Consider the following 72,089-nt stretch of genomic DNA (forward strand, 5'->3'; position numbering starts at 1 on the left):
ATTAGTAGTCTTTTGTTTTGTAAAAGTCCTAACTTTTATAAAAACTTATTGGCTATTGCACGGTAGGACTTGTGCTGTATGAAAGGGGTGATTATAGAATACTCTTGGAGTACTATAAATGCATACTTCTCCCTTTCACATAATTATGGGTCCCACTAATTAAATTTATGGTGAGACCCACAATTCATGTGAGAGTGATGAGTATTTATGGTACTCTCGGAGTATTTAATAATTTTCCGTATGAAAGAAGAAATAGAGTTGGGAACAAGAATAACTATTAATCAACGATAAGACTGCCGTGCACTTTTGGTGCGGTGGTCACTACACAACTATAAATGCTTGTGGGGTGTTGAAGGTAAGGGCCGAGGTTTAAGTCTCCAGAGGAGAGCTTCACATATATATACACTTAAATTAGGTTAGAGTAGAAATTCTATTTTGTATAAAAAAAATAATAATAAAAAAAATCAATGATAAGAACAAATAAGTAGTAAAATTGTTTATATAAAATTTTTAAAAAAAAAAAATTAACTCGTGCGAAGCTCCATATAGTTGGCAAATATTAAATATTTTCACTTATTTCTAAAAATATAATAGAAAAAAAAATCTTTACTTTATTCAATGCTACAATTAATTAAAAATGAATTAAAGAAATCTTCACTTTATTCTTGGATCTGTCCCTTAAAGCATCAGTACCCGTACTGCCATATGGTATATGTGGTATATTTTAGTATCAAAGTATAAAAATGTCCCATTACTTGGTCTTACGATTTTAAAAAATTTACAATTGTGCAACAATATCATCCTAAATTTATGATAGTACTGTAACAACGTTCTAAACCTAAATAATTTTTTTTTTATCCCTACCTAAACATATTTGCCTCTTTCTCTCTCTTCATTGTCTCATCTCCTCTCTCTTTCTCCATAACGATTTGGCCTCTCTCTCTCTCAGGGTGGTGGGCAAATTCTGGCGTGGGTTTAACATGGGTCTGGTGGCGACGGCATGGATCTGGTGGCACAGTGGGTCTGGTGGTTTCGATGGCATGGTCCTCTGATGGAGGCACTCAACCTTGCCTCTGATGATGGGCTACTCAACCTCGTCGATGGTGGGTTGCTCAATCTTGCCGATTACTGGGTTGTGATTTTTCTGGTGTGGGCTCGGTGGTGGGTTATGGTGTGTGGGTGGTTTGAGGGGCTATAGGTTACTTGGATTTGTGTTTTATGGTGCGGTAGTGGAGGCATTGATCTAATGGCAGTGGTGGTTCGATGTGGCAGCGAGGCATGGATGGGTTGCTAGGTTTTTTTTAGCGATCTATTTCCTATCTACCACCCACTACCAAAAAAAAAAAAAGGTTGTAGCTGCTAAAAACGCAAGCATAGGTCCTAAAAACTCAGCTATAGGTTAGCTATAGTTGCGTTTTTTTTAAAAACAGCTAAAAAAAATGTGGCTATAGAGCGCATTTTTAGTAGTGACCATAAATCATCCTTTTCCAGTGGTGATGAGCATATTTATGGTGGTACCCAATTTAAATATCTTATTCAACCCCTTTTTTATAATGATGAGTACAAAAAGTGAAATTTTAGGAGGAAAAAACCATGGTTTTAAAAATCAAACCGAATTGGCCGGTTCTATTAGAAACGAACCTTAATCCAGTCTGGTTATTATTAAAAACCCAAAAATAAGGGAAACCACATAACTGGAAAACAGTGCACTTAAACTAGTTTTAAGCTTTTCTTCATAAATACTTTAGTTGTTGTGTTTTTTAAATAAAAAATAAAAAATAAAAAAGAGAGATCTTGAAAATGTTCTCAAGCATGAAGTGGTGAAACCTGAGACACCCACAGTGACCCAAAAACATCAGAGTTACTATATTTGTGTTGAGGTAGAACCGAAGAAGCCCAAAGATAAGCAAATTTGTAATGATATGATCTATCTGCTTTAGTTGAGGCCTTTTATTTTTGCTACTCTTGCCTCTTGCACATGCACATATTGACAAGAGAGAGAGAGAGAGAGAGAGAGAGAGAGAGAGAGATGAAAATTTAGCAAAAAGTGAGATGGGAAAATTATATGTACATTGTTGAATCAAACATATGCATGTATGGATTTCAAAATGTTGGTAGTTGGCATTAATGAGTAGGATATGTGGTGGGAAAAAAAGACACAGAAAGAGTGATAGAGCTGAAACTAGAAACTACTTGTAGTATTGTACCATAAGTCCTAACTCAAAAACAGAAAAAGGGACTACTTGTCGTTGTAGTACAGCTAGTAGTGGGCTTAGGGGCGGGCTTTTAATCACCTATAGACCTCAGTTTGACGGACCTGAAATGTGAGCCCAACCCTACCAAATTCATGAGGATTGAACCCAAAAATAAAAAGGGCCGACCGGTGAAATTGTGGCATATTGTAAGAGTATTCACATAAGCTCATGTAGAAATTTCAGTTTATTTTTATAGAAAACTTTTTTTTCTCTTTTACATAATTATTTTTCAAAAACATTTATATCAAATTATTTATTTTACACTATAATTTATTAAAATATTATTTCCTTGTAAAATTTTTACTATTCTCTTTGTATATGAGTAAAGAAGCATATTTGTATGTGAATAGTAACTGTATAACTTATCTTATTTTACACAAATTTACATAAATTGATGTGAACTAAGAGAACCTGATTAGTTTCCCTCCCCACTAATTATAAGGGGAAAAAGTGTTTCAAGAGCTTTAAACATTTTTTTGGCAAAAATTGCCAAACGACGGGAATTTCTCTAAAGTTATTTCAAGGGCCCTTTAAGCTGAAAAAAACTTTAAGATTAAAGTTAAATTTTGAAACGGTTAGGAAAAACTGTAAGACTTTAAAACTTATAATTTCAAAACTTTTTAAAAAAACTATTCACTGTAATATGTTATACACTTAAAAGAGTCCGAATTTAGTAAAGATGGGGTATAAATTTATGTTTTACACCATCTAATAAAAAATTATCATATCAGTTTTTACTTAAAACTCAATTTATTTTATCATATCTAATAATATCTCAATAAACTCTTAATTGGATTGAATTTTCAAATAAGTACTAGAATTGATTAGGTGTGATTGTATTTATTCTTTAACAGGTGATAAGATGATGTGGTATGTTAGGATTAAAAAAGGTAAAACTTGAGTTTTACATTACATCTTTATAGTATTTAATGTACTAAAAAAAAAAAAAAAAACCTTTTCATTTAAAATTCTAATTTCTAAAACAATACGAAATGAGCACATAGTATACAGTAAGAGCTTGAAATGAATTAGCGATATAGTATTGGTTTGGTGGCTTTGGTCTATCTAATCCAAAATTTAAACCCAAAATATGGGTCATAACTCATTGAATTTAAAATACTCTTACGAACTGGGAGTCTTATAAATCAAAAACATATTTAAATTCTATTTGCAAAAATAATTTGCATCAAATCTCCCCCCTATTTCTGTTGTAAAAAAATAAAAAATAAAATAAAATATACTCCAAAAGGAACGAATTATTTTCCAAAAGTTGAAGCAAAGAGCCCTAATCTTCGAGGCCCAAATATATTTGTAATAAATTTTTTTTTTTTTTTTTTGAGAGAGAGTTTCACAACCTATGGCTTCCGCTCTTAATGATAACTCTTTTTTTTTTTTTTTGAGAGTTTTAACCTATGGCGTCCGCTCCTGATAATAGCTCTTTATTATCAGACCAAGACAACAATCAGTTTTTGGTGTAGGCGGGGATTGAATCCCAGATCTCTTATACAACCATCAGAGACTTTACCAGTTGAGCTAACTGGAACCCACTAATGATAACTCTTTATCATCAGATTAAAACACCAATCGATTTTTAACGTAGGCAGAGGTTGAACCCACAATAATAAAGTTGTTGATGTTGGTTTCTTTTTTTAATTTTATTTTATGAATCACTAATAAGGTTGTTGAATTTTATTTTATTTTATTTTTTTTAGAAATTGGTTGTTGAAACTTGAATTAAACACGAAAGAATGAATCCATTTTTCATGATAATTTTACCGAACAAATGATAATATTGTATGAGCTATAAAACCATCATCACCATCACCACGTCACCCCCAAAGTATAATCAGTTGTTTAGACTTTTTTTGATAACCAGTTCTTTAAGACTTTAGTTCTCAGTTCTCACCCACGTTTCCCAGTGCATTTCAGTTAAAGCCGCAATCCTTCCCTGAATTTGCATTTAGCATTGACTTTTCCTAGGTCAAATTTCTTACCTTAGAAAGATAAATTCATAATGGAAAAACGTTTGTTGCATTTCTGGGTTGCCACTTTTTTTGTTGAAAGAATTTCCTTCCATTTTCACCAACCCAATTGCAGATTTGCAGCTCTTAGGATATTTGCTTATTGGGTAGTTGAGTGCTTTAATAATATTTTTTTAATTCTATAGGATAGTAAAGAAGGATCTATTTGGACCTAAAAAATGTTTAATTTAAGAATAAGGATCACGATCATTCATATAAAGTTATTTTCATATTGAACTTCTTTTTATTATAAAAGAAATTATATCACGTTATCAATCGACTAATAATATCACTAAAATAATGGTTGAATAAGAAATTTAGGGTTCATTTCCCACCTACAAAAAAAAAAAAAAAAAAAAATCAATTAGTGTTTTGGTCTGATTATAAATAGAAAAAAATCACAATAGCAGACGTCATAAATTAAAATTCTATTAAAAAAAATCAAAAGAAAATCTCGCAAACCACCTTGACCCTATTCCCAAAAGGAGGCAAAGAATCCCAAAGGTCTTTCCAACCAAACTTCATAATTAGAATCATTCAAAAATATTCCCTAATTAGGAGAAATTATTAGGTTGAATTCCACCTGAAAGACTTAATAATTCCTTTTAAAAAGTTATTTTCATCTTAACCTACTTTTTATTATAAAAGAAATTATGTTATGTTATAAATCCACTAATAATATCACTAAAATAATGGTTCAAATCAAAAGAAAATCTTGCAAGCTAGGTTGACCCCATTTCCAAAAGGAGGTAAAGAATCCCAAAGGTCTTCCTAAACCAAACTTCATATCTAGAATCATTCAAAAATATTCTCTAAATAGGAGAAATTATTAGGTCGAACTTCATCCAAAAGATCTAATAATTTCTCATAAAAGAGCTTAGCTCAATGCTTAGAATATTTAACCTACCCAATCTTGAAAAATGTCAATTTGGCCATTTTGCATAATCCCTTTCTCACTACTCTCCCTTCCTTCTTTGGGGTAAGTGCTCACTACCTTCCTCTCTAGTCTTCCTTCCATGGCTATAAATTCCAATGAACTCATCATCTTGTCAATGCCAACATCTATTTTTACACCATCTCCTTTATAGTATCACCCTATAATTTCACCCCTTGAGTTGCAGCTAGCACTCTAGTAGAAGTTATGGGTGGTTCAACTTTTTCATTGAGCCTCATCTTGATGCTAACTGCTTCCATGTTGGCTGTTAGTATGGCCAACAAAGATTGGCATTTTGGCTTTAACTATACCAATTGGCCCTTCAAAGGAGGCCCTCCCCAAAGCCAAAATGATATATCAGGACCCAGAAAGATCGTTGTAGGTGGCTCAGAGAACTGGCAATTAAACTTTAACTACACCGATTGGGCTCTTAAAAATGGCCCCTTTTACCTAAATGATACTCTAGGTGAGTTGCCATTCCTTGTTTATTACTATTGTTTGTCAAAGTGCCATCTAGGTTTTATCATCAACTCATGCTCTTTTAACAAGTGTCCTAAAGATATCAATTAAGAAATACTAATAAATATTCATGTATGAGTTGTGAGTTTTTTAGAAATAAAAATACTCGTGTTAATAATGTGTTGGTTTACATGAACAAATTCACTATGATTGTTTGTACTTTTCCTAATAGTAGGTGTGTAAAATTTAACTTTTCTAGACAAAGGGGAAAAAAAAAAGGCTAAGGTGCAAAACACATCACTAAAGTTTGGAGGGTTTTGAACTTTATACCCTAAAATTTCTGAATTTAGATTTTACCCTCTGAATTTATTTTTTATTTGTATTAGCAACATTTCTATCCATATTCCGTTAAATACCACATAAGCTTGTTATATGTGTTTAATTATTTCAATAAAATTACTTTACATCATTTTTATAATGCCATGTCATTTTTATTATGCCACATGGCATTGTTTTATTAGACGAACAAACACAAGTGGCAAATGAAAATATGGACACATGGATTGTTGATGCAAACGAAATATAATTTCAGGAGGTAAAATTCAAATTCTGAAACTTTAGAGTATAAAATTTAAAACCCTCCAAAATTCAAGAATGTGTTTTGCACCTTAGACTTTTTTGTTTTATTTTTTATTTTTATTTATTTAGAAAAGTTAAATTTTACACACCCTAAAACTTCAAGGGGTAAAATTCAAATGTGGTAGCTCCCCATATCATATGCTATAACTTCTTTTTTTACATTTTTATATGATGCAATGTGGTTGTTGCAGTGTTCAAGTATGATCCACCAACGAACGACTCCACAATTCCTCACAGTGTATACTTGCTACCAAACATCTGGAGCTTCTTAACGTGCGATTTAACAAGGGCAACAATGGTGGCCAATACAACACAAGGAGGGGGCGAGGGATTTGAATTTGTGCTGAAAAAGTGGCAACCCTACTATTTTGCTTGTGGTGAGCGTAATGGCTATCATTGCAAGGCTGGGCAGATGAAGTTCTTTGTCATGCCACTGTTTCGCCAATGGCATTGATGACGAAGGAGCTAAGGATGTTTTATTACTACGTGCTACCTACTACCTAGCTAGGGTTTTTTCCCCCATATTTACTTTCTAAAGTTGTTGCGAGCAAGATTTGTTTTTAGATTATTTCCTTAAGATAAGCAATGAGTGCTAAATAAATCTATGAGATGAGAGTGAATAAGTGTACTTCTATATGGTGATAGTCTGATAGTCCTGCATTGATGCGATGCTTTGATGTAATATTGACTTCATATAGAAAAGCTTTTGAATTTTATGCAATTGGAAAGATTGATCATGTTTGGAGATTAAATTCAATAAAAATTCAGCGTAAATGCTTTATTTATGCTCTACAATAAAATTGTGCCACATAAGAATATATATATATATATATATATATTTCAAATAAAAGAATAGAGACTAATGCATGTACGAGCACATGAGTTTCTAAAAATTTATTCAACCAATATAATTTGAATAATTGAATATTAAAAACAAGACAATTACTGTAACATTTTCTAAAGACTTAACTGAAGAAACACCAGAGGAAGAAAGCTATCAAATTAAGATGTTGATGGAAACAGCTGGAAGAAAGGGCCGCTGAAAAAGCTACCATCGACTGAGAACCTTCCATGCCGATTTGATTCATAGTCAAGAATAGAGATGACATCAATGCCACCAGTGGCCAAACCGAGTTAAGCAGGCCACAACATGGGCAATCACTTGCTTAGTATGAGTGTCATATGCAGTGGCGGAGCCACGTTGAGAAAAGGAAGGCCTTGGACTTCCCTAAATTTTTTTAAATTTCATTTATTGCCTTAATAAATTGAAAAATTATATATAAGTTGTTTGAGGAAAAAAAATATTATGGGTTCTTTACCCAATCAAAACTCAATTGTCTCTCACGTATCTTAATATTCATTAAGAAAAACCCAAAAAAAGATTTTTTTTTTTTTTTTTTTTTTTAAATCCAGTCCATTCCTTGGTCCATTAGCTCCTCCAAGTTCCAAAAATAAAAATCTTTGACATATATAAGTTATTTACTTAAAATAAATATGAATAAACAAAAAATTTCTTACTGCTGTCGCCACTGCTGTCTCAGCACTGCAACGAACTCAACAGTTTTCTTTGGTTCTTTTCATCTGCTACGCCCTAGCCTCCAGATTAGTGGCCAGTAGACCAGTGGTAATGTGGTATATTTTTGTTTCTTTGTATTCAGTTTTATCTTTTGCCGAGATCTCTATCTGTTTGGATAAAAAATACTAAAAACTATCTCTTTTAATAAAAAAAAAGTGTTTATTTAGCTTGTAGATGACACCATACGGTACCAGTTTATTGGCTTGTTGCTGGCACCTTTTCCTACTATTTTTATATTATATTTTACTTTTCAACAGAGGCTACTAACTTATCTGTTTACTTATTTTACCATATTAATGTTATTGCTATTTGTTACTATACATTTGTTTATATATTTATGTTTGATCCTCTATAAATAATTTTGTTTGTAGAATGTGTAGTTATAGACTATTGAAGCATTAATATAAAAACAAATTTACATAGGTTTTCTCTTTTATTTTTTGAGCATAAATAATTTTTACATTTTTTAAGTGAAAAAAGTGACTATATAATTAGTATTTAAAATTTAATATTCAGGCTTTAATATATATATATATAGGTGACGTCAAAAAAAAAAAAAATATATATATATATAGGTAATTTAATGAGCAACCAATCTACAATTGATACATATTTTAAGAGAAAAAATGTTTAAGATTTGGAGAATACTACACAATTCTCTATCTAGAATAAGAATACTGATGTTGAACCCCTATACTAGCTCAAAGAAATGAAATTAAGGAATATTTCTTTCTTTGAACGTGATATTGGAATGAGTATTTGAATGATTGTTTAATGGTATATACAAAAATAAAATAAATAAAGATTAAAAAAAATTAGTTCAAGATCAATCATAAATAGTTTTAGTACCATGAACAATCCTATGACACAACCTTAGTGAGTTAAAGTTTACTTATATAATTTTCTTTTTTTCATTTTACTTAAGAAGATGGTTATATTTAACTTGGCCCCCTAGGAAAAATTCCTGGCTCCACTACTGGTCATATATATATATATATATATGTATGTATGTATGTATGTATTAGACCTTGTTAATTAAGGTTGTTATTAAGTCGATTATATCGGTTGGAGTAGGTAGAGTTGGTTTCAATTCTGTTAAAAGTGGTTAAATAGGTTCAATTGGTGTAATTCTCACGAACTTCTGCTATGATTCAACTAGTGCATGTTACAGTTGCATGTTACAGTTACTCTTTGTCAGGACCGGCTCGATATCAATTAAATAAATATAAATAATATTAACCAAATCAATCAATGTTAATTTGATAAAGTAAACATATAACTTGATGAAATAATAATATCCAAGTCAAAGTTAATTTCATATATAAAATCAAATATCATGGTTCAAGTATAAATTTTAACAAAAATAAATGATTATTGTTTTATTTTTATTTTTTTTAAAAGTGAGATTATTTATCTTGAAAAAGGTGATGTATGAGTGTAGATACCTCATTTTGTACCATTAATAACCTTTGGTCCCAACCCCAATAATGAGGTGGACATATGTAAATCAAAACTTATTATATAATTACAATTGGTATTACTCAAATAATTAATAATACTTTCAACCCAAACTTGTATTTTCTCATTCTTAAGCAAGTACACCGAATTGACCGAACTGATTTGAAATAGACCAAATGGACAAAATAGACCGACGTGGACAGAATGGACCAAATTGGACCGAATAGACCTAAGTGTACTAAATGGACCAAATTGGACTGAATAGACCTAAGTGAACCAAATTATACCGGATTGACTGAAGTGGATTGAATGGACCAAATAAACCATATTGGAACGAAGTTGTCCAGACAGGATGAATTGACCAAAGTACACCGAATGGACTGAAATAGACCGAAGTGAACCCAGTGGACTGAATTGGACTTTTTGGACCTAATTGGACTGAAGTGGACCAAAGGAGACCAACTTGGACTGAAATGGACCTAAACAGACCAAAGTAGACTGAACCGGACCGAATAGATGAAGATGACCGAAATAGACCGAAATGGATCGAATACCGATTTGAAATTAGCATAGCCAAAATTGTGTTTAAATATAAACTCAAATTTTTACTTCCAAAATAATCAAGTATTAACTCAAACAAAAATCAAACCAAAACTATGAGAGAGAGAGAGAGAGAGAGAGAGAGAGAGAGAGAGAGAGAAACCACTTTTTCCAAGAGAGAATAATAAGAAATTTATATAAAACAATATGAGAAGAAAAAAAAATAAAAAATATATTAATAAACACCAAATTATCCAAGTCATGTTATGTTATGTAATAAAATAACATTATATTCTTAAATACTACTACCTCTATCCCAGTTTGTTTATCCTCTATTCCATTTTGGAATATCCCAAAATATTGTCCCGTTTCTAAAAATAAAGATTATTAATTTACTAATGTTCCTATTATACCCTTACTTTATTTTCAAAACTATTTGAAAAGAAAACTAACTAATATTTAAAAAAATCAATTTAATTGGGGTACCTTTTTAGTTGCCTCATTAAGAATAACTCTTTTTAAAAAAACTGATAAATTTATTTAAAGGTAGTTTTGTAAACTTATACATTTTTATAAGGCAGACAAGATAATAAATTATGTTCCCTTTAAAAGTTTGACTTTTCAAATAGGACAAACAAATTGGGATGAAGGGAGTATCTTTATAATGCAATTGGATAATATCTATGATCAAGAGAAGAAAAAAAATAACAACTTAAAAACAAAACTTAATCATCAACCCAAAGTAGAGTTCCAAATAATACAAAAATTCATTAACCTAAAGTAGTGATGCAATAAAAAATAAAATTTAAAATCCACCAAAAAATGAAAAAAAAAAATTAATAGAGAGAAAGGGAGAGAAATAACCTTTTGTGTGTGAGAAAATTATGTATAGAATGTGATAGAAAATTGTAAATTTATAATAAAGTAAGGGGAATAAGAAAAACCAAAAATAAAGAAGATAAAGGAATTGAGGAAAAGTGATATTAAGGTAGATAGTAGTAGGGAGATGAAAGGGTAAAAGGGAGGGGAAAAGTTTGAGAAAGTATAACAATAAGTTGGTAAATTAAAATGAACAAAAAATTTAAAAATGAGAGAAAACGTTGAAAATGAGTAGATGATATGGATGCTGATATGACTCAACAAGAGCGTGTGTATATATATATATATATATACATAAAATATTAAACCGTAATACGCACAATTACTATCTATTTCAATATATTATAACTCTAAACTAAAGTTTCTTTAGAACCAATACACCTTGGGAAGCTGTCGGGAACCAATCATTCTCAATCTAGCTTCAAGTCTCTCGTGCAAGTCAATCTTGATCAAGTGATTTCATCAACACAAGTGGCAAAGCAATCATGGTTTTCAAACACATCAAGTTTAAAAAAGACTCATTTGCTCATTTGCCCAAGCCACCACAATCTGCACTTCAATTGAATCTTTGGATTTTTTTAAAACAACGAACACACACCATGTGGATCATTGGCTCAATGCTTTCTGGGCTGCGTCCCAATAGCCCAATTGTTTGGGCTACGTTCACTTGGCCATCTATTTTGCCTTCTTTTATCAATTTTAACAAGGGTTTGACCCAACCTTCCTCCATGTTAAGTTTCCCAAGACAATCTAATCTTTCAGGCTGAAAAACTTGTTCAATGAACCGTATATGGAGTGTTTAATTAAAGTTGGGGGTGCACAGGTCAAGACCCCGTGCAGTAGGGGTATTTTGAGAACTTGCACGAGTAGGGTTATGTTATATATAAACACTATTGTAACCCTACGTTTCTCAGATAATGGATTATTAACAGCTCACTCCAATAGACATAGGCATGTGTACTCTTACCTCATTTTTGTTTCTGGACCACTGACCAAAGGGCCTTATGGGAGCATTTAATTAGAGTTGGGGGTGCACAGGTCAACACACCCTTGCAGTAGGGGTATTTTGGGAACTTGCACGAGTAGGGTTATGTTATATATAAAGACTATTGTAACCCTAGTTTCTTAGATAATGGATTATTAGCAGCTCACTCCCATAGACATAGGCATGTGTACTCTTAGCCTTTTTAGCCTTTCCAAATTGAGCAAGTGCCTACATTGATTCCTGAACAAGTATAGAAGTCTAGTTAGGCCTTAGATTTTTTTGGTACAATTTAGATACAATATCTTAAAGCTACAGTAAATTTAGGTTCTCCAATTGAATCCAAACATCTGATTTCATCAACCAATAAAAGAAAAATAGTGTTATCTTAGTAAAAGACAATTAAATTCAATGCAGCCAGGTACTATACCTAAGTTTTAGATATTTATTAGTTGGGAAGAGTGTATTTCTATCTTCTTCGAATGTATTGTGATTCTAGAGAGTGCTTTGTTTGCTTCTCATTTGCTAATTGGATGTTTCTTCAAGTTTTTATTTTTATTTTTTGTTTGTTAAAAAAATATCATTTTCTGTATTTTTGTTTGTGTTCTTTTGCTTCTATTTTTATTATCTATTTCTTTCCATTTAATCAAAGCTTGAGCTGTGAATTCTAATGGGAGACTGCGAGGCTGCTCCTAACATTTTGATTTTATTGTTTGTGTTTATTTTTCTTTTGTTTTATCTTCTATTTCCGGTATTGGGTTAGCCAGGGCAACAAATGGTGCGACTTCTACAAAATCTTCATATCAAATAATCCTTCCAGCATCAGAAGTCATGAGCTTGGTAAGCAGACTGTGCCTATGAGTAAATTGAAGCAGTGAGTATTAAGAACAACATTTACTTATATTAATATGGTAAAAATATATGTACATAGTTACATCATTTTCGATGATGTTGATTTGTTTTATCATGGTTTTTTATATGCTGCAAATCTTGCTGATATTGATTTACTTTTTTCCTTCACATCTTCAGAAAGCAAAGCGTAGCAATCAGAAGGATATAGAAAAACTTCAAGAGGTCAGAGATATGCCCAAGCATTGAATGATCAAGATGAAGGTAATGAGATTAATTGTTGAGATGAGATCTGCTATATATATATATGTGTGTGTACACTGCATATGCTTGGGCTCAAAACATTTGAAATTAGAGTAGTTGTTGTACAACTGTTCATCATTGCAAGTTACTTGTCAAAAAAAACTGCTCATCATTGCAAGTTGTAGTGATAGGCAAATTATGTTCACCAATATTGGAAGAGAAATGTATATTTCATTCAATTTATTTATATAGACCTTTTACTCACTTAGGAGAACCCTGCCTCTAAAGATGTCATTGCCAATTTGATCAAGTAAAAGGTCTGGTTTTATTCATTAGCTGTCAAGTTGTATCGTCCTGCATAGTTTTTAGTTGGGCGGAAGGCTATTAAATGAACTAAGCTTTGAGACTACTCAACTACTTGAGCTGACTCACAATGAAGCTATTAGGCAAGTATGGTGGCTGGAGTCTGGACAAGATCAAGCTGTGGTACAAGTCTGACTAGTTAACAAGCCAAGCATGATAATTACTAGTTTCATCCTGATAAAGATCCTGAATAGTTAAGTATACCTATGAGATAGTATACCATAGCAAGCGAGAGTTATAAAGCCGATTCATTATCAAGCTGGTGAGATTCTGAGGTGTGTTCAATATTTAATATGCACTGACAAGTGTAGGAGCAAAAGAATGAATGCAGGAGCTGACTCATTTATTTTAGACTACCGTGCTAGCTTTGGCATGGTTCAAATGTCAACAAGCTGAGCTAGAAGCCTAGAACAGCCTTTTTTCTGAGGTTGTCTTAGCCGTAGGTAGGTATATCTATTTCCTCTCCTCTCTGGTAGCTTAGCAAATGTAGGCATTGTATAGGTGTGTGAACATTCAACCAGTAATGTAACTCAAGGGCAGAACAATCAGTTGGGAACCACTCATTAAGTGGAGGACACTAGTTTGAATCTCCTGTATCTCATCTCCAGCTCTTTCAAACCATTTTCCTATTTTGTTGGAGGGTGGAAGTTAGCGAAGAGGTAGAATTCCTTTCCATTTTGAAAATATTTGGTTAAGGGTGGATAATTTTGTCAATAAAGTGAAGACGTGGTGGGCTTCCTATTTGTTCCAAGGAACCCCAAGTTTTATTCTAGTTAAGAAGTTGGCTGCCTTGAAGTTGGATTTAAAAAAAGTGGAACAAGACGGAGTTTGGCAATGTAACGTTAAGAAGCAGGACCTTTGGAGCAAGTTGAATGTTTTAGATGCTAAAGAGGAGACCCATAGATTAACAGCTGAGAAGAAGTTAGTACAAGTTAATCTTCGTACAGATATTGAAAAGTTGACTCTTTTAGAAGAGATTAGTTGGAGACAAAAGTCTAGGGTGTTGCATTTGAAAGAAGGGGATGACAATACTAGATTCTTTCATAGAATGGCTAATTCTAACAGAAAAAATAATGGTATTGAAAGCCTAATGGTTAATGGTACCTTGTCTTCTAACCAGGGTATGATTGCAGATTGTATTACTCATTTCTTCATGAATTTGTATTTCAAGCACCAAGTTGTTCGGCCTTTTCCAAATGTGTTTGTTTTTCCAATGATATCTGGTGATAATGTGGACTGGTTAGAGAGACCTTTTGAAGAGGCAGAAATCATTGATGTTGTTCAGAGTTTTTATGGTGATAAATCTCCTAGTCCAGATGACTTTCCTATGGCATTTTTCCGAACTTGCTGGGGGATTGTCAAGCTTGATCTTATGGCTGTCTTTCACCACTTTTTTGCTAAAGGTTAGTTTGAGAAAAGCATAAACGATACTTTTATTACTCTCATCCCTAAAATACATGCAGTAAGTGAGATTAGGGATTTTCGGCCCATAAGTCTTGTTGGGGGGGTCTATAAAATTATTGCTAAAGTCTTGGCTAACCGACTTCGCATGGTTATGGGGGATATAATCTTAACATCTCAGAATGCTTTTGTGAGGGATAGACAGATCCTTGACCCTGATCTTGTTGCTAATGAATGTCTTGACAGTAGATTAAAGTTTGGGGTGCTGGGGCTAATTTGTAAACTGGATGTTGAGAAGGCTTTTGACCATGTAAATTGGATTTTTCTTTTGCAAATGTTAGAAAGAAGTGGGTTCTCAGCCAAGTGGAGACTATGGATTTTCTTTTGCCTATTTATTGTCCGCTTATTTATCTTGATTAATGGCTCTCCTTGTGGGTTTTTTGGTAACTCCAGAGGTTTAAGACAAGGTGACCCGTTGACTCCTTTGTTGTTTGTGTTGGAGATGGAAGCTCTGGGAAGAATGTTGGATAAAGCAGTTCATGAAGGCTGCTTGTCAGGATTTAGTGTGGGTAACTCGAAGGGAAGATCCTTGAAAATGTCTCATCTCCTTTTTGCGAATGACACTCTTATTTTTTGTGATGCTAATCTAGACCAGATTTTGATTCTCCGTATAATTCTTATTTGGTTTGAGGCAGTGTTGATGCTAAAGATTAATCTAGGCAAGTCTGAATTGGTTCCGGTTAGAGTAGTGCAAAATATTGACTTATTGCTAAATGTCCTTGGCTGCAAGCAAGGCTCTCTGCCAATGAAATATTTGGGTCTTCCATTGGGTGCTAATTTCGAGGATAAGACTATATGGAATCCGATCCTAGAGAAAATGGAAAGGAAATTGGTGGGTTGGAAACGCTTGTATTTATCAAAGGGAGGTAGAGTCACTCTAATCAAAAGCACCCTTTCTAATTTTCCCACTTACTTTCTATCTCTATTTCCTATACCTGCTAGTGTGGCTAACCAAATTGAGAAGCTTCAGTGAAATTTCTTATGGGGAGGTTTTGGTGACGAACCTAAAATTCATTTGGTTAAATGTGCTATTGTATGCGTTCCTATTTCTTCGGGTGGATTAGGGATAAGGAAGATAAGACTTTTCAATATAGCTCTACTTGGGAAGTGGTTATGGAGATTTGGGATTGAGAAGGATGCCTTTTGGAGACAAGTGATAGAGTTGAAATATGGATGTCTGTGGGGCGGATGGTGTACCAAATCTGTTAATGGTCCTTACGGTGTTGGTTTATGGAAGAGTATCAGTCAAGGATGGCCTTCTTTCTCACGCCATATTCTATATGATATTGGTGATGGGTCCAGGGTGAAGTTTTGGCAAGACTGTTAGTGTGGAAAGACACCTCTTGCAGTTAGCTACCCTGACTTGTTCAGATTTTGCAAGAATAAAGAGGCTAGTGTGGCTGAGCTTATGAAATCCCCCAATGGAGTCCTTTTTTGGGATGTGAGCTTCTTTAGGGGTGTGCATATTCGGGAATTAGAGGCTTTGTCAAGCTTCATGGAAACCATATACGGTTCTTCAATAAGGGGGTTTGGTGGGGATAAGATGTGTTGGATTCCTAGCAAAGATAAGGGGTTCTTGGTGAAAGATTATTATAGAATTTTAGCTGGTCCTACTATCTTTGGTTTTCCTTGGAGAAGTATTTAGAAGCAGAAGATTCCCTCTAGAGTAGATTTCTTTGTATGGTTTGCTGCCTTAGGGAAATGCTTGACGATTGATAATTTGCGAAAAAGGAAGGTGTGGATTTTGGATTGGTGCTACATGTGCAAGAGTAATGGTGAAACGGTTGACCATCTCTTCCTTCACTATCCCGTTGCTATGGATCTATGATCTATGGTTTTGGGTTTATTTGGAGTATCTTGGGTTATGCCACATACTGTTTTGGTGTTGTTAGGTGTTGGCAAGGCAGCTTTGGTTGTCATCGAAATAGTTATTTATGGTCCATTGTTCCTCATGGCTTAATGTGGTGTCTTTGGAGGGAGAGAAATAGTTGTTGTTTTGAAGATATTGAGAGATCTATTCCGGACCTCAGGCTATTCTTTTTTAGAACTTTGTTGGATTGGTTGTTTGCTTTGCAAAACCAATCATTCCCTTCTTTTATTGATTTTCTATATTCTTGCAGTTTTTGTTTTTGATTTGTTGTCCCCTTATTCACTCCCTGTGGACTAGGGTGTTTCCTTTTTTATATCAATATATCTTATTACTTATCAATATATATATATATATATATATGTATATATGTTTAGAGTTGTTATTTCATCATCACTCAAAAAAGCCAACAAAATTATGCTTAACTTTGCAGTTGCTTTACAAATGTGTGAGCCAAATAGATATGTTCTTGAACAAAATTCCATCCCCCTCCACCTCTAGTCCTATATTCTGTTTTAGTTTACCAGATAAGCCCTTAATCATACAATTGGATACTTAGTTCTTTATCTTTCCCCTTTCCTCTAAAATCTATTTAGGTTATATTCTGTTAAATTTATATCTTTATCCTTCTCCTTTCCTCTAATATCTATTTAGGCATATGCTGTTGAATTTATGTTTATGAAGAGAGAATGTAATAGGGAAGTGGGTGACACAGGAAGAGGCATATGCCACACCTCAGTTTTCCTCAAACTCTAAACATCAAGTGCCCACTTTGAAAAAGCTGTTGTCAACTTCAGAGGCAGCACCAGTTACAGAAAATAAAGTTCAAAGTGAACCAGCACCTAGACTGTTGCTTCAGCTTCTTTAAATCCCATGAGATCCATTAAAGGTACTCCATCTTCAGTTGCTATTGGCAAGAGAAAGAGGTAATCCATTAAAGGTACTCCATCGTTAGTTGCTATTGGCAAGAGAAGAGGCAAGATGAGAAGCTAAAGGTTATATCCAAAGAAGAAGCAGCTACCCTTAAAGCAAGGGAAGTGGCAAAGAAGAGAGTTGAAGAACGGGAAAAACTATTGCTTGGCCTCTACAGGCCCTTTTTAATTTGAATTCATCTCGGAACAAGGGGTATATTTTTAGCCTTTTTTTTTTTTTTTTTTTTTTTTTTTTTTTTAAATTTATCCCAACGTAGAAGTTGATGGGCTACTCCACACAATAGATAAAATAACCAAAATGATTGCTTCCATTCAGCTACCTATTTCCTCCTCATAACCCCATATGATTATGAGCATGTTGTGTAGTGCACAATCATGTTGTGAGGATTTAGGGTCTGATAATGCAATGTCGACCTATCATTTGCTTATCATTTGCTTACTAGTCAGAATAAGTAAACTGTGACTGCTACTATTTCTTGCACTGCGTAATTATTATTTTAATGAAACATTAATATTAATATAAATCTTGTGAGGACATAAGATAGAAAATGAAATGGCCTGAGAGGAAAAAAAAATGAAAAAGATTTGATGGAGAGTTGTGCATTTGCATTTGGCGTGCCATCTGCTGTGCATAACATTATAGAGATAGTTGTGTGACTTGGGTCACAAAGGTTGTGTACAATGCTTTTGTGGGGTGTGGGGTCTAGGAGAGATTGTTGGTAGGCAGCATTTCCCTAATTTTGGAGAGGTTGGTTCTTGGACTTGATTCAAGATGTAGAAGAGATATTTATCTTGATTGTAAAATACATCACTGAAATCATATGGAATGTATCCTTAATTTATTTTTGGAAAGTTCACTTGTAGAAATTTCCTTGCAAATGAACACCATTCTTAGAAAATCCAAAGCAGTTGATTAACTTCATTCCTTAATTTATTTTTGGAAAGTTCATTTGTAGAAATTTCCTTGCAAATGAACACCATTCTTAGAAAATCCAAAGCAATTGATTAACTTCATTCCTGTTTTGGAAAGAGTTTTCCAAAGTGAAACATTTTACATATTTCCAACAACCATTAAAAAAAAAAAAAAAAAACACAAACATAAAACAGATATTCTACCTCTACCCCTATTATCCCAAGGCATCCAAAATATAATTCCCATAATAAAAAACGAAAAGTTGGAAGTTTTTCCCAAAAGAAAAAGGTTGGAAGTTTTATGGACTTGCTCAAAGGGTGAGCTCGAAACCACGCATGAGGTGGTGCATGACCTACATTGCCGCGCAATCGACTGCACATCCTCGCGCAATCGATCCATGTCTCACTGCATGTTCTCGCGCAATCGATCCATGTCTTGCTGCACATCCTCTCGCAATCGACCCATGTTAAGAGATTATTTGATAAATCTAAAACCAATCTAGCAGCATGATTCTTTCGTTTGTTTTGTGTATTAGCAATAGCGAGATCTTCTTATAACCAAAAAAAAAAATACGAAATTAAATTATAGGCTTGATTGTTCAAATTGAATCACAAAATCGCAAAATCATATACCTTCATAGGCTTGATTGTTCCCCAAATCAAAAGATATGCAGCTTCCCTCATCAAATTCCTTCGGGTCTTGAAACCTGCAAACGCAAACATACATAAAAGGTGAGGTTTAGTTTTATGTGGAGTTAGTTTTCAAGGCTTTCTAACACGAACCAACCAAATGGTATAAGAGATGGAGGGAAAACGTTTGCATGATTCACCGTCACTGTTGGGGAAGACAATAATATACAGGCACGGCCCCATGGGAGGAGTTTTACTTTTATATAGTTACCTATGTCCACGAATGGGAGTTTATATGGTTGGCTTGGCCACTATAGAGACTAGGTGATAGACTCTCACTTGCTCCCAAATCTACAGCTTTTTAATCCTAATAGATCCTTCTTGAAATTTTTCAAGCCATAGTAGCCAAACTCAACCCTAAGCAGCCCATCACAAAGTAAAACGAATAATTAATAGTCTATATATCAAATGGCATAATTTATAATATTCTACAATATAGAAATTAAAAAAATAAATAAATAATAGAAGAAGAGGAAGAATGGAGAATTACTTACATTGTTATGTGCTCACATGGCATAATTTATAATATTCTTCATTAAAAAAATTAAATAAATAATAGAAGAGAGGGAGAATGAAGGATTACTCACATTGTTATTGTTATGATTTTCTTGGTAGCAATAGCACAAACTATGAAAATTATAGAGATGACTCCCGTAGTAAGAGATTGGGAGTCAAAACCCACTAAGAGAGATTTGTGGGAGAGGTGTGTGTGTGGATTTTCTTTTTATAGACAAACAAATTGGATTTCTGCTAAGAGGGAGAGAGACGTGTGTGAAGATAAACAAAGAGAATTCCGAATTTTTGATAGATGATAGTTTTTACGTAAGTTAAAAATTATCCATAAATCAATTTGGTTTGAGAAAATGTATCTAATAATTAATAATTAATAATAAGAAAAACTAATTTAATAAATTGAAGTGTTGGTAATCAACAATTAATTAAATTTTTGTGTCTATATAAAGAATTGATAAAGCAGTGGCGGAAAAGTTGATATGAAAAAAAAAAAAAAAAAAAAAGTTTACCTATCACATATGAACAAAATAATAATAATAATAATAATTGTAGGGACACGATTTGCAGCAACCCAAAACGATACTGGGTTCGCGCGTAAATAGGCCCAAACAATATAATTTGTAGAGCGTGGATATAAAAAACTAGGTTAACTTTTGTATAATAAAAAGATTCACCCTCAAGTATATTGAAGGCCCAGAGCTGGTACAACGATCGTTTTCTTTGGTAATCGATACAGTTCTCTTTCTTTTTTTGCTCTTCTTTCTCTTTTTTTTTGTCTCTGTTCTCTCTTTTTTCCTTTTTTGTTTTTTTATCCCTCTCTTGCATGTTCTTCTTTCAGTTTATATACCACCCTTTGAGTTCCATCCTCACCATACACGTGTAGGTTGGGTTCCGAGGATTTCTTTCTGTCCCATCTGGCACCTCCTGGAACTTCCTATGGGCAGCTGTAAGGCTGCTTCTCTACTGTTCAGGTATTACCTCCACATTAATGTGACCAGAGAGTTGGTTGAGAGATCATTAATGCGGAGGCAGCTGTAATTATAGATATTTGTTCGTCTTTTCCTTTTTACCCTTGGTCGGTTATCCTATCTTCAGTGGTGACATAATTCTGAGGTCCGGTAGCAACAAGACCGCATCCTGATCGTCCTCGGACGCATACTGCCGAGGAGTATGGCGTCCTCGGACGAATACAGAACTCTACTCTCGTGATATTGACTACCACCCCCCTCGGTAATTGCCTTATGACCTGACTTGGCCTCCTCGGGCGGATATGCATCCTCGGATGGGCCACAGGCCCAACGATCCCGACCTTAATGGGCCTATTGATCGAATGGCCCCCACAATAATAATAATAATAATAATAATAATAATAATAATAATAATAATAATACTAAAAGAGATTGATAGGAATAAAAAGAAGATCTTTAAGTAAAAATCAAATACGAAACATTTATAATATATATAAAAAAAAAAAAAAAAAAAAAAAATTGATAAAACAATAGAGAATTTTATCTTTAAAAAATTACTACAATTTATAATTTAGTGCAACCACAGATTTTTGAGTTCAATTTTTAATTAAGTAGAGCGCTATTGATAAGAACAAAAGACCTGATTACAAACAAAAAAAAAAATTCTCATTAAAATATCTTTTACTAAAAATTTGATAACAACAATTCAATAAATAATATATTTTTAAATGTTGTGAAAATATATTAAGATCATGTTAACGGAAACTTTAGGGTAATTATTAATAAACCATAATAAAAAAATTTTAACGCCACTTTTATGAAAAATATAAAAAGATATCAACAACATTTATTATTTTATTATTGCCCTAATAAAATGTTTCTAAAGATAGTTCCTAAACATTTCCCAATATATTAAACAACAATTCATCTACACCACAGATGCCATGATGAAATCTCAAAATCAAAGGTTAATAACTCTGATTGTATGATACTGAGATGAATTAAAGTTTGTAATCCAATTGGTTTGACACACCTAAAGATGTCATAATCTATTAGTAGTCTTTTGTTTTGTAAAAGTCCTAACTTTTATAAAAGCTTACTGGCTATTGCACGATAGGACTTGTGCTGTATGAAAGGGGTGATTACAGAATACTCCCGGAATACTATAAATGCATACTCCTCATTTTCACATAATTGTGGGTCCCACTAATTAAATTTATGATGAGATCCATAATTCATGTGAAATGAATGAGTATTTATGGTACTTCCAGAGTATTTAATAATTTTCCATATGAAAGAGGAAATAGAGTTGGGAACAAGAATAACTATTAATCAACGATAAGACCGCCGCGCACCCTTAGTGCGGTGGTCACTCCACAAGTGTAAATGCTTGTGGGGTGTTGGGGGCAAGAGACAGGGTTCAAGTCTCCAAGGGGAGTTTCACACACATATACACTTAGATTAGGCTAGAGTAGAAATTCTATCTTGTATAAAAGAAAAAAATAAAAAAAAAATTAATCAACGACAATAACAAATAAGTAGTAAAATTGTTTATATAATTTTTTTTTTTTTAATTTTAACTCATGCGAAGCTCCATATAGTTAGCAAATATTAAATATTTTCACTTATTTCTAAAAATATAATAGAAAAAAAAAATTCACTTTATTCAATGCTACAATTAATTAAAAATGAATTAAATAAATCTTCACTTTATTCCTAGATCTGTCCCTTAAAGCATTGGTACCCGCACTGCCATATGGTATATATTGGTATATTTTTGTATCAAAGCATAAAAACGTCCCATTACCTGGTCTTACGATTTTAAAAAATTTACAATTTTACAACAATATCATCCTAAATTTATGATAATACCATAACAACGTTCTAAACCTAAATAATATTTTTTTATTCCCTACCTAAACATATTTGCCTCTCTCTCTCTCTCTCTCTCTCTCTCTCTCTCTCTCTCTCTCTCTCTCTCTCTCTCTCTCTCTCTCTCTCTCTCTCTCAATGGTGGGCATATTCTGGCATGGGTCTTACATGGGTCTAGCGGCATGGATCTGGTGGCACGGTGGGTGTGATGGTTTCGATGGCATGGTCCTCTGATGGAAGCACTCAACCTTGCCTCTGATGATGGGCTGCTCAACCTCGTCGATGATGGGTTGCTCAACCTTGCCGATTATTGGGTTGTGATTTTTTTGGTGTGGGTTTGGTGGTGGGTTATGGTGTGTAGGTGGTTTGAGGGGCTATAGGTTACTTGGATTTGTGTTTTATGGTGCGGTAGTGGAGGCATTGATCTAGTGGTAGTGGTGGTTGGATGTGGCAACGAGGCATGGATGGGTTGCTAGGTTTTTTCAGAAATCTATTTCCTATCTACCACCCACTACAAAAAAAACTGGGTTGTAGCTGCTAAAAACGCAAGCATAGGTCCTAAAAACTCGGCTATAGGTTAGCTATAGTCGCATTTTTTGAAAACATAGCTAGAAAAAATGTGGCTATAGAGCATGTTTTTAGTAGTGACCATAAATCATCCTTTTCCAGCGGTGATGGGCATATATGGTGGTACCCAATTTAAATATCTTATTCAACCCCTTTTTTATAGTGCTAAGTACAAAAAGTGAAATTTTAGGAGGAAAAAACCATGGTTTTAAAAATCAAACCAAATTGGTCGGTTCTATTAGAAATCAGACCTTAATCCAGTCTGGTTATTATTAAAAACACACCAAAAAAAAAAAAAGCGAAACCGCATAACTGGAAAACAATGCGCTTAAACCAGTTTTAAGCTTTTCTTCATAAATACTTTAGCTGTTGTGTTTTTTAAATAAAAAAAAAAATTAAAAAGAGAGATCTTGAAAATGTTCTTAAGCATGAAATGGTGAAGCCTGAGACACCCACAATGACCCAAAAACATCAGAGTTACTATATCTGTTTTGAGGAAGAACCAAAGAAGCCCAAAGATAAGCAAATTTATAATGATATGATCTGTCTGCTTCAGCTAAGACCTTTTATTTTTGTTGCTCTTGCCTCTTGCACATGCACATACTGACGAGAGAGAGAGAGAGAGAGAGAGACATGAAAATTTAGCAAAAAGTGAGATGGGAAAATTATATGTACATTGTTGAATCAAACATATGCATGTATGGATTTCAAAATGTGTGGTAGTTAGGATTAACGAGTAGGATATGTGGTGGGAAAAAAAGACACAGAAAGAGTGATAGAGCTAAAACTAGAAACTACTTGTAGTATTGTACCATAAGTCCTAACTCAAAAACAGAAAAAGGAACTACTTGTCGTTGTAGTACAGCTAGTAGTGGGCTCAGGGGCGGGCTTTTAATCACCTATAGACCTCAGCTTGACAGACCTGAAATGTGAGCCCAACCCTACCAAATTCATGAGGATTGAACCCAAAAATAAAAAGGGCCGACTGGTGAAATTGTGGCATATCGTAAGAGTATTCACATAAACTCGTGTAGAACTTTCAGTTTATTTTTATAGACAATTTTTTTTTCTTTTTTACATAATTATTTTTTAAAAACATTTATATCAAATTATTTATTTTACACTATAATTTATTAAAATATTATTTCCTTGCCAAATTTTTACTATTCTCTATGTATATGAGTAAAGAAACATATTTGTATGTGAATAGTTACTGTATAACTCATCTTATTTTACACAAGTTTACATAAATTGATGTGAACTAAGAGAACCTGATTAGTTTCCCTCCCCACTAATTATAAGGGGAAAAAGTGTTTCAAGAGCTTTAAACTTTTTTTGGCAAAAATTGCCAAACGATAGGAATTTCTCTTAAGTTATTTCAAGGGCCCTTTAAGCTGAAAAAAACTTTAAGATTAAAGTTAAATTTTGAAACGGCCGCGGTTAGGAAAAACTGTAAGACTTTAAAACTTATAATTTCAAAACTTTTGAAAAAAACTATTCACTGTAATATGTTATACACTTAAAAGAGTCTGAATTTAGTAAAGATGGAGTATAAAATTTATGTTTTACACCATTTAATAAGAAATTATCATATCAGTTTTTACTTAAAACTCAATTTATTTTATCATCTAATAATATCTCAATAAACTCTTAATTGGATTAAATTTTCAAATGAGTATTAGAATTGATTGGATGTGGTTGTATTTATTCTTTAACAGGTGATAAGATGATATGGTATGTTGGGATTAAAAAGGGTAAAATTTGAGTTTTACATCACATTTTTATAGTATATTTTTTTCTTTTTTTTTGGTTACCACATCTTTATAGTATTTAATATACTTAAAAAAAATAAAAATAAAAACCTTTTCATTTAAAATTCTAATTTCTACAACAATACGAAATGAGCGCATAGTATACAGTAAAAGCTTGAAATGAATTAGCGATATAGTATTAGTTTGGTGGCTTTGGTCTATCTAAATCCAAAATTTAAACCCAAAATATGGGTCATAACTCATTGAATTTAAAATACTCTTACGAACTGGGAGTCTTATAAATAAAAAACATAGTTAAATTCTATTTGCAAAAATAATTTGCATCAAATCTCCCCCCTATTTCTGTTGTAAAAAAAAAAAAAAAAAAAAAAAAATTTACTCCAAAAGGAACGAATTATTTTCCAAAAGTTGAAGCAAAGAGCCCTAATCTTCGAGGCCCAAATATATTTGTAATAAATTTTTTTTTTTTTTTTGAAAGAGAGTTTCACAACTTACGGCATCCAATTAAAACATCAATCGGTTTTTGATGTAGCCAGAAAATGAACTCACAATAATAAAGTTGTTGATGTTGGTTTCTTTTTTTAATTTTATTTTATGAATCACTAATAAGGTTGTTGAATTTTTTTTTTTTTTTTAAAGAAATTGGTTGTTGAAAGTTGAATTAAACACGAAAGAATGAATCCATTTTTCATGATAATTTTACTGAACAAATTATAATATTGCATGCGCTATAAAACCATCATCACCATCACCACGTCACCCCCATTTTTGATAACCAGTTCTTTAAGACTTTAGTTCTCAGTTCGATCTCACCCACGTTTCTCAGTGCATTTCCGTTAAAGCCGCAATCCTTCCCTAAATTTGCATTTAGCATTGACTTTTCCTTGGTCAAATTTCTTACCTTAGAAAGATTAATTCATAATGGAAAAACGTTTGTAGCATTTCTGGGTTGCCACTTTTTTTGTTGAAAGAAGAATTTCCTTCCACTTTCACCAACCCAATATTGCAGATTTGCAGCTCTTACGATATTTCTTTATTGGGTAGTTGAGTGCTTTAATAATATTTTTTAATTCTATAGTAAAGAAGGATCTATTTGGACCTAAAAAATGTTTAATTTAAGAATAAGGATCACGATCATTCATATAAAGTTATTTTCATATTGAACTTCTTTTTATTATAAAAGAAATTAACCACGTTATCAATCCACTAATAATATCACTAAAATAATGGTTGAATAAGAAATATGAGATTCAATTCCCGCCTACAAAAACAAAAACAAAAATCAATTGGTGTTTTGGTCTGATGATAAATAGAAAAAATCACAACTGCAGACGTCATAGATTAAAATTCTATTAAAAAAAATCAAAAGAAAATCCCACAAACCACCTTGACCCTATTCCCAAAAGGAGGCAAAGAATACCAAAGGTCTTTCTAACCAAACTTCATATTTAGAATCATTCAAAAATATTCCCTAATTAGGAGAAATTATTAGGTTGAATTCCACCTAAAGACCTAATAATTCCTTATAAAAAGTTATTTTCACCTTAACCTACTTTTTATTATAAAAGAAATTATGTTATGTTATAAATCCACTAATAATATCACTAAAATAATGGTTCAAATCAAAAGAAAATCTTGCAAGCTAGGTTGACCCCATTTCCAAAAGGAGGTAAAGAATCCCAAAGGTCTTCCTCAACCAAACTTCATATCTAGAATCATTCAAAATTATTCTCTAAATAGGAGAAATTATTAGGTCGAACTTCATCCTGAAGATCTAATAATTTCTCATAAAAGAGCTTAGCTCTATGTTTAGAATATTTAACCTACCCAATCTTGAAAAATGTCAATTTGGCCATTTTGCACAGTCCCTTTCTCACTACTCTCCCTTCCTTCTTTGGGGTAAGTGCTCACTACCTTCCTCTCTAGTCTTCCTTCTATGGCTATAAATTCCAATGAACTCATCATCTTGTCAATGCCAACATCTATTTTTACACCATCTCCTTTATAGTATCACCCAATAATTTCACCCCTTGAGTTGCAGCTAGCACTCTAGTAGAAGATATGGGTGGTTCCACTTTTTCATTGAGCCTCATCTTGATGCTAACTGCGTCCATGTTGGCTGTTAGTATGGCCAACAAAGATTGGCATTTTGGCTTTAACTATACCAATTGGCCTTTCAAAGGAGGCCCTCCCCAAAGCCAAAATGATATACCAGGACCCAGAAAGATCGTTGTAGGTGGCTCAGAGAACTGGCAATTAAACTTTAACTACACCGATTGGGCTCTTAAAAATGGCCCCTTTTACCTAAATGATACTCTAGGTGAGTTGCCATTCCTTGTTTATTACTATTGTTTGTCAAAGTGCCAAATAGGTTTTATCATCAACTTAGGTTCTTTTAACAAGTGTCCTAAAGACATCAATTAAGAAATACTAATAAATATTCATGTATGAGTTGTGAGTTTTTCAGAAAGAAAAATACTCGTGTTAATAACGTGTTGGTTTACATGAACAAGTTCACTATGATTGTTTGTACTTTTCCTAATAGTAGGTGTGTAAAATTTAACTTTTCTAGATAAAGGGAAGAAAAAAAAAGGGCTAGGTGCAAAACACATCCCTAAAGTTTGGAGGGTTTTGAATTTTATACCCTAAAATTTCAGAATTTAGATTTTACCCTCTAAATTTATTTTCTGTTTGTATTAGCAATCTTTCTGTCTATATTCCATTAAATACCACATAAGCTTGTTTTATGTGTTTAATTATTTCAATAAAATTACTTTACATCATTTTTATAATGTCATGTCATTTTCATTATGCCACATGGCATTATTTTATTATACAAACAAACACAAGTGGCAAATGGAAATATGGACACATGGATTGTTGATGCAAACAGAATATAATTTCAGAGGGTAAAATTCAAATTCTGAAACTTTATAGTATAAAATTTAAAACCCTCCAAACTTCAAGAATGTGTTTTGCACCTTAGACTTTTTTATTTTTTATTTTTTATTTATATTTATTTAGAAAAGTTAAATTTTACCCATCCTAAAACTTTAAGGGGTAAAATTCAAATGTGGTGGCTCCCCATATCATATGCTATAACTTCTGTTTTTTTTATATGATGCAATGTGGTTGTTGCAGTGTTCAAGTATGATCCACCAACAAACGACTCCACAATTCCTCACAGTGTATACTTGCTACCAAACCTCTGGAGCTTCTTAACGTGCGATTTAAGAAGGGCAACAATGGTGGCCAATACAACACAAGGAGGGGGCGAGGGATTTGAATTTGTGCTGAAAAAGTGGCAACCCCACTATTTTGCTTGTGGTGAGCGTAATGGCTATCATTGCAAGGCTGGGCAGATGAAATTCTTTGTCATGCCACTGTTTCGCCAATGGCATTGATGACGAAGGAGCTAAGGATGTTTTATTGCTACGTGCTACCTACTACCTAGCTAGGGTTTTTTCCCCCATATTTACTTTCTAAAGTTGTTGCGAGCAAGATTTGTTTTTAGATTATTTCCTTAAGATAAGCAATGAGTGCTAAATAAATCTATGAGATGAGAGTGAATGAGTGTACTTCTATATGGTGATAGTCTGATAGTCTTGCATTGATGCGATGCTTTGATGTAATATTGACTTCATATAGAAAAGCTTTTGAATTTTATGCAATTGGAAAGACTGATCATGTTTGGAGATTAAATTCAATAAAAATTCAGCGTAAATGCTTTATTTATGCTCTACAATAAAATTGTGCCACATAAGAATATATATATATATATATATATATATTTCAAATAAAAGAATAGAGACTAATGCATGTACGAGCACATGAGTTTCTAAATTTTTTTTTTTTTTGAGTAGTAGTTTCTAAAAATTTATTCAATCAATATAATTTGAATAATTGAATATTAAAAACAAGACAATTACTGTAACATTTTCTAAAGACTTAACTGAAGAAACACCAGAGGAAGAAAGCTATCAAATTAAGATGTTGATGGAAACAGCTGGAAGAAAGGGCCGCTGAAAAAGCTGCCATCGACTGAGAACCTTCCATGCCGATTTGATTCATAGTCAAGAATAGAGATGACATCAATGCCACCAGTGGCCTAACCGAGTTAAGCAGGCCACAACATGGGCAATCACTTGCTTAGTATGAGTGTCATATGCAGTGGCGGAGCCACGTTGAGACAAGGAAGGCCTTGGCCCCCCCTAAATTTTTTATTGCCTTAATAAATTGAAAAATTATATATAAGTTGTTTGAGAAAAAAAAAAAAAAAAAATTGGTTTCATTACCCAATTAAAACTCACTTGTCTCTCACGTATCTTAAGATTCATTAAGAAAAACCCAAAAAAAAGATTTTTAAAAAATCCACTCCATTCCTTAGCCCATTAGCTCCTGAGGGTGTCAATTCGAGTTAGCGTGTCGGGTTCGTGTCGTGTCGAGGTAGGGGTATTCGACTAAATGGCTCAACCCTAACCCGACCCATTTAATAATCGTGTCATGATCCTTCAACCCTAACCCGACCTGTTAATAAAGCGGGTTGACCTGACCCAACCCATTTGACACGCTTAATAAACAAGTGGTATTGGGTTGACATGAATGTAACACAACTTATTTCAACCTGCATGATATTAAATATAACATCCATCTAGAAATAATTTTTTTTACATCCCAAAAAGTAGTGCATACACTTCAAGTCTTCAACCCACATTCAAAATAATATAGTTCAACAAAAATATAACATTCATCTAGAAATAAGTTTTTTACACTCCATAGAAGTGCATACACTTCAACCCAAATTCAAAATAACAAAGTTTAATAAAAATAAAATAACATAGCTCAACAAAAATATAATATCCTTGGAACTCGCCGAATGCTAAGTATCAATATTGAAAGAATTTGAGCAAACAGCAGACTAATCCAGACTATGACCACAATTACCATCCATAGATTCTTTGTTAATGTCCAAATTCATAACATCTTCCACAAGCTCATCCAATTTCATTTGTGCAAGTTCTATGCCAAAAAAAAAAAAAAATTAGTAGTTCTAGGGTCTGTAAAGTTTCAATTTCCAATTATATCCCTTGTAAATTTTTATAATTACTCACTTTTCTTTTTAAATTTAAAATATATGTTGGATATAAAAGGTATTTGACAAATCTAAAATAAAATAAATATTAATTTGTTATACGAGTTAAACGAGTTGTGTTAAATGAGTCATTTTGGGTTGACACAAATAAATTGGCGTGTCAAACGTGTCTATTGCGGGTTACACGGGTTGACCCGCTTATGACACTTTTCTTATCGTGTCGCTTTCGGGTCAACCCGTTTATGACCCAAACCCATTAAAGCCCAACCCTAACCCGAAAAAACCCGTGTTGGGTTCGTGTCGTGTTCGCAGGTTGGGTCGAACATTGACACCTCTAAGCTCCTCCAAGTACCAAAAATAAAAATCTTTGACATATATAGGTTATTTACTTAAAATAAATATGAATAAACAAAAATTCCTTACTGCTGTCGCCACTGCTGTCTCAGCACTGCAACGAACTCAACAGTTTTCTTTGGTTCTTGTCATCTGCTACGCCCTAGCCTCCAGACTAGCTAGTGGCCAGTAGACCAGTGGTAATGTTGTATATTTCTGTTTCTTTGTGTTCAGTTTTATCTTTTGCCGAGATCTCTATCTGTTTGGATGAAAAATACTAAAAAGTATATCTTTTAATAAAAGAAGTGTTTATTTAGCTTGTAGATGACACCATACACATACAGTACCAGTTTAGTGGCTTGTTGCTGGCACCTTTTCCTACTATTTTTATATTATATTTTACTTTTCAACAGAGGTTACTAACTTATCTGTTTACTTATTTTACCATACTTATTTTACCATATTAATGTTATTGCTATTTGTTATACATTTGTTTATATATTTATGTTTGATCCTCTATAAATAATATTGTTTGTAGAATGTGTAATACATTTGTTTATATATTTATGTTTGATCCTCTATAAATAATATTGTTTGTAGAATGTGTAGTTATTGTGGATACACGACTCACACCAATCGGTATTTGTCTGCTTTGGGAAGCCAGTCCCTCACGATTTTGTCACGAAGGGGTGGGAGCTAAGGATTTTTGCCATGAAGTGATTGACACCTAGGCTCACCCCAGTCCCACATCGCCTAAGTAACCCTCCCACTCATGGTCGCTCCAGAAGTTTATAAACCATGAGTGGGAGGGTTGTTTAGGCGATGTGGGACTGGGGTGAGCCTAGGTGTCAATCACTTCATGGCAAAAATCCTTAGCTCCCACCCCTTCGTGACAAAACCGTGAGGGACTGGCTCCCCAAAGCGGACAAATACCGATTGGTGTGAGTCGTATACCCACAGTTATAGTTATAGACCATTAAAGCATTAATATAAAAACAAATTTACATAGGTTGTTTCTTTTATTTTTTGAGCATAAATAATATTTTACATTTTTTAAGTGAAAAAAGTGACTATATAATTAGTATTTAAAATTTAATATTCAGGTTTTAATATATATATATATATATATATATACAGGTAATTTAATGAGAAACCAATCTACATTTGATACATATTTTAAGAGAAAAAATGTTTAAGATTTGGAGAATACTACACAATTCTCTATCTAGAATTAGAATACTGATGTTGAACCCCTATTCTAACTCAAAGATATGAAAATTAAGGAATATTTCTTTCTTTGAATGTGATATTGGAATGAGTATTTGAGTGATTGTTTAATGGTATATACAAAAATAAAATAAATAAAGATTAAAAAAATTAGTTCAAGATCAATCATAAATAATTTTAGTACCATGAACAATCCTATGACACAACCTTAGTGAGTTAAAGTTTACTTATATAATTTTTTTTTTCTTTTTACTTAAGAATATGGTTATATTTAACTTGGCCCTCCTAGGAAAAATTTCTGGCTCCACTACTGGTCATATGTTATATATATATATATATATATATATATGTATGTATGTATGTATTAGACCTTGTTAATTATGGTTGTTATTAAGTTGATTATATCGGTTGGAGTAGGTAGAGTTGGTTTCAACTCTGTTAAAAGTGGTTAAATAGGTTCAATTGGTGTAATTCTCACGACTTTTGCTATGATTCAATTGGTTTTATTTATGTATAGAATGTGATAGAAAATTGTAAATTTATAATAAAATGAGGGGAATAAGAAAAATAAAAAATAAAAGAAGATAAAGGAATGAGGAAAAGTGATATTAAGGTAGATAATAGTAGGGAGATGAGAGGGTAAAAGGGAGGGGAAAAGTTTGAGAAAGTATAACAATAAGTTGGTAAATTAAAATGAACAAAAAATTTAAAAATGAGAGAAAACGTTGAAAATGAGTAGATGATATGGCTGCTGATATAACTCAACAAGAGCGTGTATATATATATACATAAAATATTAAACCGTAATATGCACAATTATTATCTATTTCAATATATTATAACTCTAAACTAAAATTTCTTTAGAACCAATACACCTTGGAAAGCTGCCAGGAACCAATCATTCTCAACCTAACTTCAAGTCTCTCGTGCAAGCCAATCTTGATCAAGTGATTTCATCAACACAAGTGGCAAAGCAATCATGAATTCATGATTTTCAAACACATCAAGTTTAACAAAGGCTCATTTGTTCATTTGCCCAAGCCACCACAATCTGCACTTCAATGGAATCTTTGGATTTTTTAAAACATCGAACACACACCCATGTGGATCATTGGCTCAATGCTTTCTGGGTTGCGTCCCAATAGCCCAATTGTTTGGGCTACGTTCACTTGGCCATCTATTTTGCCTTCTTTTATCAATTTCAACGAGGGTTTGACCCAACCTTCCTCCATGTTAAGCTTCCCAAGACAATCTAATCTTTCAGGCTGAAAAACTTGTTCAATGAACCGTACATGTAGCATATTTTTTGGCCGTCCCAAATAAAGGCGGCAACTCCAGCAGCTTCGTGACTTCGTCGACATTTTTCAAACGATTGCAGATTTTAGTTTTTTTTTATTAAATATTTGGGTGAGTGAGTTTTTAATGGGATTATAAGTACGTGTGTTGGTGCTTACTCTTTTATTTGAAAAAAGTTGATGTGTCCTGTCTTATTGGAGAGGTAAAAAGTTACTCTTAAGTTTGCAAATTATGGAAGAAAAAAGTATACATGCATACATACATAAATACATTTATAAACAGCGGGGTAACTCTTGATTTTCTCATTAATATCTTCAACTTGAGTTAAATCACTCCTCACCCTTCTCACAGGGCATCATTTCCTCTATCGAACATTAAAAATGTGTTCAGTCATCTTGTGTGGCTTATTGAAAATTCCATCAAACATTTTATCCCCCAGCATAAGCGGTTCTCCCACTATTTGGTAGGAGGCCATCCTTAGCCATCTCAGTGAGTACATTAAATACTGCATCCATGTTCCCTTCTTTATGATTAATTTCAACAAGTACTTTTGCAAGTTCAGCATCAGTGAGCCTACAACTTTTCAATATGTTCCTTATGACCTGACTCAACTCCTCATTCATACCTTCCTTGAAAAGTGCTTTAAACAGAGCAATAACAGTCACAGTATGAGGAACAAAACCAGAATTCAACATTTCCTTGTACAGATTATACGCCCTCTGAACATTTCCACCTCTACAATGCCCATGTATAATAACATTATAAACTGCTTCATCAGGCCTGTGTTTCCTCTGAAGCATTGACTGAAAAACTTGATCTGCTTCATCCATCAAACCCTTCATACAAAATCCTTTTACAAGAGCTACCACGCTCTTAAATTCATTATCACTACAGTTTTCTATTAGAGTATTGTATGTGACATCATTTGGGACAGACTCCTCATAGAACAACTTGAGAAGAAGCCTTTTTGCTTCCCTTGTCCGAGCCTGCTTGTTAAGTCCATTAATAAGCACACTGTAGGTAACAGCATCAGGTAGAAAGCCCTTTTGTACCATCTCATCATGCAACTGAAGTGCCTTATTTAAGTCCCCTTCTACACAATAGGCATTTATCAAAGTTGTGTAAGTAAATTCATCAGGGCGCAGGCCCACGTTCAGCATCTCTTGGTAGAGATCACAAGCTTCAATTAGTCTTCTTTGCAGGCAGAGACCATGAATAAGTGTTGAGAAGGTAACAGCATCAGGCAAAACACCTTTCTCAACCATCGCCAGCTTCATTTGAAATGCCTTCTCTACTTCCCCATTTCGACAAAACCCAGAAATAATAGTACTATAACTCACCACATCTGGAGCCAAACCTTTCTCCATCATATCTCGTATAACTCCTATGGCCTCTTCGACCCTCCCCAAAATGCAGTGTCCATTAATAAGAGCATTGTAAGTCACAATTGAAGGTGAGAATCCTCTCTGAGTCATTTCATTTAGAAGCCGGTAGGCTTCATTCAAGATTCCCTCTTGGCAGAACCCATCAATCAACGTTGTATAAGTCCTCCCATTTGGTACAAGTCCTCTAACACGCATCTGATCAAAGAACTCCATTGCACGGTTTAAATTCTTAGCCTTGCACATACTATTAATCAACGCAGTATATGTAACAACATTTGGTGACAATCCATTACTCATCATTTCCGAATGTAAAACAAGTGCTTGGTGAAAATTTCCTTCCTTACAATATCCATTGACAAGTGTATTGTAGGTCACCTCATCAGGAACATAACCCTTTTTATTCATCTCCTCAAGAACCTGACTCGTCTCCTTCATCCTCCCCTCGCGACACAACCCATTGATCATCACATTATACGAAATCAAATTCGGCTCCAAACCCTTCAATGCCATCGACCTCAACAACCCAAACGCCTCATCAACCCTCCCCAACTTACAATACGCATCAATCAACGTATTATGGGTAACCACATTCGGCAAACACCCTCTCTTCTCCATTTCACCGAAAAACCTCAAACCCATTTCCAAATTCCCCGCCACACAAAAACCCCGAATCAAAATATTAAAAGTATACACATTCGGCGAAACCCCACTCTCAGTCATTTCATCAAACACCTGCTGTGCAAACTTAACCGACCCTTTCGACCTTATAACCGCATCAAGAATCGCATTATAGGACAACACACCAGGCATAAAACCCTGAGATTTCGCTAAATTAACAATGTTCAAAGCCTTATCAATGAAACTCAAGTGGGAATAAGACTTTACCACCAAGTCAAAAACCGCAGAGCTTGATTTGCAAGAATGGTACGAGTCCTTGAGGCATTGAAAGACCAAACTGCCCTTGTGGTCATCGTGTGAGGTACTGAGTGCCACGTCCTCGGCAAGAGACTGGGCAGACTTGTAGAGCTTGAAGCGAGTGAGAATGTGGAGAGTGAGGCACTTGCATTGAAAGGTGAAGAATTTGTGGGGTTTGGCCCAGGTGAGGAATTTTAGGGTTAGGGTTTGATCGAACTGGGACTTGAGGAGTAAATAGGAAGCAGCTTCAGGGGTAAAATTGGAAGAGAGACTTTGGAGGTCGTGGTGAGGGTGGCGTCTGAGGTACACGATTGCTTTGTCGGCGAGGAGTGTGTCGGAGGAGGAACAGAGGGAAGAGAGTGAACGGTGAATCGGAGGTTTTAGGAAGGGCATTTCGGGAATTGGAGAAGTTAGCTAAGGTTTATCAGACATACATACACTCACTGACATGAACATGCAAAGCAAAGCCTCAGCTGCTCAAGGACGACAATTTTTTTTTTTTTTTTTTTTTTTTTTTTTGGTTTTACCTTCTCTTTTTAGGTAAGAACATTTGGTTTCTTTTTCAAATACTCAAAATGGAATAAAATTAGTAAATAGAAAATAACAATACCAATTATTACACACATAATGTAAAATCATATGTCTCCGATTTTCCTATTGAAAATTATACTTGTTTTTTAAAATAATTAAAAAAATTCGATAATTGGGAGATGAGAATCTAGACCTTAAACATCTCTGTTGAACTACTCTTTACAAAATTATAGTAGTACATGTTTAGAAATGATGTAAGTGGGCAAGAGCTCAGCCTATGTTAGACCCAAGCCCAGAGCTTAATAAGAGCCCAACCCATACCGGGCCCAAGCTCGAGGCCATTAAAGTCAGGTTTGACCCAAGTTTAATGAGCTGAGCTGAAACATAGATCCACATGTCCCTAGCAAAATAAGCCCGAAACAAGGCCCACTATCCTCGAAGAGAGACAGTAATGCCTTGGGAAAATCCAATTGCCGAACACAAGATTCAGCGTCAGGTACAAGTTACTAAAAAATCATTTCAATAGCATAATTGTGGACTTGATCACTGATGCATGATTAGACACGCTAAAACAGTAGTCCAGACTCAAGAAACCACCCAAGCCCCATAAGTGGAGGGACCCACGTAAGTGCCAAAGATTCTCTAATCATGACAAACCCACTAATTGCAAGCCTATAAAAACGAACCAAGGGAGAGGAGCAAGAGGTTGGAACTCAATTCAAGGGAGAGAAACACGAGAGTAAAGAGTAAGGTGAGAACACAATCTTAGGGGTAAGGAAGTCCAGCTCGGACTTCAAAAAAGGTAACTCGGCTATCTAATAGTCTCCTTGACTAGCTAGGTTTCTAGGTAGGTCATTACCAAAATACCATCTAAACACCATCAATTACCAAATTTACTATTGAAATTTCTCATTGTAGGCTAAACCCAATTTAGAATACAAATTAAATGGAGATTTAGGCTCAACTAGCTTAAGGTTGTTGGGAAATGACCACCACAAAAGGGATTTTTAAAAATAGAGTAATGCTACGTTTATAATATTTTTACAAAAAATCATAAGTGGTAAGCTAAAATTCAATCTCCATCCAACAACAAATTGTTGTCTATACAAAATTTGCTTCCGTTGTTTCTTCTACTACATAAGCTGCATTAAAAAATAATAATAATAAAAAAAATAGAGTGAATCAACCTAGTGAATGATTTGGTTGCAGGTAGTCTCGATGCCCTCTATTTGGTTCTAAAGTCGAAATTCCTAACTCTTTGTTTACAATATACTGACATGCACATTTGCCATCAACTGTGCAAATGGTGTGCATACTTACAATGACGAGACAGATGTCCTATTATGTTCTAAATTCTCTTTGTTTTCTGCCTAAGAAAGTTATACATCAAATTTCCAATGAAACTTAAATCGACAATTATGTTCTAAATTTTCTGTTTCTGCCTATAGAAGTGATACATCAAATTTTCAATGAAACTTATACCAACAATTTTTAACTTCGTAGATGGCTAAATTGTTGGAAAGTTGTGAGAAATGTAGCAAGCTGTTACGGACATGTTGAAGTCATGACTTTTTATGTAAGTGCCTTAATAAGTAGTAAGATGAGAGGGTCTTGCCGTACAGTCAAATTTAGGACAAACTGTGATTTCAAAATTGTGTGGATTTGATTTGATTGGAATGTGATACCAATTATATGGAAAAGGTTTTATATATTTTGCACTCAATAAAACGTGGAGTATTCTGTTTGGAAGGTAAATCACGTAGCAAGACTGAGATTTGACAAATGGAGCATGTACAAATCATCAATGTGAAATTATAAGACCATATTGTAGCCTCTTTTATAGGCAAACTAACTACAACTTTACACCGGAATACCAATATTAACTCTCATGGCTTTAGAATTAACAAATAACAGCACCTGCAGTTTCTACACAGGTTGACTCCTCTCAAAGAATTGGCATGAGTGAACGCCCATAGTCTGAGTGGATGAGGGTTGTCTAGAATCACACTTTGACAGAAATCTTGACCTTCGAGAATCAATCAATAGTTGTGGTAAGTGTTGATTTTCATGCATTTGTTTGATAGAAAAGCATAGAGAAAAACGGTCCTTCCTAAGAGCTTATGTGGTATGAATTCACTGTGTCTTTGTCAGGATTCGGCTAGATACACCATGTAATAATTTCACAAAGCCGAGAAAGCTTAACTTCCCATCAGTGTGCCTTATCCAATCATTAAGAACAGCATGAACTGGAATAGAGGGGCCAAGGCCAAGCTCCTGAAACAATGGTCATAGTAACATGGTTACATCCAAAATTTTGAGCTTAAAGTTTTTCAGTCATAGCGAACAATAAGAAAGTAAGCAAATCATTGTTCAATACTCTTGATGGGCTGTCAATCTTTTTGTAATTAACCATTGTAGCAATATGAGGTTAGTTGTCTCCAACAATGGATATGTACACTGGCAATTTTAGAAAATGTGGATGGATCATCTATGCAAAATTTTAAATATGTAGCATTTGAATTTAAAGGTTTAATAAACTTCAGTTCAAACTTTTAAGCATTCTGAATAATCTTTGTTAATTAACTTTCATTTAATTCTTAACTGCAGAAATTTCAACTTACTGATGCAAGTTCCTCAATGACAATAGCCCCGTTCCCATAACTAACATTGCCACAAGACATTATATACCGAAGAAAATTTCAACTTACTGATGCAAGTTCTTCAATGACAATAGCCCTGTTCCCATCCTTCTCAAAAAGTTCATATGCACAGCGGGCATGTTGTTCCCAGCGATCAAGTGCCTCCAGCTGATGCACACTTAATGTAGCTGCACAAAATTCTTCAAAATCCATTCTTCTGTATTGAAGTGCATTAAGCTGTCATGGCATGGCAATTAGGAACTCATATAAGCTACCTATAACCATATAAATTCATAGAGACACAAACAAGTAGCAACTGATTATTACCGATGAAAGAAAATCAGGGATGTGAGACTCCTTCATTGCATCTGTTGCATTTTTCATCAAGGCCTGTCCAGAAGAACTGAATGAGAAACACTTCAAGTATCTGGTTATGCAATCTCATAGAGAGAGAGAGAGAGAGACTGACCATTCTAATATTCTCTAAGGTTATGGTGTTATTTTTGTTTGGCTCCAATTGAGCAAACTGCTCCTTCAGATAAAAAAGTTCATCTACAGTCAACGTTTTAGACAGCGCCTGCCAGAGGACACAGATAACATGTTAAATAGTTTGTTAATATATACGCAAGAAAAATTCAACAAATTAAATATGAAACACGCTCTAAGGTATTGAGAAAGGGCATGGTCTCAGAACTCTAGAAAACCATAAAGAGTTGCACTAAGTTTGCAAATTATGGAAGAAAAAAGAATACATGCAGACATACATAAATACATTTATAAACAGAGAGGTAACTCTTGATTTTCTCATTAATCTCTTCACTTTGGTAGTGGTAGTGGTCCAGAGCAAACCCTTTAACATAATTCTTTGTGAAATTCAAGTAAAAAGGAGATAGCATCTTTCCTCAGTCAAAATGGAAATATTCAATATTTTAACCAAATTCATCATTACGTGATAAGTTGTGACTCTTTGAGAGGGAAAAGTATCTTATAAGATGGTTTCATGAGATACCCTCTCCTTCAAGAGATGAAGATAAGATTAAAAAGAGGTTAAGCTAGATTAGAACGCTCCGCAAACAGTGGTCAATAACATCAAAACCAAAAATATCATAAAAGTTGTCAAATTTTTTTTTTTTGGGGGTCAAATTTAATATTTAAAGCAGAAATGTAAAACCTTGTTAATTGAACATTTACAAAACACAATATAAAGGTTTTCCATAGATTTTCTGACAAGTGACAAGAGGACCAATAATTAAGCACTTCCTTCATATATTGAAGTAGAAGTAGAGGAAACCAAAATTTTAGATTATAGACTTGTAGGACTTGTAGAAATAATAACTCCACTGATTAATAAGGAGAAACGACTGCTCGATCAACTTATTCAAAAGGCCAGAAATTTAAGGATGAAGTACTTTCATTACCATATGGGAATGACCTCAAGAAAGTAATATTTTAGTTTTTCCATCAGCAGAAACATATACACACCCTTAAAGCAGCCTTACGCAGCGATGATGATCGCATATAAGTCCTCATGAGTCTAAATGTTAAAATATCGAGAGGTACTTTTACATCATTATAATTTCGGATCCAAGGATGACCTGCACCCAAAGATAGATAAGAAAAGAAATAGAGAAAAATTAAGGTCTGGAGGATGATATTAGAAAGTTAAAAATTAATAATCTTAAAAGATAAGACCAAAGGAAAAACAAAACAAAATAAACGAATCTTAAAGGAAATGACAACTCACTTAGTGCCTGAGCAGCTGACATTCGTTTCCGTGGGTCCTTATTTAGTAGACGCTTGACAAAGTCCTTTGCTTCTGAAGATAAAGAAGGCCAAGGTGCTTCATCAAAACTAGGATCAGCTTTCAAGACCGCCCGAAAAATTCCAGATTCAGTCCTAGCCCAAAACGGGCGACTACCACATAGTAGAATATAAGCTATTACTCCTACACTCCATACATCAGCCTCTGTACTATAAGACCTATGTAGAACTTCAGGGGCAACGTAATATGCACTTCCCACGATGTCATTAAGCCTATCATCTGTAACCCACCATAAGCATTAAAACTGCATCCAAATTCTCAAGGCAGGACATACTGATAGCAATTATGGACTCGTATGGATCTGGTTTAAGAGGACAAACCTGGCTTGACAAAATCCGATAAGCCAAAGTCTATGGCTTTCAACTTGGAGTTCTCATCCTTAGAAGTATACAAGAAGTTCTGATCCAGGAAAAAGCTATGTTTAGATTACAACATAGACTACAAAAAATTACCTAAATTTATTACCCCAGATCTACTTACCAATTATCTACCATTTAAAAATAAAAAATATTTTGTAATTCATGTTATATGGCCAGGCACATTTCATCACATCCTTTTTCAGCAGCAAAATAATGCAAATCAGATAAAAATGGAGATTAAACACATGCATGGTTTTTTGTTTTTATTTTCAATTTATAACTAAATGAAATTTCAGGAAGAAAGAAAAAAACAAATATACAAACAAGCATATAAGAGCAAGTTAAAACAGACCAGCAAGACCATCAGGCTGGCAAAATTTAAGATGATAACTGACTCAACTGCAAAAATGACATAAAACGGCACTTGGAGCAATGAAGGAGAAATTAAAAACTCCACCAGAAGTTCTTTATAGCCTTGATAATAAGCATACGGACAAATCTCCAAGCTGTCTGTGACTGCAAATTAGCAGAAGAAATTGTACATTTTTGGATGGTTTGAAATGCTACACAAACCCAACTTTTTGCATAAAATATAATTTGAATCTGACAAGGACATCATTTTCTTTTCCATTCTTCCTCATTTGTCACAGTACAAGCTAGTCATGATACTAATTTAAAATTTAACTACTTGTTTCCCTTTCCTACAATACCCAAAAAAATTTCATAAGTAAAAAAAAAAAAAAAAATGCAGTCTCAATTATAGATCTCAGATAAACATGTTGGAGTTAAAATTCTACCAATTTTCTGCGGTCTCAATGCCAACTTCTATTACATTAGAGAAAACAAACATGCAGCAAAATCTGCCAAAATGGTTCGCCATTCAAGTAAAACAGGTTTTTTATTTTTTATTTTTTAAGTTTGACAGGCAAGCAGACAGACGTTTCCTCTAGAAGATCCAAATTTTTTAAAAGATTTTCGATAGAATTTGATTGCAATGGTAATACAGAATCATGAGGCCTACCAACTAGTTAATAGACCACGCTATTGGATGATGTTTAACATCAGCCAACATGACATCAGGCAATTACTTTGAAGAAAAGTTGCAGAATAAGTAGCACAATTTGAGTGGTCAAACTCATTTAAGGGATTTTTGACAGTCAAAAACCCAGACAGCTTGAACATAACTTACCAGTCTCTTTGTTTGGGAATGGCAAAAATGCAGTATGAAATTTAGTCTTTTGGGAAAAAAGGTGTTGCAGTTATAACCAATCCTAACTTAGCTATTCTCAAACCAAATGGTACAATGATTGAGAGTGGAATCACCAGGTCCACCACAAGAAATATTCAAACAACCCAACAAGCCAATTTTAAGTCTAGGAAACTCTCAAATCAGTAACTCCATCAACACATGCAATTCCTACACTTAGCTATTATTAAGAAACTCAACCTTCTAGTGGACATATCATGATATAATTGCATGAAAAGGAAAACATGATAAGCATTTCACCTCTGGTTTAAGATCTCGATGCACCACGCCCTGAAGATGACAAAATGCAACCACATTCAGTATCTGTACCATGACAGCCTTTGCATCATCTTCTGAGAATTTCCCGCCCCTACAAAAGTTTTTTTTTAAATTAAAAAAAAGAGCAAGGGAACATCTATATGGCAACAATAATGCACATCTGAAAGCCCCAAAGAAAAAATCTATGAAAAATAAATAAATAAATAACTACCTTGAAAGTATTTTGTCTAGAAGCTCCCCTCCTTCACATAACCTGAAATGTTCACAATAATAAATAAATTCCATAAGGTCAGAGCTGAGCTACATATAGTGAGCAATCATTAAAGAGATTTCATGTTAAAATTTTATATTTAGCCAATCAAACCTACAGAGACTGTATGCTTGCATTTAATAGAGGCACAAGAATATTGGAAAATAGATAACGTTATTAATAGCTTGCATGAACCATCCAGGAAATATGAATTCATTATTCACATCAATCAGTTGTTGTTAAATGTGCAGCAGAAAAGCAAGATCCAATGATAGAAAGCAGTGTGTGTTCCAAGCTTACTCCATTACTATGTAGACGTTTTCATGGTCTTCAAAAGCATCATAGAATTTTACTAGATTGTAATGTCCTGTCAAGGCTCGCAATATTTTCACCTCCCTTCTCACATCCTCAATTGCAATCGCTGTTGTCATCTGGCAACAAAGATGAGAACACCATGAGAAAAAAATAATGAACAATCCATAAAGAAGCAATGTAAAATTTGGTAATTATATTGAATATCCAGTTATCCACAGGCTTCAAAATTTCCAAAGATTTAGTAATATATAAAATTTTAAAAGATAAATAAACAAAATCTAAACAAAATGTTTGCAACCTAGCCAAGATGTAAAGGAACAGAGCAAGCCAAGAGGATAAAAGCGATCCTTTACTTATCCACAATCTTTTAAAAAAGGAAAAAGTTAATAGCCAATCCTACAAGATACATAATAACATAGCAATACATGGCTTCCACTTCCTTCTCTAATACTTCAAATGCATCACACCTATCCCTTTTTAATCTTTTCAAGAAGCAGGACCTTAAAAGTCATTTATAATTTAGTACTCCATCAGATGCTACTAGATTTCAACTTGGACTTCATTTTCAGCCAACAAGATCATGCACCACTTCTTTTGCTCTCATTTTATATAGTTCAGCACTCTTAAATTGAGGTACTAGCAATACCAATAAATTCAGCCTAGCTTCAACCTAGTTTCAACTTGAACCCACAACCTCACCTTCAACCTAGCTTATACGAGGGCAGGAGGTGCCGATTGAGCTAGAGCTCATTGGCACATTTCATGAGAAGAGTTAAACTGTGTGTTCAATGGGAGAGCCAGAAGGATTGCATCAAAGTCCAACCCTGTCATCTTAACCACAATGACTTGACTCTCTACTACCAGAGAAAATACCCAATTCCTGGCTGAGCTCCTTATTAATTAGCTACATTTATACCAGCCGGAAGTTTCTTTACTAGCTCTATTTACACCACTAATCTTGTATATAAGCTACATTTATCTAATGCAACTTCATAATACCTTCGGTCTGCTAATTAAAATAAACTTTCAACTGCCATCTCTGACTCAACTTATAGCTTATAACAGACCCTTCCCACCCCCCCGGGGCGGGGAAAAAGGTCAATTCAATCATCTATTTGCATTATTATGTAGCATTGAAATTGCACGTTTAAACTTTTCTCTGTTTAAAATCCATTATCATTGCCGTGTTCCAGTGTTATGCTCTTTGGCTGGTCTGGTTTTCCTGGAAACAAGAGCTATTTCAATGCCTAGCAGAAAGTCCTGCATTCTATCTGCTGCACATTTGGGATAGAAATATGAGAACTTTATATGATGTAGAAAGTGAAGCTGTTAGGTTGAAGTTGATCTTTCTCCGATACTATTTGTTGCAGGCATTTGGATAGATAATCATTTGTAAAATTTCCATATTTCCTTGTACTGAAATTGTGATTACTGTCACTTGTACGCATTAAGTTTGCATGGGTGGTTTTTAACTTTTTCACATTCAGTATTATAATCAATCAAAAAGTAGAAAATTATAATGTATAACATATAATTAGTTAAGTCATTGTGCTCAAATAATAGTATTTCTACTTATTTGTAAACACCTCGTGTGCTTCATACCAATCAGATCACACACAATTTAGAGTTTATACAATGTTTCTCACTTTCTCTCTTTTTTGATGAGGTTCAAGGCACCACAGTGGGGCCCATTTGCTAGCGGAATATTATGAGCCTAATTCAGTGTGAACCAAACATGAGCTTTGGTCTGTTTATGGTTGCTGTAAGCATGGGCTGGTGGTGGGCATTAGTTGATTGATTTTATACATAATTTAGCTTAATTGTAGGCCCTTCCTAAGACACCATTTAAGGACTATGACCCTTTTCAATGATTACGTCCACCAGCAACCATTGGACTGCCTGCCATTCTGATCCTTAGTAGGAAAGGTCACATCTTAGGCGACAGACGTAGACAAATGCTACACAAGGAGGTCACTTAAAAATATACATTAATAGATAAATAAACTATAGTTTTATTCCTGTTTATCCTGTATGCAATTTGCATTTGCTACCAAACATAAAGTTTGGTCATTCAAAAAGAGTACTTTTCATGACGAAATGTAGTCCAGAAATAAAATATTCCAATATCCCAATCAAGGCCGCTAAGCATAGTAACAAACCACTCAAGGGTGGTGTGGTGGGCCAATTGATCAATTTCTATCATTGACCAAAAAGAGAACCAATAAACAAACAAGATGGTCACTTTATGCGTCTCATACTCAAAGTTCAAATTGAATGGAGTCCTACACAAACACAAGTATAATCATACCTAATATTCTTTATCTAGAAACCATTTTTTCCCCCAAAAAGGTAAATTCTTTGAAAATAACGCGGGTTCCCCTAACATCAGCCTCAATCCTCATACCACATTCAAACCACAAAAGTCCTAAGACAATTGGAATTAACACACGCACTCCCAAAAATATATATATAAAAATAGAGAAAAAAATTTATAAAAAAAAAAAAAAAAAAAAAAAAAACCAATAACACGCAAGAAACAAGAACATTTCAGTCACCAAGAAAGACAAGCAAAAGAGGAAAAAAAAAAAAAAAAAAAAAACACCAAAGAACCCAACTTTTTTTTTTTTTGATAAGTACCAAAGAACCCAACTTGCAAGCAATCCAATAAGCTTTTAACTTTAGTGGTTTCTAGTTAGCTCTAAAGTATTCTGAGTTCAAATCCAACTAATGGGTTCGATCCTATCTATCAAAAAATAAACTGTGGACAGCTCACAGACCTCTTGATTTTTTCAAAATGTCCACCGTTCGAATCCGACAAAGGGATTTGAAGTCGTGGGTTTAAATGGAGAGTTTTAACTTAAAAATAAAATAAAATGATAATGAGAGTTAAACCTTGGATTTAGGAATGACTTTGACAGCAACTTGCTGACCCTTGTGCTCACCCTTCTTGAAAGTAGCCGAGCAAGTATACCCAAAATGCCCTCGTCCCACTTCTACTCCAACTTCCAATCTAGACGTGAACTCTTTCGAAAACCCAAACCTTTTATCCAACACCACCTCTTCCTCTTCCTCATCTTCCGGAATCGCCGCCGACGACGACTTCACCGCCTTCTTCCCTTGTCTCCTCAACAGCACCGCCCTTATGTGTTTCGCCGGAGACGGCGGCGGAAACGGCCGCTTGAAGAAACGTAAGGGCGTGGAGGTGGCGCTGTTGGGCTTAGTATGGGCCGGGGACTTTTTGAAGTAGTGGGCCGGGCTTGGGCTCGGGCTGAAGAAGGGAAAGAAGGGAGATTTCTTGGCTCCGGCGTCGGAGATGACGGCGTCGTTGTGGGGCGGCGGCGGTGGTGGGGATTTTGGGAGATGGGCAGGGGTGGCTTGGTCATTTGGGTCGTCTCTGGAAGCGTAGGGGTTGGGTTTTTGTGGCTTGGAAGTGCAAGCACCCATGGTTGTGTGTGTAGAGAAGAGGAGATGGCGGTGTGGGTTGAAATGGGTTGATTGGTTATGGCATTGTGATTGGGAGAAGAAGAGATGAGAGAAGAAAAGGAGTGATGTTGGTGGTGGTGGTGGTAGTGGTGGTAGAAGAGAAGCAGTAGTAGAAGTGTTCTCTTTTGGGCATAAGAGAGTGTGAGATTTGGTTAAAAGAGTTAGAGTATAGCTTGGAAGATGATGAATGTGATGTGAGCTGGACAAGTCTCACTGGCCACGTGTCTTTCATGTGAGTCTCCTCTTTAGTTTTTTGAGTTGGAGGAGGTGTATTAAACTATTAATTATTATTTTTTATAGTTTATTTTTTAATAATTAAGAAAATAGTAATTATGAATGATAAATAAAGGAAGGCGATAAATAGGATTTAAGAATATGCAAGTAGTTTCATATGCACTCGTCTCATGTGTTTTATATGAGACCAACTTGTCGATCTCATGCTTTTATGATGGGACCTACATATCAGCTTCACATAAGGCGTTTAATACTTTCTCCTCTTTGTGATGCCTAAACTTGGGTTCCAATTCAACTAATTTTCACTTTGTTAGCAATCAAACAAAACCTAACAATGATCACCAATTACACATGCCATACATAAATCAAATAAGAAAACAAAAGGAATTTCTCCTTGTATGTACATTTACCATCTAAGGATAAAACTTACTAAAATAATAGAGAAAGATGCTAGTTTGAGAGATAATTTATGGAAAAAATGGTAGTCACAAATGGTGTATAGGTTGGTTTTCCAACCAATTAGAAAACAACCATATCAACATCATCTATTAATTGGGTGAGTTGATCGAGTGAGATTTCTTCCAACCTAACGTCTGACCCAAAACTCGAATTTTAAAAGTTGTGCACTTGATAACTATCTAACCCACTAGTCAAAATCGCATGTGACTCTTTACGCTAAGTTGAGTCGATCGGTGGGTTGGTTTCTCGAGTCCCCAAGCTATCCTAATCATGGAAATATTAATATGACATAATCATAGTAGTTTAAAGTCCACTGAAAAATTCTATATATTAGGTACTTAAACAATGAAAAGGATAAAGACTTTACTTATAACTACATTTAGCGATAAAGCACCTGATAATTTCAAATAGCGAGTATGGATTAATATTGTGACATTTGAAGGTTCGAACTAAGAACCAACATTGCAAATTTTACACCCACAACCACCATCCACCTTGTCAAGTCAAGCCATTTGGCAACGACGACTTCCATTGAAGTTGGCAATAATGGTCGATATTAATGTTCTTAAAATGAAATTGTGAGTTTAGCTATCAGCATAAGATTATAAAAATCGCTTGAAAAACTGACTGCCCAACCCTCACCCCCTTTTCCTCAAATTCTCCCCTCTATCCAAAAAGGAAAACTCATTCCCTTTGATCATTCCATCTCTTTCATTCCCTTTCATCGCCACGCTTGTAAGTTATAACTATCAAACTACACTCATAAATTTAGGCCAATAACCAACAATTATATAAAAAGAGTCACTCACACTAAACGAGAAGATAAAACTATATATTACATTCAAATTGGATTGTCATGTGAAAAGTTCCAAGACCTCATTTCGAAAGTCCAAATATATTAGTTATATAAATCTATGGCAATTACAATATACAAGTTTAAAAAAAAAAAAAAAAAATCATGTTTAACTGCAATTTACTCTAATCCAAATATTTTCTAATAATATCCAATTTTATAATTAATTTTACCAATTAAATCACAAATATATGATTCATATGATGAAATTATGAATGTTGTCGTCCATAATTAACATGTACGGATCTTTACAAACATGTAAAGCCAAATTAGCAAAAGCATGAAGGGTCATATCAATATATATATCAAATCCTATGCAATGCACATGCCATCATTTATTTATTTTTATTTTTTTGCTGAATCTGCCATCAATTTTATTAACATGCACGTACCTATATATATATATATATATATATATATTTTTTTTTTTTTTTTTTCATAACCGACTCGGTGTTGACGTACCAACCATGTGCACAACCTTCCAACGACACATCATTAGCAAGCAATTAATCGTGAAGTTTGTCCTACTTGACTCATGATTAGCACATCAACCAGCATCATAAACATGTTACAAAATTTTTCATTATTATATATAATATTTTTATTATTATTAACATAAAGTGATTGTGACCACCGGATAATTGGTCTAGTAGAAATCAAAGGTTTGAATCCCACAATAGATCATCTAGATTCTCTGCTCACGCAGGCTCGGCCCTAATAAATAAAGTATTATTATAATCACACTTAAGTGAAAACCAGCCTCATAAACATTTTACTAAATTTTTCATTATTATATATAATATTTTTATTATTATTAACATAAAATGATTGTGACCACCAGGGTAGTTGGACTAGTAGAGAGTGAGGTTTGAATCCCACAATGGATCATCTAGGTTCTTTACTCATGCATGCTTGGATCAAGCAAGTAGAGTATTACTAGGATCACGCTTAGGTGAAATACGTCAACTCAAGTAGCCCCTTTACCCATTTTTCTATATTTAAAAAAAAAAAAAAAAAAAGTGATTGTGATCCATGATATTAGTTTATGAAAAGAAATTAAAAATTTAAATCGCAACACTTTTGACGAAATCTCTGGGGTCAAGAATTTGACGATTTTTTTATTAATGCAGCAAGTAATGGTTTTATCAGCTATACGGAAAGTGTAGATTTTATATTTTAAAATAAACGAAAAGTGTCGATTAAATAAACTTAAGATCTTATAATATTTGTAATTTTGGCTTATTCTAGAAAAAGAACTTAAAGAAGTCAACGATCCCAGGATTGAAAATAAGAGGTGCATAGAATAGTGCATCGGTTAAAGATTCGTATCCTTATGTTTTTATTTAAAAATGATCCACCAATGCAACTTTTTTTTCTTTTTCTTTTTCTTTTTTTATAAAAAAAAAAATTGCAAAATTATTAAGAGAAATACTAATGGATCTCTTAAGGACATTTGTTACTTGTTAGTGAACCATTTTAGAAAAAAAATTATGGAAAAATAGAAAAATAATAATTAATATTGTGACAGTTTTTTTTTTAATTTTATTTCTCATAAAAGTGATTTTTTTTAGAGAGTTTTAACTTATGACGTCTGCTCTTAATGATAGTTATTTATTATCAGACTAAGACACGAATCAATTTTTGGTGTAGACGGAGATTGAACCCCAAATTTCTTATACAACTATCAGAGACTTTACCGGTTGAACTAACTGAAACTCACCTCATAAAAGTGATGTTAAAACTTCACTAAAATGGTTTATTAACAATTGCCTAATTAAGGGCCCTCGCTAACAAAACATAATTATAAAAAATTATTTATGATTCTCAAAAAAAAAAAAAAAAAAAACAACAACAACAACGTTGTTGAATCGAATTATTATTATTATTTTTTTTTTTTGGAGAAGAAAGTCGTTGCATCAATTGACTACATTCTCTTTGTCTTGAACGACTAACCTTCATTAAAGGTTTTGGTTTATTATTACATTAGTTTCCTATAATTTGTAGCGGTTTCAAATTATATCATAAATTAAAAAAAAAATGAATTAAGACCATAAATTTTTTTAATTCATTTCTACCAAAAGTTTTTTAATTCGTGTCTTCAATGAATCATTATCGTTTTTATTAAAGAGTTACTATTGGCTAAAAATAGTAAAAATTCACATAAATTGTGATTAAAACTTATAAAAAACACACACAAAAAAAAAAAAAAAAAAAAAAAAAAAAAAACATGATTGAAACCTATCAACAAAAAAAAAAAAAATCCTTTAATGTAAAAGTATAAGACCTGATACACTACTAATCATTTAGTTATTTTCACAAAAAATTATAATAAAACTAATGCCACGATAATCTATGTTATATCATACATTATATAATAAGATTCATATATATATATATATATATATATTTTTTTTTTTTGTTGGAGTTGTATCAAGTAGACACACTCTCACATTCTAAAAAAAAAAAAAGTAGACACACTCTCACTTTCTCAAAAAAAAAAAAAAATTAAAAAAAAAAAAAAAAACACACTCTCCTTTTGTTATTATACATTCAAAATTTTAAATAAATTAAATTAAAATCAGAACATTTTTAAATCTTTTTAATTTACACCTTCAGTGAGTCAATATTAACTAAAAGTAATAGAAATTCACATGAATTGTGATTAAATTTATCCCAAAAAAAAAAGAAATTTGGTACTCCATCAATTATTATATTGGTTCTTGATACCAAAATATCCAGAATATAATTAATATTATATAAGTTAATGCCATGCCCAATTCATATCACATCAATTATTATGAAAGTTTTGTCTTATTCTAGTTCCAATTAGGATTTCCTTGGAATTATCCTTAAAATAAAAAATAAAAAACTCTTGGGACCATTAGGATTATGAAGAGCCCCTTAATTTGCTAATTTTTATTCATATTACCATTTATTAACTTATAATCAGATCATTTTAGAGAATAGAACCATCAGATACTTATAGAATCAAGCAAGTATGAAGAAGACTCTCCCCTGATTACCTATGCTTGAGAAAATTGTTAAATTATATCAGCAAAACATAACAAGGTATGGCAGTTATTTTATTGTTGTTTATTAGGCCACACCCAGATTTGAGTTGGCCAGGGAAAAAGGATTTGCAAAAGCCCCCCTTCCACGCCGCTTGGCAATGTCGCCAAACGATACAAAAGTATGTCGGGGTTGCATCAAACAGACATTATATTCTTCTGTTGTTATACACTTATACGTTGAAAAAAAAAAAAAAAAAAAAAACTAAAACCATAAACTTTTAAAGTATTTTCAATTCGTTCTACCTTTTTCGGTATATAAAAAAGAAAAAGAAAAGTATTTTCAATTCTTGCATGCAACAAGTCATTATTACGACCTCCCGTTTTCCACCAAAAAAATAAAAAAACTAAAAGTAATTGAAATTTATATAGATTGTGATTAAACTAATTAAACATACACAAAATTATTTTGGCGTGAGTTTAAGAACTTAGAAACACTATCAATCATTTTTTATGACTGGCCCCATCATCTCTTAAAAGTTATCAGGACTTTCGATTGGAGTTTGTGGTGTGTCTTTGTGTTAAAACATTGTCCCCTCTCCTTTGTATGTTTGTCTGCATGTGTTTGCTTCTGAAAAAGAAAAAAATCATTTAATTATTATCAAGGAAGTATTCACCATAATATTAATTATATATAAGCTTATATCATGCTCAAAATTTATATCATATCATATATTATATAATAAAAACTGTATTTTTACACTTTCTCAAAAAAAAAAAAAAAGTATTTTTACACATTTGTGTTTGCATCAAGTAGATGACCTCTCAGTGAAATGCTTGGAGATGATAGTAGCGAGAAGGGCCGTGATATTTGCAAAAGAAATTGGATTGCATCGTCTCATTTTGAAGGCGATTCAGAGATGGTTATAAAGGTTTTACAAAAGGGTGATATGTTATTTTCATCTTTTGGTCACATTGTTAGGGAGACCCTAATTCATGTTAGCTCCTTGAGGAGTTTTTCTTACTATCACACTGTTAGGCAAGGCAATGTTATGGTTCATGCCTTAGCCCAAAGAACAACACTGTCTTTTCCTTTGTTAGTTTGTATGGAGACTGTTCCATCAGAAGTTGATACTTTTGTTTATGCTAATTTTCTAGCTTCTCAATAAAATTCAAAGCATAGTCTTTTTCCTCAAAAAAAAAAAAAAAAAAAAAAAAAAAAAAAAAAAAAGAGTAGATGACCTCTCCATTTGTTACTACATGTTAAAAATAATATGAAACTCTATTGTTAAAAATTTGGAAAGTCTTTTTCTCAAAAAAAAAAAAAAATTTGGAAAGTCTTATAAAATACTACACCCATTAAAATTATAGTTTTTAAAATTATTTAATAATACTGTATTATTTCAATACTCTATCACAGTTTTTTTTTTAAAATAATATAAGTTGGGTCATATACGTTGTAGTTGTAGTTGCACTAGTTACTATTTAGCTCAATTTGAGTATTACAGATTATACAATATAATTTCACCATTAATATAATTTACTATAAATGAAAATTTATTACCAAAGATTTAATCCAATTGAAAACTACTTCAATTAAAACTCAATTATAAAAATTTCAATAATTTAAAAAAGGATTACGTTCCTTATTTTTAATTATTTTATAATATATTGTGATCTCTATTTTTTGATAAAAACTGGCCTTATATGATGTATATTCATTAAGTAGGTTAAAGTAATTTCTTCTTCTTCTATTTCTACTATCTATTTTTTTAATCAATTTTAAATTATATCATTGAAATATTTTCTTCAGTTTATATATAATTTTTCATTAAGTCGTCCCATGGACATTATACTAATAAATGTAAAAATAGGTTAGAATTTTATGTTAAAATACACAAACCCATACGATATTCTTGATTACAAATTTACAGTACTTGTTTTTTTTTTTTTTTTTTTTTTTTTTTTTTTTTTTTTTTTTATTGACTGATACAGGCCTTGTTATTATTATTTACTAATACAGGTCATCTAAATTATTCTAATTTATATAAAATTAACGTTATCAATTCATTTCCAAATCTTCTTCTAAAAAAAAAACCATTTTTAAATCTCAGCTAAAGATTATCTTCCTTCTCAAAAAAAAAAAAAAAAAAAAAAAAAAAAATCTAAAGATTATCTTAACTTCCAAGGCCTAATAAATCATAAAGAATTGTCTAAAACAAGAATACAAAATACAATGAGAATTAAATGTCTTATATAAATATATATATATATATATTTTTTTTTTTTTTTTTGAAAAATAATTACAACATATTGTTAACCTTAGAGCTCGAACTTTTTTCCTCTAAACCCTCAAGCACTTTATGCATGAAAATGAGACAATTCAACTAAAAGGCATTTGTCAAATATTTTATATATTCAGTAATCGGAACAGATTATATTTGGAAGTAGCCTTGCTTTTATGATATTTTATTCAATTTAAAAAGTACCGTTTGGAACGTACGCTGCTGGTGCTGGGGAGTTTTATTTATTTATTTTATTTTATTAATAAAAGTAAATTATATTAGGTATGATCTATATTTGACACTTTTGGAGTTTGTCATTTCAAAATATTCTTCTATATATAGGTCCCACTTCCATTAGTTTTATTTCCACTATTTTTTTTTGCTGAAAAGTTTTATTTCCACTATAGTTGTGTGGATCGTTGACTATGAATGGCGATGGCACTCTTCCACATATAGCTGATACTTGCATGGATAAAACATGTTTATGTGTATCTTCGGAAAGTTTGTTTTTATATTGATTTATTAGGTTTTGAAAAATAAAGTAATAAAAATATAACTATATCACTTTAAAAAATAAAACCTTAAAAATTTGTAAAAAAAATCCAAATGAACTGAATAAATTGAAAACAAACTGGAGAGAGAGAGAGAGAGAAGCATAGAAAAATAAATGTTTTTTCCTTTTTAATTAATGCAAAGGCAGTTATAACAAGTGCACTCAATAATGTTAAAATTGTAGGAAAAAAATATTGAAACAGATGCATGTATTTTTTTTTAAAGAATTTGACTATACATTTACTGAAATATTAAAATAGCTAAAAAAATGTGAACGATTTTAATGACGTGAAAAAAAATTCAATATATCCATTTCAAAATAAATGTATAAAATTATAAGAACTATACAGTGAATTTACCTAACTTGTCTAGATGATCATAATTTGGTATAAACCTTTAAAAAATAAAAGGAAAAATATGACATATATCATCCTTGTGGTATGCCTTTAAAATATGAAGCTATCCTAGGTTGTATTTTGTATCACTTACTTCCCTTTCTATTTGTTTTATGAGGCATTTACCTCCTACGTGATTTGCTTTGTGATACATTTCCACTAATTTTACGGAATTTATGATGTGACAAGTGCCAACAACGCCTATTAGGAAATAATTAAAGAAAAAAGATTGGTCTACCTTAAAAAATACACAAACCCAAAAGAGAATTGAATGTGAAAGTGTGTGTGTGTTTCTCAAATAAAAAAAGAATTGAATGTGAAAGTTGGAGAGGGAACAATGAGTGTGAGGGTAAAATTATATGTCTTCAATTTTTTCTTTAAATGTGATGTTGGCACTTGCCGCATCATTAAATTCTACTAAAATTAGATGAAAAGCAAACCGCATGGGAAGTAAGTGTTATAAAATAAACCACATGATAGTTCCATATTTAAAAGGCATACCACATGTGTGGTAGTGGTATGTGTAATTTACTCAAAAATAAAAATCTACATCCCACAAAAGTGTCTTATGAAGAAATTAATAAAGAGTATGACTTCAGATAAAATAATTGAATGAAAAGAATACATGTGGCCAACTTTGATTAATTTGTTGAAAATCCATAATTAACTCCAACTAAGGCTGTGGGTTCCAGTTAGCTCAATTGGTAAAGTCTCTGATGGTTTTATAAGAGATTTGAGGTTCAATCTCTGCTTATATCAAAAACTGATTGATGTCTTGGTCTGATGATAAAGAGCTATCATTAAGAGCGGACGCCATAGGTTGAAACTCTAAAAAAAAAAAAAAAAAAAAAACCTCCAACTAAGGCTGTGTTGTTGGTGTTGCACATCCCATAAGATAGGGAAAAAATATTTTGTATAAAATAATACAACGTCATTCATATCAAAATCCAATAAATAAGAGACATATGTATAAAAATAAATACCCATTAACACATGTCTTTAATTTATTAGTGGGGTAATTATTTTTTGTGACATGTCTCATATTTATTAAATTTTGATACCGTTGACATGGTATCATTTGATAACAAATATCTTCTCTAAAAATAGGATTGGAATTTAGATGCTTATAAACATATTTGCAAATAAATATTAGAAACTAGACTCATCACACAAGCTTTGCGAGTACAATAATGCTTATTTATTTATTTATTTGCTTTGGTGTTATAATGATTAAAAGTGATATATAAATAACCACGTGTATTTTTTTTTTTTTTATTATAAAGATAGAGGTAAGGTAACGTGGAATAATGTTTAAAAATGAGATAGAGAACTATAAGAAGTTGAAACCCAATGGAACATTTGAATTTATTGATTGTGATAAGAATAGTGATAAGAAAAAAAGTTTGAGATTTGAACAAAAGAAAAATGATATACGTTAGTGTGGATGGATGAGGATTTGTGATAACTATATAGAATTTGGATAACGAAAATTTGGAATGTTTTAAAAATTTTTTTTTAAAAAACATATATAGAAAATTCAGGATAAGAATAAGTTGTTTTTACTTTTTACGTGAGGTAGGGTTTTTTTTTTCTTTTTTTTCTTTTTTTCTTTTTTTCTTTTATAAGAAGTAATTTTGTTTTTTGTTTTTTAATAAAAATAATTGAAGTATTTGAATTCAAATAGATAACTATAAGGACCAGATTTGGTTCCTAGCCCAAATGATGGATGGACTCAGGCCCAAAAAATTCAAAACATTGAATTTGTAGAGAATAGATTGAAAAACTGAGCTAAAATGAGTTGAATGACAAATAAAGTGGGTTCAAATGATAAGAACAAAAAGATAGATTGATTTAAACTAAAGAAAATTGCCCTCGGCACAGTCTGAGGAGATCAGTTCTTATATATTTCTTTTAAGTTTGATTACAAGTTTGTTTCCTGTTTGCTACAGTGTTTCTTTCTTGATTTCTTGATCTCTCTCTCTCATTGCCCTCTTCTTTCTTTATACTCTCTTCCCCTTTCATCTTTACCCTCTACGTGCAGACCAGATGGTCAATGTTGATACTTGTCCCATCAACACCTTCCTGAAATCTTTGTGTAGTAGTTGTAAGGTTGAAAACCACTATTCAGGTATCACTTCCATATTAATACGGTCAGAGAGTTAGCAATAAAGCATTTAATGTGGTGGTAGCAGTTTTTCCTTGAGATATTTCATGGCCTCCTTTTGTCCTGTCCTGTCCATTCTGGATACTTATCCGCATCAGTGGAATCATCCGAGACATTGCTCTTGGTGTCAGACCCTACCTTCTGACCTCGGCTTTGCTTAGCCAAGGAAGTATTCGTCCTCGGACTGTCTTCTTAGTTGATCGTGATCAGATTTCAACTATTCACTTACCAATATGGACTCTTATAAAAGGTATTTACTCGTCCTCGGACTATTTAATATCCTCAAATTGGGCCCCTGGCCCAATATACTTTACAGATATGTACTCTTGAGCTTATCACCCCTACAATAACAAATACAAATAGGAATTAGACATTTGAATACAAAGGGCGGTGAGAATAACAGTTAGTTTTTTTTTTTTTTTTTTTTTTTTTTTTTTTTTTTTTTTTTTTTTTTCCATTTTTTACATGAGATAGTATTGCTATTTTAATATTTTTTGTAGGAAAAAAAAATTAAACTAAAGGGTATATTATTTTCAAACTTTGTATGAGAATATTTTGATACACCAAAAATTGAAGACGAAATATGGGAATCCTCTTATTAATAGTGTAGAAAATAATTTTTTTATAATTTTATTTTGGGTCAAATATAGATCAAAGAGGCCAGCAAACTTTCCCCCTTTATTTTCTTTCCAAAGAAGAAGACAAACAATCCCTCCTCTCTCAAAGATATAATCCCATTTCAATTTGCTTGCCTATGCCCTCACTCACACCTATAACCTATAGAATGGACCTTCTCAACAAAAGGCCAAAGGTGAAAGAAGAAGATTGAAGAGCTTGAAATTGGCATCCCAATGCACATTTTGATTTTTGACCAACTACAAATCAGTGTTAGTGTTAGTCCAACGGTTCTCTCTCTTTCTTTCTCTCATTTATAACTTTAAGCAATTCCTTGTCTTGTTCTTAACTTTCGGGATTTCTTTTTTGTTTTTGGACTTTATTCTTTCCAGGAATTGGCGGGAGTCTGAAGCAAACTTGCACAAATTTTGTATTTGAGTCATTTGTGATTTGGGCAACAACTACATTATTAGCTCTCTTTTTCTTTTTTTCTTTTTTTAAATTATTTTTTTAAACATTTTAGATGGAAGATAAGGAATTTGAACCACGTATTTGTTAGAAATATTTAACCTTAGTCACGTAAAAGTAGGAATAGGACAAGATTTAATTTTTGGGATCCAAATATGAGCAAACAAAAAATTTCACTGAGACTTATTATTAGGTTATATTAAGATCAGTTTCTCAAAAAAAAAAAAAAAAGAAGTTATATTAAGATCAAAGACTAAATGTACAACATAATTTTCTTTTAATATATTTCAATTCAATCATCTATTAAAATGGTATTAGGCTTAACTTCTTCAAATTCCGAAAATTGATTCTATACTAAATTTCACAATAATTTATCTTTAATGTACAAATTTAAATTGTCAAATATTGTAAGTGATGTTCCCATAATTTATAAATCAAAGGAAAGTCATCTTTATCTTATACACACACTATCTATAAGAGGATTCCCCTCTTTGGACTGGATTTTTATACGGTTTAGAAATACCCCTAAACCTTATGTTTAATAGGAAAAAAACTTGAGAATAACCAGGTAAAAATATATCTCTAACTCCACTGAAAATGCCTACAAGATAGAACACTTTTTTACTAATCCATATCTTCAAAACAAACTTATCTAATTTTTTTTTTAAAAGAAAAATTATGACACTAGGCAAGTGTGTGTATGTGTGTGTATGTATATATATATATATATATATATATATATGTATTATCTATACTATCCATAAAAGGATTCCTCTATTTGGACTAGACTTTTATGTGATTCAAAAATACCCCTAAACTTTATGTTTAACAGATAAAAAACTTAAGGACAACCTTGTAAAAATATATTTCTAAGTCCACTTAAAATATCTACAAAATAGGATACTCTCCTACTAATTCATGTCTTCAAAACAAACTTATCCAAAATCATATTTAAAAAAAGGAAAATTATGACACTAGACGAAAAAAAAAAAAAAAAAAAGCCTCATTGCACGCACAAAGCACGTGTGATGAAGCTAGTTTATTATTTAAGGGGCTTCCTTGTTTGGGATAGACATTTCATTGGTCTAAAAATACCCCTACATCCTTAGGTTTAAGTAGAGACAAAACTAAAGAATAATCTAGTAAAAATACGACTCTAACCCGCACTAAAACATTGACTACAAAAATGAGACCACTCTTTATTCAAAGATTTGAAAAACCCCAAATCCTACTTTAAAAAAAAAAAAAACAAAAAAAAGGCCCCAACTACCCATATTCCTTCAATCATAGCCCATGTTTTCAATTTTTCTTTTCAAACCTTCTTTATTTATTTATTTATTTTTTACCTTTATCAAGTCTTAAACATTTCTTCTTCTTCTTTTTTTTTTTTTTGAATTTGCGGTTTCCTACTTTCCTTACTCCCAATCCCACTTTTTTATGTTTTGTTTTTATTTTTTCAATTCTCTTCTTTTTTATTTTGAATTAAAAAAAAAAAAAATCACATCTACTATAAAACTATTACTATAACTTCTCATCCATAAATTCAAGTACTACTATATATCTTTATTTTTTTCTAAAATGCAACCCAATTGCCAAAACAAAATATAAATAAATGTCTTCTCTTTCCCTCCCTCTTTTTCTCTTTGAGACATAAGTACAGGTAATTTTCTTAATACTCAATATTTTTTATTTTCTTCCTCACATGTTTGTGTGTTTGTCTTTATTTTACACAAGTTTATTGTTCTAAAAAGATTTTTCTTAACTCTCTTTAGGTTTTCAAATTTGAAACACTCTTTTACACTGGAATTGATGTATATTTCAAATTGTATTTTTGTATATATAAATACAAAGAAAGAACATTTCATGCAATAATTTCAAATTGTCTTTTTGCATATAGAAATATAAAGAAAGAATAGTCCATGTAATATATAATTTTTTAATTTAAAAAAAAAAAGAGCCTCTAAATACGTGTTGTGTTTAATATTTTTCTAACAAAAAAAACCATTTTGTGTTTCCAAGGAAACATAAAGAAACAAACAAATCACAATTCATACACAAATACAAAATAATACAATTCTCAAGAACTCAAAAAAAAAAAAAAAAAAAAAAACACACAATTATATCAACACTCGTTCAAAATAAGTCATTATTTTTATTTATTTATTTATTTTGAAAAGAAAAATAAGTCATTATTATGTAAGACTCAAAAAAAAAAAAAAAAAAGATATCTTGATTGATTATTGATATATTTCAGATTTCTGTCTTATTTTCCACAAATTTCCATGATATGATCAATATGTTTCTTGGTAAGATTTAAATCTTAAACCCATGATAAACATGAGACGTAAGTAAATCACACGAACTTTACACACTGATGTGTTAACAATCACGAAAAAGTAATTTGGACACTTATTTATTATATATGTTGTTGAGCCAATCGCATCTTTTATCACATCAATTTGTAAACTTTTTTATAGTAAAATTGATAATAATAACCTTAACGCCATACTTATTAATTATAGCATATGCACAGTACATCAATGGAAAGACCTTAAAGACCCTCAAACAAAAATCTTCCTTTTACTGCACATAATATGCGCAATAGCAGCATGCATGCAAAAGGCCATTAATAGCAGTAAATATAGCACCATGAATGCACTCCCAGCCTCCCACATATAGACTTCATTTAGGCCTCGTTTGGGAGGAGAGAATGGAATGGAATGGAAAGGAATGAAAAGAATCATTTTAGAATATTCTTCCATTCCCTTGTTTGGGAGTTTTAATGGAGGGAATGGAAAGTCCATTCCCTTATTTGGGAGTTTAATTAAGTAGGAGGGAATTGAATGGGTAGGAGAGAACACTCATTCCTCTCTATTCCCTTAAAATCTCAAATTTTCATTCCCCCCGAAATTGGGAGGAATGGGAGGGAATAGAATTAAATTTAATGATTTTTTTTTATTAAAACTCCCAAATTACCCCTATATATTCAATTCTTTATTTTAAAATAGGGGTCTAATAGTAATATTGTCATAAAATGATTTCATTCCATTCCCTCCATGTTACTCCCAAACAAGATTATTTACATTCCATTCATTTTCATTCCTTTATTTTAAAACATCCAATCAAGGTTACTTAATTTTATTCTATTCCATTCCTTTCCCTTACTTAAATACATTCCATTCTATTCCTTTCCATTCCCTTATGATTATTTAATTCCATTCCATTTCATTCCCTTATGAACTCCCAAACGGAGCCTTAAATTCAACGCTCTAATAGTAAAAATCAAATTCCATAAACAGTGATGGAGCAACAAATTTGTTGTGGACCACAAAGTTGTTGTACTAATTTCTAAGGCATTGTAAAATTCACGTGGTTATGGATTTGAAATCTCTAGCCAATATCTTGAAGCCATCCTTAAGAGATTTGTTCATGTAATTATTTAGTGTGTAGGGACAGGAGGACTACACACACTTGAAGGAATAGTTAAGCATTCATAGAGCTCTTAACACTCTCATTAACAAAAAAACAAAAAATTCATTAACTTTTTGTCAATTATATCTAATTTGTCACACAAGTTTTGAAAACCCACATTTTATATGTCAATATATGTATTTTATAATATTACTTTTAGAATTTAAAACTATTTTAGTTTAAAATAATTAGAACTCATCTATATCTAGATAAAACAATCTACATTAAACAAATTTTTAGTAAATTAGTTTTGTTTTTCTCTAAAACAAACCTAATTTAAATTTGGTATGTTGTTGTTCATAAATTTCTAGTTGACTCTTTATTTTTGAATAAATTTAAAAAATATATGTTAAATTTTTTTTTTTTGAACTTTCTTGTGCATTGCAACTAATTATCATAAACTTCTGTTGTTTATTTGTTGATACACTTATGAAAAAAAAATTTAAAAAAATTATTTTAATGTACATTTTACTTTCTCAATGAATAAAAAGAATATATCTAGAATTTATAATATTGAAAAGATTTCAATGTTTATGTAGCATCTTCATAAAGTATGTTGTTCTCTTCCATTAACATTGATCATTAGTTAATTTATTTTGTTTACTTATTTAGCTTTCACCTTTTTTTATACAAATATTCAAAATAGCATAACATAAGTACATGCAAAGAATCAAACTTCAAATTCCATTTATACTAAAAAGAAACTCATTAACTTAACCTTTCACCTTTTATTTATACAAAAATTCAAAATAGTATAACATAAGTACAAAGAATCAAACTTCAAATTCCATTTATACGAAAAAGAAACTCATTAACCTCTTAACCTAATAATAAGAAATATTTATTATAGAATAAATACTACAAGTTTCAAAACTTATTGTATCTACGATAGAAATATGTTCAAACTTCCAAAGTTCAAACTTCGCTCTCCATTGTATTTATAAAATATGTTATAAACTCATTTAGTATTCTTAAATCATGGGTAGGTAAAAAGTAAAAACAAAAACAAAAATCAAGGGTATGTAAAAGAATTTTGAAAACTTTGGAAAGGCATGGCCAACGTGGCCAATGTCCATAAAGAATGATGGGTTCTGAAGAATGTGACCATTTGAACGGTGGTCTGTCTATGACTTTTAATACATATCCAAACTATAATCTCCGTAGAAACCCCACTTATAATTCTTTGAACTTTCTCCTTCTTATTGTTCAATTCAATTCCTTTTTATCTCCCACTTTTTTGTTTCTTAAAGGGTCCTCAAAATTATTCATACCAAAGTTAAAATGACTTTGATAAATCTTTTTCCTCTTGCCCATCATTGTATACCAAGATGAGTGGGTTCCCCACTAAACTCCATTGTTAAGGAATAGGAGCAATCGCTTTTTCATCAAGATGTTTTTGACATGAGAAGCAAATTTGACCTCCATAGTGTGTATACTTGAGCAGCGCACTTGGTTAAAAAATCATTACTTTCCTCGTGGTAAATTACTTTGTTGGTCCCATTTAATTAGAAGCTAGAACTTCTTTTTTGACAAAAATAAAAAGCAAGATTTGAACTTACAAAGTCAGAAGAGCTAGAGTAGTTTGTGTTAATACTCTCTCTAATGTAGGCAAACCACAAACGACAACAATTTCTTGCTTTTGTGTAACATTCTTCTTCGTTATCCTTACAACGAAAGGAACTCATCGTACACCAATTGCATGGTTGCTTTCAGAACAGTAATAGGAAAACAATTATAAAAAAACAGAAACAAAAGAAAAAGCAATGATCAATCTGGCTCTAATGAATGGCCGAGTTAGAGTTATCAAGGTTTCCCTCCCTCTCTCTCTCTCTCAAAAGAAAAAAACCTACCTACCCAATAAATATACCGAAAGAACACCATCAATGATAAATAGACTCGATCTTAAGGAAATTAGGCACCATTACCACCCCACGTTCATGAATGATGCAAAATGTCCATGAATGGGTCCATTTAATGATGGGTATACGTGTGATGCACAAACCCCACGTAAACAATACAATGCAATTCACAAATTTGACCAAACAGTCTCTAAGACTCTAACCCAATTATTACAAAGATTTTATTTCTTTCTTTCTTTTTTCCTGATATATTGGTAGGATACTCGGATCATACAATATTGCTATTATCACAAACATGAAACCTAGATTTGATGATTGTGATGTGGCAAAAAGAATAGAGATAAGAGATGAGTTTGTGAATGAATTTTGATATATATAAAAAATTAAAAAATTAAAAAAAAATTAAAAAAAAAAGTTCATCCTCTAAGCTTGCTTTTAATTTTGGTCCATAAAGTTTTAAATTTGAATTTATATTCTAATGCTTGTTTTAAAATTTTAATGTTGTAATGTTATGTCCACAAATCTTTTAAATATTTTCATAATAAATCTTAGGTGATAAATTATCATTGATTATAATCTGAAATCACCATTGACATCATTTTTTTACCCACAAGTAATAGTATTTGCCACATAAAACTTATTTTGAAAATATTCTTTGAATGTTTACTTCCATGATTCCATCCATTCATGTTAGTGACATGGCCATCCCAAATAAGCTAGCTATCAATTGTGGCAGTTAATCTAATCTAACTATGCTAACAATTATGGCTCAACTAAGTTAGGAGAGAGAGTTAAATGTTTGATATCATGAGTGTGTTCATATTTCTAGCATTGACTTTGGAGTTAGAGAGCAAACTCATCTTGTCCTTCTTGCGCTCCACCACACCACAATATTTATTGTGGTTGCTATTTGTTCATCTTGCAGTTGGTTTTAGGCAGCCCAACATGCAAAGACATGATCTTCTACTCCTCTCTATTACACATCTAGAGGACATCGTTTACTCTCTTGACAGCATCTTGGTTTTTTATTTTTTATTTTAAAAATGCACACATGTTAAATTTATTGCATCACAATAACAAAAATTAGGTTAAGAAGTAAAATAATATATATTTTTTCTAAAATAAAATACACAAGTATGAACAATTTACATTTCTACTGAAGAGTATTATTTCAAGAATTTTTTTAAGAGTTAACAAAATTATATAATGACCATATTTAACTTATATAAGAATTATAAATGTATTTAATATTTTAAAATGTCTCCATACATATACATGGGTTACAAGTTAATTTTAATAAAAAATATATTATGAAAGTAGGATGTTAGGATCTGAAGAGAAGCTAAAAAGTGCAGCAAAAAAACCTAACTTGGGCTGGACTGCTGAATTAGTAAATTAAAAGGAGTAAGCTATATATGTGTAGCCAAATTTGAATGAGTTGTAAAATGCCATCATGTGAAGAATAACCATTGTTGTTGCTTAGCCTTATTTTCTTTTTAGTATTTATTTGGAGATAGAGAAACCCTTGAAGAAGTCTTATCTTTGGAGTATTGGAGACGGTTACTCTCTTGAAGAAGTCACAAGTCATTAAATCAATCATTAATAAGGCTTTAACGTTTAAAATATCATACCTAAGTTAACTTCAAGATAACTTAGATTGGTAGAGAAAGAAAACTATCCACAAAATATTAGTAGGTACCATGTACGAATGTCTTGCAAATTGTAATCACAAATGGTCCACGTACAATTTTCCGACAGTCAACCAACCAACTAAGAGATTTGTTCAGAGAATTTTCCAAATTCCAAGTATCAAATCTAAATTTAGATTTGATACTTGGAATTTGGAAAATGAAATTTCGTGGAAAAAGAACAATATACAACCGAGATCATATACAATTGGTTCATCAGTTGCTTTGTTATGGGTTTCAGTTTCGGGGTTGGAGTATAATATTGTAATATGAATACAAATCATCTGTGTAATTTTATGTGTTTTATTTTATGTTTTACTAATCACATGTTCAATTAACTATTTTTTTATAAAATAATCAAAATTTAAAATGACTCATCTATATATATAATAATAGGTAAAACTGAGAGAAACTCAAATTATAATTCCAAATTAGAGTTCCAATTTTGTGTCATGTGTTCTAAATTATTTATTCTTAAAGAGTTTTATTTTTTAATTTTAGAATCAAATGTGGGACTATATAATAAATACTCATCCAAATGAGTTATTAAATAAAAAAACCAAATAATCTAGAATATATGAATCATAAAAAAAAAAAGTGCTTCACAATAATTTAAAAAAAATGGACAATTTACATTTTATACCTAATAAAATCCTTACAAATTTTTTTAAAAAGTTAACAAAATATAAAAATGACTATCAATAGTATTTAAATTATATATATAGAAATTATATTATGCATTTTATTGTATATTTTTAAGTGTATCCATACATATGCATGGGGTTACAAGCTAGTTTGATTAATTATTTTATCTTTTGGGTGCCAAAATTAACTTGAATGTCTCATGTCATTTCCATGAAAATGAAATTTCATGGAAAAAGAACAATATACAACCGAGATTGTACGTAATTGGTTCATCAGTTGCTTTGTTATGGGTTTCAGTTTCAGGGTTGGAGTATAATATTATAATATGATTAGAAATTGTCTGTGTAATTTTTCATGTTTTATCTTATGTTTCACTAATCATGTGTTCAATTAATTTTTTATAGAATAATCAAAATTTAAAATGACTTATTTGATTAATTATTGTATCTGTTGGGTGCCAAAATTAACTTGAATGTCTCATGTCATTTTGGTTTTTTTTGCTTTTCCAATTTCTTTTTTTAAATCTTTATTTAAATTTTTTTAGTAGAATTCTATACTCTATAGGAACACACACGGGGAGAGGGGAGAAGGTCTTAAAGAAATTGTCAGTGATGTATATCCAAAATAGCCTAACTCTTGGATACATAGCACGAGCTTTAAACATTTTTAACTCACACTCATTTTCCAATATAGAATTAACCCACTATTTTTTCTCTTGAGAATACTAAGTATTTTAACACACATTGGGGGAGAGGGAAGAAATTCTTGAAGAAACTGACAGTGGTATATATTCAAAAGGGCCTAACTCTTGAATACACAGTACTTCTTAGACTGAAACTAAACAAAGCATATCTAGCCGAGATCGCTTTCATTATTAATTGATTTGAAAAATTTCTCAAATTTTACTCCAAATAACTGGATACCTCAGTGAATTGTAGAATCAAATATTAGATTGAGCTGTTCAATTTTTTGTTGGATATTTATTATCCATTTGAGTTTGTAGTAGGAATTAGGAAGTAGAGTTTTGACTGTAAAAAGTTTTAGAAGTAACTAGGAAATAGAGTTTTGACAGTAAATTTTTTTTTTTTTTTTGAGATAAAAGATAGATCATAAAAAGTTTTGAAAAGTGCTACCTTCACAATATTTTGATAATAAATCACAAGTGGTAAATTGTCATTAATTCTAATTTGATCCAACCACTAAAATTATTTATCAACCGATTACAGCTAGTAACAGTCTGTCATTTAGAATTTGTTGTAAAAATGTTGTGGACATAACATTTTTCAAAAGTTTTTTTTTTAATAAATTTTAATATAAGATAGAAATTTCACTTTATCTTAATCTAAGTGTATATGTGTGTAAAACTATCTCCTGGAGAGTTGAACTCCAACCTTGCCCCCTGTATCCCACAAATACTTATACTTATAGAGTGACTCTCGTGCCAAGGGTAGAGTAATTTTAATTGTAAAGTTTTTTTGTGAAAAAAGATTTATTACGAATGATGTTATCACTGGGTAAACTACTATTATAAAGCTCTTCAATAATTTCATATTCAATTGGTAACCAAACCAATAGAAGGCTTTCGATGTGAGAAATATAAAGAAGAAGACATTACAATATTACTACTAATTATTGATATTTTCTTTTATAAATATATTTTTTCATACTTGAATTCAAATAATCCAATCTATGGTTAATGTTTTGTTGTTGTCATTAAGCATCATGTGTCTTTTTAGGGTAAAAACCTAAATGGATCTTTAAAGGGTTTTAGGACAAATTTTTAAAAAATTTGAGCTTTGAAACCCCCATAAATGAGATAATTCTGTAAAAAAATTTGCTGAACTCCTTTACTTTGCCAATACAATGCATCGTCCAACCAGTCTTTTAATTTGTTAACTATGACACCAATTTTAGATACCATGATGAATATTATAAATAAATCTTGAATTAATATACAAACACACACACACACACACACATATATATATATATATATATATATATTTCAGGTTGGATATGTAGGGAATTAAGCCGAATTCCCAACCTGTGAGAAACAAAAAAAAATAAAGAAAACACACGCCAAAGAAAAACAATCACACGCACAAGACAGTATTTACGTGGTTTGGCAATTTGTCTACGTCCATGGAGTTGCAGGGATTTCACTATTATTAGGGAAGAAGAAAATACAAGATGCAGCTATAATTATTCCTCACAATAAAAAAAAAAACACGGCAACCAACCCACAATAAAAACCCTAATCAAAGTTAGTTTCTATTGTACAAAATGGACCAAAAAATTTTTCCCGGGGGCGTTACTCCCGGACCCCCAAAAGACTTGTCCATGAGCACTTCGACTTGAGCCTGTCAGCCCAAGCCTTCGCTTCATAGACTAAACCTTAGTAAATCTCCCATTAAAAACTACGCAATATTATTTGAGTCGTCAAATTAGATCAAACAAAACTAGACTCCACAAAACTCAACAAATCTCCCACTTGGAGACTAGTTCAATCACCAACATCAACTACAATCCTCTAAGAAACAATCCCTCATCCTCTTATCCTCAAACTAGAAGACCAATTGAAGTTGCACATAGCTTCAACTTCTCAATAGTAACACCCTTAGTCAACATGTCTGCCAGGTTCTTAGATCCACAAATCTTTTCAAGTATTACCAGTTTATCTTCAATAAGGTAACGAATAAAGTGGTATTTTGTTTGTATATGCTTCAACTTTGAATGAAAAGCCGAATTTTTGGCAAGAAAGATTACACTTTGACTGTCACTATGTAGAATGCCTATCTCCTGCTTCTTACCCAATTCATCTAAGAAACCATGTAGCTAAATCATCTTATTTCCAGCTTCAGTTGCTGCAACATACTCAACTTCTGTAGTAGACAAAGTAACAATCTTTTGTAAATTTAAAGCCCATGATATAGCTGTACCACCCAAAATAAAAACAAACCCAGTAGTAGTCTTTCTACTATGAATATCACCAGCAAAATTAGCATCTACATAACCCTACAGTTTCAAACTTGCACCTGTGAAGCAAAGACATGTATCTGATGAACCCTTCAGATATCTTAGAATCCACTTGACTGTCTCCCAATGCTGCTTTCCAGGCCTACTCATGAATCTGCTCACAACTTCCACTGCATGTGCAATATCTGGCATTGTATACACCATAGCATACATCAAGCTGCCAATAGTTGAGGCATAAGACACCTTGCTCATATGGTCCCTTTCTTCTTCTGTCTTCGGTGATTGTTCTTTGCTTAGTTTGAAAAGACTACCCAAGGGTGTGCTAACTGATTTAGCTTCATTCATGTTAAACTTGCTGAGAACTTTCTTCATATATTCTGACTGTGAAAGTTTCAATGTACCATTAGCCTTGTCTCTAATGATTCTCATACCAAGGATTTGCTTTGCAGCTCCCAAATCCTTCATTGCAAACTGTTTGGATAATTGCTTCTTTAGATTATTAATCTCCTCAATGCTAGACCCTGCAATAAGCATATCATTCACATACAACAGTAATATGATGTAAGAATTGTCAAAAGACTTAGCATAACAACAGTGATCTAAAACTGTCAAATTTTTTGTACCACTGTCTTGGAGCTTGTTTTAGGCCATACAAGCTCTTTTTCAGTTTGCAGACTAGATTCTCTTGTCCCTGAACAATGAATCCTTCTAACTGAATCATGTAAAGGTCTTCCTTCAAGTCACCATGAAGGAATGCCGTCTTCACATCTAACTGCTCAAGATGTAAGTTTTCTGCAGCCACCATTCCCAGTACCAGTTTAATTGTTGACATCTTCACAACTGGAGAAAATATCTTTGTGTAGTCAATGTCTTCCTTCTGCTGGAACCCTTTAACAACTAATCTGGCCTTATAACGTTTGCTACTATTATGCTCATTCTTTATTTTGTATACCCATTTGTTGTGCAAAGCCTTCTTTCCTACTGACAATTTAGTCAGTTCCCATATCTGATTCCCCAACAAGGAATCCATCTCATCCTTTATGGCTAACTCTCACTTGCCTGAATTCTCATCTTGCAAGGCTTCATCATAACACTCTAGCTCACCACCATCAATCAATAGGAGATAATTTAGAGTGGTTGAATAACGCTGTGGAGTTCTAATGTTCTTGGAAGATCTGTGGACTTCAGCTACAGGTGTACTCAGATCTACCTGTGAATTTACATTCTCCTTATTTTCTTCACCCCTTTTCTAGACAGTACCTTTAGTTAATTCATCTAAGTTGACAAACTCAGATTTCTTTTGATCTATCTCTGTAACATCTGACACTACAGTTGACCTGTCCTTGTACATAGCCTGTTCGTTAAATATCACATTTCTATTTCTGATGATTTTCTTGTTTTGTTCATCCCAAAACCTATAGCTAAATTTCTCATCACCATAGCCAATGAAGAAACATATTTTAGACTTTGCATCAAATTTACTACGAGCATCAGAATCAATATGAACATAAGAAACACAACCAAAAACTTTTAAATGTGAAAAATTTACCTCTTTACCACTCCAAACCTTCTCAGGAAGTCTGAACTTCATAGGAACTGATGGTCCTCGGTTTATCAGGTAAGCTGCAGTGCTAACAGCATCAGCCCAAAAAGTTTTTTGGTAGTCCAGCATGCAGTCTCATACTCCTAGCACGCTCATTGAGAGTTTTGTTCATGCGCTAAGCCACACTATTCTGCTGTGGTATCCCAGGAATGGTCTTCTCTATCCTAATTCCCTATGCAGCACAATAATCACTAAACCCTCCATCTACGTACTCTCCTCCATTATCTAACCTCAAACATTTTACTTTCAAGCCTGTTTCTGTCTCAACCATGGTCTTTCACTTCTTAAAAGTTTCAAATATATCAGATTTATTTTTCAGAAAATAAACCCATACCTTTCTGCTTGAGTCATCAATAAAAGTGATGTAATACCTTGAACCTCCAAGGGATGTAACCGGAGAAGGTCCCCACAAATCAGTGTGTACTAGTTCCAATTTTTCAGCCTTCGGTGTCCTGCCAGTTTTCAAGAAGCTCACCTTTTTTTGCTTTCCTAAGATGCAACTTTCACACATGTCTAAATCAATGGACTTCAATTCTGGCAGTTTTCCTTTTGACAGCAGCATCTTCATCCCTTTCTCACTCATATGACCAAGTCTACAGTGCCATAGGCTTGTATCAGTACTTGCATTAGCAACTGCAATTGTGTCTCTTGGACTTGAGGTCATATATAGAGTACCGGTCTTCTTTCCACGAGCCAATACCCTAGCTCCCTTTGTAACCTTCCAAGTACCACCAACAAATAGTATTGCATGTCATTCATCATCAAGTTGTCCAACAGAAATCAGATTCCTCCTCAGGTTAGGAATATGTTGAACCTTCTCCAGTAACCAAACAGATCCATTGGGCAACAATATCTGAACGTCTCCCATACCTACAACATCCAAGGCTGAACCATAAGCCAAATACACCTTACCAAAATCACCTACAACATAATTTTGTATGATTTCTCGGTGTGGTGTAGTATGAAACGAAGCTCTCGAGTCCAAAACCCAATCATCAAGTGGACTGTCTACTGCAAGAAATAATACTTCCTGTACCTCTTCTGTTACAGTATTAGCAGAATCATTTCCATTTTTCTTCTTAGGACTTTTGCATTAATTTCTAAAGTGACCTATTTTCCCACAGTTCTAACATTGTACTTGTTGGCCTGATCTAGATTTGCTTCTGTTCTGATTAGAATTTCTGGATTTTGATCTGCCTTGGTTTGAATTTCTGTCATTACCTCTGCCTCTTGTCTCAAGGTTTAAGGCAGAACCAGATCCTGAGGTTTCGCCTGCATCTCTTCTGCGAATCTCCTCAGCCAGAATTAAATCTCGTATGTCATTGTACTTCTGCTTTTCTTTTCCTGTAGAATTGCTTACTGCCATTCTCGTTGCCTCCCAACTATTTGGCAAAGAAGCCAAGATGATCAGAGCACGAATCTCATCATCAAAATCAATTTCTACAGACGACAATTGATTTGTGATAGTATTAAATTCATTAAGATGTTGTGCTACTAATGCATTCTCTTCCATCTTCAAATTGAACAATTTCTTCATCAGATGCACCTTGTTGTTTGCGGACAGCTTTTCATACATACCGGACAAAGCCTTCATCAGATTTGCTCTGGTCTTCTCTTTTACAACATTGTGTGCAACAGACCTAGATAGAGTTAACCTAATAACTCCTAGAACCTGTCTGTCAAGAAGCCCCCATTCCTCAGCCTTTATACTCTCAGGTTTTGTCCCCAAAAGAGGCAGATGCAATTTCCTCCCATAGAGATAATCTTCAATCTGCATCCTCCAATACGCAAAGTCTGTGCCATCAAACTTTTCTATTCCAGACGCCTTTCTGCTTCCTCTGCCATTGCTCCCACTCAAACCTAACCCTAGGCTTTGATACCAGTTGTAGGGAATTAAGCCGAATTCCCAACCTGTGAGAAACAAAAAAAAAAAAAAAATAGAGAAAACACACGCCAAAGAAAAACAATTACACGCACAAGACAATATTTATGTGGTTCGGCAATTTGCCTACGTCCACGGAGTTGCAGGAATTTCACTATTATTAGGGAAGAAGAAAATACAAGATGTGGCTATAATTATTCCTCACAAAAAATTAAAAAAAAAAAACACGGCAACCAACCCATAAAAAAAAACCCTAATCAAAGTTGGTTTCTATTGTACAAAATGGGCCAAAAAAATTTTCCCGGGGGCATTGCTCCCGGACCCCCAAAAGACTTGTTCATGAGCACTTTGGCTTGAGCCTATCAGCCCAAGCCTTCGCTTCATGGACTAAACCTTAGTAAATCTCCCATTAAAAACTACGCAATATTATTCGGATTAGGTTGAATCGTCGAACTAGATCAAACAAAACTAAACTCCACAAAGCCAACAAAATATTCAAATCATTTATATTTTCCTAAGGTAAATAGTTTCAATTAACACATTAATAATACATTCCTTAAGCTTATGAATTTTTTTTCTAACTTTTTTAGAAAGAAGCATCTTAAGATAATAATATTAGAAAGTAAATATGCTATATAGAATTCTACCTAATAGTAATAGTTTAGTCCCAAAATTTTGGGATAATAATTTCTAATATTATTTAATCAAGGTCAATTACTATATTAAGGAAGCGCAAGACTTAGGTACAATAATTAGGTGTTGTTTTTTGGATTCCCCTCTTAAGATTCTACTATGTGGATTTTTGCTCATGAGATAGAAGTGTATTTTTTAGTTAAGTAACCATATGACTGAATTTTAAAAGGGGAATCTAAAGAACATCACCTAAAGTATTGTACCTAAGTTTTGTCCATTAAAGAATGCATAAATTGCTTCCTTATGCCTCATAGATCTTCTGAAGTTCTCTGGTCAAGGTATGCACCCCTCCCTCCAGTATGTTTTTCCAAAAGA

General features: G+C 32.7%; 4 protein-coding genes and 1 long non-coding RNA gene across 8 annotated transcripts; 3 read left to right on the forward strand and 2 right to left on the reverse strand.

Moving 5' to 3' along the window:
- The first annotated feature begins 5,346 nt into the window (after positions 1–5,346).
- On the forward strand, positions 5,347–7,089 carry LOC126706486 (blue copper protein 1a-like). The gene is made up of 2 exons (XM_050405982.1): positions 5,347–5,676; positions 6,500–7,089. The coding sequence occupies exons 1-2, from the start codon at positions 5,418–5,420 to the stop codon at positions 6,760–6,762; spliced, it is 522 nt and encodes a 173-aa protein (XP_050261939.1). The 5' UTR covers positions 5,347–5,417; the 3' UTR covers positions 6,763–7,089.
- A 4,919-nt stretch (positions 7,090–12,008) lies between these two features.
- LOC126706487 (uncharacterized) lies at positions 12,009–17,932 on the forward strand. 2 transcript variants are annotated; one of them, XR_007648608.1, is made up of 3 exons: positions 12,009–12,617; positions 12,773–12,856; positions 17,242–17,932. It is a non-coding gene; the product is annotated as an uncharacterized LOC126706487 (long non-coding RNA). The 2 variants fall into 2 exon arrangements; XR_007648609.1 differs by having other exon boundaries at positions 12,009–12,583.
- An 8,854-nt stretch (positions 17,933–26,786) lies between these two features.
- LOC126706273 (blue copper protein 1a-like) lies at positions 26,787–28,312 on the forward strand. Its single transcript, XM_050405667.1, has 2 exons — positions 26,787–27,072; positions 27,894–28,312. The coding sequence occupies exons 1-2, from the start codon at positions 26,814–26,816 to the stop codon at positions 28,154–28,156; spliced, it is 522 nt and encodes a 173-aa protein (XP_050261624.1). The 5' UTR covers positions 26,787–26,813; the 3' UTR covers positions 28,157–28,312.
- A 4,671-nt stretch (positions 28,313–32,983) lies between these two features.
- On the reverse strand, positions 32,984–35,633 carry LOC126706525 (pentatricopeptide repeat-containing protein At5g39710). The gene has a single exon (XM_050406047.1). The coding sequence runs from the start codon at positions 35,391–35,393 to the stop codon at positions 33,129–33,131; it is 2,265 nt and encodes a 754-aa protein (XP_050262004.1). The 5' UTR covers positions 35,394–35,633; the 3' UTR covers positions 32,984–33,128.
- Positions 35,634–37,305: 1,672 nt separating this feature from the next.
- Positions 37,306–46,103, reverse strand: LOC126705553 (CDPK-related kinase 5-like). 3 transcript variants are annotated; one of them, XM_050404606.1, is made up of 11 exons: positions 45,334–46,096; positions 42,427–42,557; positions 42,088–42,129; positions 41,859–41,967; positions 40,313–40,391; positions 39,915–40,211; positions 39,653–39,765; positions 38,640–38,747; positions 38,498–38,560; positions 38,240–38,407; positions 37,306–37,805 (listed from the first exon to the last, which is right to left on the reverse strand). In XM_050404606.1, exons 1-11 carry the CDS (start codon positions 45,883–45,885, stop codon positions 37,665–37,667), a joined length of 1,803 nt encoding a protein of 600 aa, XP_050260563.1. In that variant the 5' UTR covers positions 45,886–46,096; the 3' UTR covers positions 37,306–37,664. The 3 variants fall into 3 exon arrangements, 1 of the variants encoding a protein (XP_050260563.1); XR_007648312.1 differs by having other exon boundaries at positions 37,590–37,805; positions 38,240–38,387; positions 45,334–46,103; XR_007648311.1 differs by having other exon boundaries at positions 37,590–37,805; positions 38,153–38,407; positions 45,334–46,102.
- Positions 46,104–72,089: the final 25,986 nt, after the last annotated feature.

This window comes from Quercus robur, chromosome 11, assembly GCF_932294415.1.
Source record: "Quercus robur chromosome 11, dhQueRobu3.1, whole genome shotgun sequence".
Classification (NCBI taxonomy): Eukaryota; Viridiplantae; Streptophyta; class Magnoliopsida; order Fagales; family Fagaceae; genus Quercus; species Quercus robur.

Bases quoted from the DNA above. Each gene is read 5' to 3' on its own strand.
- LOC126706486 (XM_050405982.1), top strand. From the start codon at position 5,418: ATGGGTGGTTCAACTTTTTCATTGAGCCTCATCTTGATGCTAACTGCT. The intron at 5,677-6,499 runs GTGAGTTGCCAT...TGGTTGTTGCAG, and splicing joins TTACCTAAATGATACTCTAG to TGTTCAAGTATGATCCACCA.
- LOC126706273 (XM_050405667.1), top strand. From the start codon at position 26,814: ATGGGTGGTTCCACTTTTTCATTGAGCCTCATCTTGATGCTAACTGCG. The intron at 27,073-27,893 runs GTGAGTTGCCAT...TGGTTGTTGCAG, and splicing joins TTACCTAAATGATACTCTAG to TGTTCAAGTATGATCCACCA.
- LOC126705553 (XM_050404606.1), bottom strand. From the start codon at position 45,885: ATGGGTGCTTGCACTTCCAAGCCACAAAAACCCAACCCCTACGCTTCC. The intron at 42,558-45,333 runs GTTTAACTCTCA...CTTTGTTGCCAG, and splicing joins AAGTCATTCCTAAATCCAAG to ATGACAACAGCGATTGCAAT. The intron at 38,748-39,652 runs GTGTGTATATGT...GTCCTCTGGCAG, and splicing joins TGCGTAAGGCTGCTTTAAGG to GCGCTGTCTAAAACGTTGAC.
- LOC126706525 (XM_050406047.1), bottom strand. From the start codon at position 35,393: ATGCCCTTCCTAAAACCTCCGATTCACCGTTCACTCTCTTCCCTCTGT.